At 41.4% G+C, this 53,511-nt stretch overlaps 4 protein-coding genes across 4 annotated transcripts; 3 read left to right on the top strand and 1 right to left on the bottom strand.

Moving 5' to 3' along the window:
- Positions 1-662: 662 nt before the first annotated feature.
- LOC306932420 (trypsin) lies at positions 663-44,708 on the bottom strand (the record flags this gene model as incomplete). Its single annotated transcript, XM_079514230.1, has 6 exons — positions 44,584-44,708; positions 42,505-42,671; positions 5,890-6,058; positions 5,173-5,314; positions 3,481-3,744; positions 663-833 (listed from the first exon to the last, which is right to left on the bottom strand). The coding sequence occupies exons 2-6, from the start codon at positions 42,512-42,514 to the stop codon at positions 663-665; spliced, it is 756 nt and encodes a 251-aa protein (XP_079370356.1). The 5' UTR covers positions 42,515-42,671; positions 44,584-44,708.
- Positions 21,204-25,076, top strand: LOC306942894 (trypsin-like; the record flags this gene model as incomplete). The annotated part of the gene is made up of 5 exons (XM_079529062.1): positions 21,204-21,412; positions 22,800-22,874; positions 23,627-23,765; positions 24,008-24,265; positions 24,924-25,076. The coding sequence occupies 5 exons, from the start codon at positions 21,204-21,206 to the stop codon at positions 25,074-25,076; spliced, it is 834 nt and encodes a 277-aa protein (XP_079385188.1).
- Positions 29,236-38,793, top strand: LOC306942903 (trypsin-3-like; the record flags this gene model as incomplete). Its single annotated transcript, XM_079529073.1, has 5 exons — positions 29,236-29,287; positions 32,399-32,561; positions 34,555-34,693; positions 35,941-36,198; positions 38,644-38,793. The coding sequence occupies 5 exons, from the start codon at positions 29,236-29,238 to the stop codon at positions 38,791-38,793; spliced, it is 762 nt and encodes a 253-aa protein (XP_079385199.1).
- pink1 (PTEN induced kinase 1) lies at positions 44,549-49,576 on the top strand. The gene is made up of 8 exons (XM_079530019.1): positions 44,549-45,007; positions 46,068-46,343; positions 46,727-46,830; positions 46,937-47,119; positions 47,295-47,458; positions 47,765-47,892; positions 48,650-48,880; positions 49,095-49,576. Exons 1-8 carry the CDS (start codon positions 44,654-44,656, stop codon positions 49,377-49,379), a joined length of 1,725 nt encoding a protein of 574 aa, XP_079386145.1. The 5' UTR covers positions 44,549-44,653; the 3' UTR covers positions 49,380-49,576.
- Positions 49,577-53,511: the final 3,935 nt, after the last annotated feature.

Consider the following 53,511-nt stretch of genomic DNA (forward strand, 5'->3'; position numbering starts at 1 on the left):
CATCCAAAACTGCTGATGTATAGTGTTGATGACGCACATGGGCATGCACAAATGGAAACCCATAACATGCATAACATATATAGATGACATACTATATTGTTGAGGCTTACATTAATTTTGATCGGCTCTCAAGCTCAAATAAACAACTACAAATATAAGGGAAATTATCTCTGGTTGTTGTGAATTGGCTCAGCTTTAACTGAAGCCGCTGGTTCCTCCACTGCATGCTTATTGAATGTACCTATGGTTCCTGAAGATGCAGTTAAAATCTTTCCCCACAAAAGACAAATTACCTGAAGAAAGATCAGGCTGGTGTTGAAGCACCATGTTAGACCCTATCTGGGCATGGACAGTTGTTCATAACGGACATGGACAGTTGTTCATAACGCTTTGTAATAAGGCTTCAGACTGGAAAAACATAACCAGCAATATGGCACTGAAGATAGATTCTTTGAAGATGCAAACAGTAGTTTTCTGTATGAAATGTTTGTGGGACAGTCCATTCTTTTTTATACAAAAACCTTTAAATAGCTCATCACTAACCATTTGATAAATATTCAAGCTTAAAACACAACACATTATAATATAATTGAATGTGCAAAATATATTAAAAAGAAGAAAGGCTACATTAGTTTGACTGATGTTTTAGTTGCAGCTCTGGTCTAAGGCTTGTCACATCTGCTGTAGTAGTTAAATATAACACGATCTATCCACCGGCGGACTTTTGACACAGCCGTGTAAACTCCAGGGAACTGGGGATCAGCACAACCCGTTCCCCAGGACACCACACCATAGACACGGCCTTCACACACCAATGGCCCGCCAGAGTCCCCCTGAAACAGAAGGAATGCAGTGCCAAATCTAGTTATATTCTCTAAAACAGCGATTCCCAAAAAATGTGCCGAGGTAGACTGGTACGCCATGAGACAAGTCCAGGTGCGTCTTGGGATTTTGTGACAACCACAAATTAGTGGTGGAATATATACAACCATGCAACAAGTTGTGATTTTTTTTAATTTTGTATTTTTTGTCTTTGCGTGCACTCATACACACACCAATACATAGGGAAATTCTACCCTAAAGCAGAGTCCTGCACGGGTCTAATTTTCAAAACCCACATCCGCATCCGCACCCGCCCCGCCCGTCAATCATGAGTTCTGCAACCCGCCCGTTACCCGTGATTTATATAAACTCGAAACCCGATCCGCCCCGCCCGTCAAAAAAATGACCTGTTACTCGCCCCTTTCGTATCACCGTTTGCTATCTTTGACTTTATTTCATCCAACACTGACCCGTCTTGATCCAAGGCTGTTTCTGTATCACAAATTTCGTTAGAACTTTAGTTAAACTTTCAGAGTGATTACCTATCTTACATCTTGTGTTGAATGCTGACATTATAATCCCTTGGTGTTTCATCAGCACGAGCGTGACGAAAATAGGCTACAAGCTACAGCTCGTGGTGATAAAAAATCACACCCGTGTGAACTGAGTGGTGTAAGGTCTGTCTGACGTAATGAAATCATGTCTGACGTAATGAAATCACACCCGGATGTGATTTCACAACTGGCTTTTTTTGTGCAGAAAAAATGAGCATGGTTGCTACGGTCATCCAGTTCACCCGGGTGTGATTTAATTACGTCAGAAATTATTTTGAACATAGCAACCATGCTCATTTTTTACACCACTCAAAAATAAACGCCACACGTGAAATACTATGATAAGGAAGCAAGGATTCGGCTGTGATGCCACTGCTATGCAACAAGGAAGTAGCACACTAATCACAGCAGCAGAAACAGAACGCCATTATGAAGGAATCGGCAGTGATGTGACATCACTGTCGATTCCTTGGGCATGTGACGGACTTAACTTGTCTCCGCTGTTGAGAAGCACCCAGCTGCTAAATAACATCCTGCAGTGCGGGTGCGCTCTGATTAAAAATGGTCACCCACCCGTGTTTCGTTCCACCCGTCCCCACACCCGTTAACTTATAAAAGTATGTTTTCACCTGTCAAACTCCCACGGGGTATCCGCGGGTATCCGACCCGTTGCAGGACTCTGCAAAGTGTATGACATGGCCCGAAATATATACTACTGTACATCACGTGGTCTCTGTGAAAACAGTTTGACTGGCATTTGATCTGAGTTCGCCTCTTAAAGGGATAGTTCAGATTTTTTTTAACTTAAGTTGTATGAAATACTTGCCATTAATATAGTGGTTGCAACTGTATTAATTGATTGCCCGAGTCCTGTGGTGGGAGTTCTGCTCTGGTTTTGGTGAAATATCAAGTAGTTCCGGTCATTTTGTGGGGGGCACTGGGGGCCACGCAGTAAAAGTAAATTAATCCACAAAACTAACGTAATTTGTATTGTTGACCTATTTCTAAAATATTAGTGCAACTTCCGTTCTTTTTTTACCCCTCTATCACACAGAACTATGTTTTTTGTGTCCATATCACTACGCCCAAAAAATAGTTCCATGTGATAGAGGGGTCAAAATTGAACGAAAGTCGCGCTAATATTTTAGAAATAGGTCAACAATACAAATTACGTTCGTTTTGTGGATTAATTTACTTTTACTGCGTGGCCCCAGTGCCCCCACAAAATGACCGGAACTACTTAATATTGACCAAAACCAGAGCAGAACTCCCACCATGGGACTCGGGCAATCAATTAATACAGTTGCAACCACTATATTAATGGCAAGTATTTCATACAACTTAAGTTCAAAAAATCTGAACTATCCCTTTAACGCACTGAGCACTCTCTACTAAGCTTAGTAGGCTAGCAGCCAGGTTAGGCTAGCAGTTTGCATGGGACAATTGTCGTCGTACTGGCTCGATATGGCATTAAATAATTATGAATTTCTATCGAATATCTTTGTTACAATGAAATTGAGTTGAAGTGGGCTTTTTTTTAAAGGGGAACTGTTGCGTTGTGGCAGTCCCACGATCTCCCCCGGACACCAAGCCCTGTGTGCCCCTTCTGAGATGCTCGTCTAAGCCCCAGCCGAAAGGTCATGGTGACAGCCTGGGAGATCGATCAGAGCGCAATTGATAGCGATTTTTATCATTTCAGTAAATAAGCATAAACAAAGAAAAACAACAAAAAAAGTGTTGTAACCTGCCGTTTTTTTCTTCTTTCTAATTATTTGTTTGGTCCAAAATATTGTTTGTGTTGTCATGAGTTGTCACGACTCGAGTTGGCTTTGTCCGCGGCGTAACCGTCTTTAAATAAATACTTTAAGAAATGAGATTGCATTGGATTTCATTTCCTGGTCCAGGGTAGGAGGCGGGACTGCGACGCTCTATAGGGGAGACAGACCCGACAGATGGTCCATAGAGTAGTAGCAGTACATACGGTAAGATTTTTTTAGATTTGCATTCCCGATGTGACATCATCAAAATATTAACAATTGTTCTGTGAAAATATTGCATCTCAATCTCAACCCAGCCATACAGTATAGGTTGAACAATGACGTACCTTACAGGAGTCTTTTCCTCCAGCACTGTAACCAGCACAGATCATGTTTTCAGTGATTATTCCATTGAAGGACTCACTGCTATTGCATTTCTGTGTGGAGATGATGGGAAGCTTGACTGTACGAAGGGTCGCGGGCGGATCACCTTCGGGGGTGGTGTATCCCCAGCCAGACACCCGGCACAGTCTGCCCTCCGCTATGGGGGCACCATGTCTGGGCAGCGGAGCAATACTTACATAATTGTTCAGGATTATTGGGTCTCTCACCTGCATGGGGAGACAATAGAAAGCTTGAAAATTACAGATCAAACACATCCAATTACAGATGAAGTGTAACAAACCAACATTCACTTTTAAAAAGTACAGAATGACAGTAAAAAGAGCAGCAGTAAAACAGTAAACATTCAAACCTCCATTTAAAACCAAAAATCTCCCTGGTTATGTAGCTCTATAAGTGTAAATTCAACTAGAACTGCACTCTGTCGAGTAAGCAAGCAGAGCGCGCAAGTAGTGCTGACGGTTACGGGTTTCAGATCGTGACGTAATTAAGATATGTTTCAATATTGGTTGGGTAACAGGTCATGTATGTATGTATACATGTATGTAATCTGAGTATACATGTATGTAACTTGAAAGTAGTATACTGTGGTCGGCTGGACCGACAGTGGTGTGTGTGTATATGATAGACGTGGTAGGTATATTCTATAACTTGTAATTGGCTGTTGATGGTGACGTAATTAAGATATGTTTCAATGTCGGGTGGGTAAAAGGTAATGTATGTATGTATACATGTATGTAATCTGAGTATAAAGATGTAACTTTAAAGTAGTATACTGTGGTTGGCTGGACCGAAAGTGGTATGTATGTATGGTAGGCGTGGTAGGTATATTCTATAACTTTGGCTGTTGATGGTGACGTAATCTTCATTACGTCACCATCAACAGCCGATTATAACCACGCCTACCATGGCTGTTGATGGTGACGTAATGAAGATATGTTTCAATGTCAGGTGGGTAAAAGGTAATATTTACATGTATGTATCTTTCCATCAACAGCCGATTATAACCATGCCTACCACACATACATACCACTTCTGACCACAATACTTGCGCGCTTTGCTTGCACAAGTAAGGAAGATCTCTGTTCAGCTTGAGAGGTGAGCACTTGGCGTTTGGACTCTGCCTTTAAATATCACTGCCTCAGTGCCTCTGATACTTGTCTTTTCAGGCTACGGAGCCCCTAAGGTGACATAGTGACAAGTCGACTTAATTTATTTTTCTTCACCATCTTAACTTAGGGGCTCCGTAGCATGCAACTCATCTCCATCCCCAACTCCACCTTGTCTCAACCAACTATTGTTGAGAAGGAAGGAGGTTCATCTGCAAATGTCTTTTATTCAAAATCTTTTCATTTGCAACAACTTGATCTCTCCCTTTATTGAAATTGTGTAGTGTGAGCACAGTGCAGCTCTAGGACAACACTAGAGTTCTGTGAGCTACATTTGTTCGGGCAAGATGGACCACACTTCAGTGAGTGAGTAGCTGAAATTTTGATCTTGGACTTTTTGTAGGCTATGTTGAAGATAAGAAATAAAATTACACTGGCCTTATGCTTAGTCAAAATGTAATGTTTGTTTTTCACATATCACACTACTCGACACTGTAGTATATTATTGCTTCTGTTAGGATACTATACCTTTAGCAGCATAATATCCATGTCGTTGGATTCGTTGTTGTACTGGGGGTGGGGTATCAATAGGTGAACTAGCCGGAACTGCTCGGTACCCTCATACATGTTCAGGTGGTAGTCTCCTGCTACTATCCTCATGTTATCTTTCCTGAGGATGACAAATAAATTACACTTAGACAGAATGCAAGAATAGCAGTATGAGGTATTAAATGTAGTCCATACTGTACTACATATAGACACTTGCATACACAAGATGTCAAGTTGAAGTCACCATTGTCAATAGCCCTTTTATTTTCACTTACAATGCTGTGACAAGAGTTCTCACTAAATATCACTACACACCAACTAAAAATGGAAGAACCTCTGCCCCACATATTTCAAATCTGCCTCTTTGTGGCGCTAACAGGCTGCTTCACGCTTTGGCCTATACGTCTTGTACAATAAAAACAAAATTCCGCTGGATTTGTTGGAACATGACAACTTTCCAGGCAACATCCATTTCAGCCTGTTAAGATTTTCTGCCATTATTTTTCAAAAAACACTTTTTCCTACAACTCCTACACAATTTGTCGAAAACTCAAGCAAATAAACTAGCTTTTTAAAGTTAAAATGCCCTTTCATATGAGTTTCTTAATGCGTAAAGCTTGTACTATAGATGCGCTATTTCCGGTGTGAGAGACCCACACACAACTAAGTATAACTCAGGCTTCAAAATCAACTCACCCAATATTACAATGTGCAGCAGTGAGCACCCAGAATTTGTTTATCACAGTCCCCCCACAAATGTGTTGATCGGTGGTTCTCTTCTGTATTGAAACACTGTACTTGATAGAATGTGGAACGGGAACATATCCTCCCACAATGCGTACATTTGGTTCCAGGATTCCTCGACCTGTGATAGAGATTGAGAATATAAGATTGGATCTTCTAAATCGTTCTCCACCATGAAAGGAAGAGACAGATCTTGTTCAATCACACAGTAACAATATCACAGGAGTTGCAGCAGCAGCAAGATCAGTGCACAAGTCATCAATAAAACACAAGGATTTTATAGCACAGATGTTCCTTGCTTTACAATAAAAATATAAAAAAAGATCCCTGGAGTTCTTCTAAAACAGAGTATCATGCCTTTTCTTTTCTCCCAATTTATTTGTTATATCGTTTCCCAATGACCCATGTATTGTATAGCCCTACTGGCTAGTGTTAGTGAGGGTGCAGACAAGAAAACCACGTGTCTCCACCGATACACCTGACGTCGCCTGGTAGCCTCTTTTCACCCGACATGATGAGTATCACCAAGTGGATGTACCAAATGCGGAAGAACATGCTATCCCTCTCAGTAACATTCCCCGCTGAACAGGCGGCCTGGCTAACCAAAACCCCTAATGCACTGACAGAGACCACTCTCCCAACCTTGCCATTGGTCAAAGGTGTTCTTTGGCGTGCCGGATTCAACACTATGCTTGCCTACATATGTCTGCAGTGGTGGACACTGTTTTTCTAGTATCTGTAGGCCTACTTTACTTGAGTATGTATTTTGATACTTTCACTCCACTATATTTCATAGACAAATATTGGACTTTTGACTCCACTATTTCTAGGAAGGGAAAAAGTAAATTTAGAATTAACTACCTTATTACAAAAAGTGTTTGTAATTATGCATACTGAAGTATTTTATTTTTAAAACAAAAAAAAGTCTTTAACACAAGCACACATTTATTAGAGAGCAAATATTAATTTGTAATCAAGTAACATTTGACTAGGAGTATATATACTTTGATTAAAGTACTGGGGCTGTCATTCATCCATATTGTTCTTCCTACAATTAACTTTATTTTGTAAATGGACAGAAAATGTTTGTCAAGGCCTAGTTTAGAAGCAGTGTCTGTTAAGTGAATGGTTCTCTCTCTTGGACCTCAAGGGAACTATTAGTGTACATAGATTGTGAAGGCCAGATTTCCAGAACCTGAAGGCTATACATTAGAGACATCAATACCCTTGTTACAGCTACTCACTTCACTGTTAAGGCTAATTTGTTGTATGAAAATATGCAGTTAGTTCTCCAGACATAGTGGTACCTGAGGGATGAAAGAGTACTCTCTATTACCTTCTCAGACATTGATCCTGCACTATAATTAGCGTCTGGTTCATGTGAAGAGCAGAAAGGGTAACTCTATACAATATACTGATTGAATGTATTGGGTGTGTGAAAGAAATGCACACGTAAAGGTGCATTTGAAGGCATTATGCAACAGTCTCTTTGAGCTTCTATTGAACGTCACAGGTGTGAAAAGTGGGATAGGTACCCACTCTGAACCTATTGTATGCCTGTCCGCCCTGGAAGGGGTCTCTCTTTTGTGATCTTCCGTTTTTTTTTTTTTTTTTTTTTCCTCATCAGATTGATGGTCTAAGAACAGGGGGTGTCATTTGTTTCCTTTGTTAAATGTGAGCCTGTGATGGCCCAAGTCAAGTGAAATTATGTTGTGGAATGATTTGATATTGTTCTTAAAATGAGCAAACTCAAAACTGCAGAGGAAACAAATATGTCTCACCCACTGCTGGTAGTGTATATTTAATCTTTCAGGAAATAGGAAAAATTTATTCACAATTAAATTAGATTAAATGAAATGTTTATGTATCCATTTCTTCCAGTGTATAGTCTCCATCATGAGTCATGACATCTAATAGTCTCTAGTGAAAGTAAGTAGCTCAGTTTAGGCCCAGATTCCAGACCTACTCGAGATGTTTATCACAATCTCCTTTCTCACTTTTTTCTCTTTGTCATTTTTGTAGTTCATAAAATGGGTGTTGGCCACAATTTTTGTTATTAACTTTCCCATTTGTTTATACAAGTGGCTTTTATTTCTAAGGAATCTCAATTCTGCTTTACAATACTATTAGTGTCACAGATTGTATGTTAGGTAATTCACACTTTGTCCTTTGTGCAAATTTTAAGGTAAATAGAGTACTTTATGTATGTATTTAGTCATTCTCAACTCTTCAGGATCATGAAAAATATAGGCTACTGTTCCAAATTCTTCACTATGGCTCTGTCTGTGTCATGATTCGATGGAATACTGACCTCAATAACAGAGAATAGCTATTTTGTTATAGGATTTCTCAAGGGAGCATCCTGACAAGAGGGCAGCACACAAGGTTGTTTGTTTATCTAATAAAGGAGATAGGATAGCTATCACATCCTTTTGTATACACATTTATGTAAGGCAATGTTTACATATGGTAAGAATGCAAGCATTTCCCAGAATGACCTAATAACTGCCAATGCAGTGCATCCCCCCAAATTTCACAGCAGTTTTTGAGGGACGCTAGCCCCTCCTATATCCAGCTTTTGGTGTGTGTGTGCACAAACTGTGTCCTACACAAACATTAAATTCCCATTGACAATGAATGCACAATTTTATGTCATAGTGTCTGAGAAAATGGACATAGTGTCTATTTTACGTCATGATGATGTACGATGATAAGAGCGCCCCTCACGTCACACGGGTGTGATTTTTTTTGTCGGTTTACAATTTTCAAAACAGATACCTTTTCTCCAGCTAGGCCAACATTTCACAAAGCTCTATACACATATAAACGTTTAAAATGGCTCAGCCAGTGCACAGAACATAATTATGCTCCTTGTAAGCGCAAGGACCTGGGTTCGAATCCGACCCTAGTCTTGTCTCACATCCATGTCTCCCGTCTCTCTGCCCTTGGTTTCCTGTTTCTCTACTACACTGACCTATATGACATTGTGGACAGGTGTTTAAGCAATACAGCTGGTTTGTCCAATGTGATTGTGATGTCCACGTCAAATAAACATAATAAAACATAGAATGCCCAAAATTATAATTAATAATAATAATTAATTAATTAATTAATTAATAATTTTATAAATAATAAAATGAATGAATGAATGAATTAATAAAATACTTACAGCTCACATCCAAGAGTTCCAATAGTATACAGAGCAAAATAGAGGGAAGATCCATGATGAGACACAGGGGAGCTCAAGGTGCAAGATGCACTGAGGGAGAGTTTATCTGCGCACTCCAGCCGTCTATTCTTAAGCAGGAAAGGATCTCACCAGGATGCTCAGGTTTCGTATAGTTCCGATTTCAGTTTCCATGGTCACCTTGCCGTACTGGAACAATATATAATTGAAGCTGCACAGCACGCCCCCTTGCCTCACCTTCTCGTTGACCTTCGAAGCTTTACCATACCATTGTTCAGTATTATTTATGATCCAGGCTATTGTTACCTCCACTAGTAGGCAAAAGTAAGACAGCGACACAGCGTATTAACTGCGATTTCAAAACTGTACTCCAAGACCTCCCACTCCACAGAATGGAGTGAGTGCTGACTGTAGTTTAACATACCGTAACCCATGTGCAATTGTCTACAGTAGGCCTACATCCAATAATTGACTCACCTGAAAGCATGCATCAAATGAGGTGCTGTCATGAAGAAATCATTATAATAATTCAAGTCTCCTCCGAAAATAGCCAATCAACAATCTCACAACGCAATGTGGTGCAATGCAATGCAATGCATTGTGAGCTTGTACATCGGGAATATGCACTCTCAAAGTATTTGCAGACTTTGGGTTATGCGCTGTGAACATGCATTGCATTTGTATTGCTGAACATCCCTAAACAAAGTAGTAGTAGTTAAATTGCATTTTTAATGAATGTGGGGACAATGGCTTTTATTTTAGCATGCTAACTTTCAGAAAGCCTGTAGTTTTTATTAGCTTGGATTCCCCTGCGACCACTGGTAGGTGGGTTTCTGAACTGCCTAACCCTCCTCTGGGACAGACAAAAAAGAATTACCATTTTATAATGAGCATTAGTGGGGACCAATTATATTAAGAAAGGTTGAAAATGGGTGAAGTGGTCCTTTAATTGTGGGACAGCAATTTTGCTGTAGTCCTATCCATTCTACCATACATACTAACCCTATACTCTTGACTGAAGTTCTCAAAATCATTAAGTCATCAATGTTTGGTGTAGTGGCTGATAATAATTCCCAATAAATTACTCATGCCGGCAGGCTAAACCTGGGAGCTAAAAACAAACTGTAATGACACGCCACAAACAATGATAAAATGTCCAAACGAGCTCATAAGTTTAAAATGTTTATATAGTTCAGTGCACCAAATATTACAACACAATTTCAATAAATAAATATAGCTGCAAGCAGCGATAAGGCAGGACCAAGAAAGAAGACAATACGCAATAAGAACAATATGCACAAATAAGAATAACAGGCTGAATTGTCTTTACCCGGATTTGAACACACAACCTTGTGGTCCGAAGGTGAGAGCTCAACCAACTGAGCTATCTGGACACAGTCAGTTGTTTCATTGCATACTGCAACAACGTTTCACGCAAAAATCAGGGCAGAAAATCAGGTATAAGCATTTTTCAAACTGCTCAAAATGGCGGAAAATCTGAGGACGGAGCTTACTTGTCAAAGTGACAGATGTGTTCCCCCTGAGTCAAGGAACATGTGGAAACAAGTGCCATGACTTTTGGCCAAACGAGGCATGAGTTAAGCCTGTTGAAAGGTTTCATTTTAAAAAAAATGCTATAGCGCCCCCCTTTGGCCAATTGGAGTAAGTCTGCTTTCAGTGCCATTTGGCATGACCCTCTACCATACTGTAAAGTGTAATAAGCAAATGACGCTTCATGTAGGTATTAGGTGCAGAAGAAGTAGTCTCACAAAACAGCAATTTTCATTGGCTCATAAAAACTTCAGTTTTTCACGTAACACAAATGTGCTACGATTATTTGTCCGTATAGGTCCAAAGTTCACGTGTATTAGTTTTCGTGCATTTTGATCAAAGATCCTGGGAGCAGATACATTTTAACTGTTTTTCATATAATTCAAAATGGCGGGTGATCTAAAGGTCAGAGGTCAAAAGTCAGAACACGAAAGTTGTTCGGCCTGAGGAGACACATATGTCTATCAAAGTGTCATTGCCGACGGTCAAACGGTTCATGAGATATGCACGTTCAAAGTTTGCATTTTCAATTGAGCGCTATAGCGCCACCATTTGGCCAATCGCCATGGGCTTCGCATAGTCACCGTTTGGCATGGCCCTCTACCAGATTACCGCGTGTCCTTAGAGTGAGCTGGTACAGATACTGTACCTGTTTTTGTCTGGTGGCCACCCACAGACGCTCCCACCAATAATGGAGCATCAATGCGGTGCCCATACCCATCACTAACCAAGTGGAAAATAACCATAGGCTAAGCACTCTTTGGCTCCTACATTTGGTGTAACATGAAACTATGCCAACACCAGTGTAGCGGAAATAGGCAGGGAAAAAATGTGCCAGGATTCTGAGTGTTTATCCCATAGAATGAGAGAGCTTATGGAATTGTTACTTCCAGTTGCTTGCCCACATAGCACAGAACTACAGAAGCAACAGTTAAAGATAATATCTGAGCTCACAGTATAAACTATATCATTCCCAGGCAGCAATACAGCCCAAAAGTTCAACATTGCTTTAACTGTAAAGTAGGAACTATGTTTTTAGTCAGGTCATCTCAAACTGGGGCTGCATGCTCCCAGGGACAGCCGTCATTAAAAATAGAGCACGAATGTAGCTCATGAGTGCCACCCTCCCTTTGTTGTGGACTTCCTGACCTCAGCTGGCTAATGGCCCTCTATGCGCCGGTTACTGTTGACTAGCTCGTCTCGCTGTAGCCCTCTCATCCCTTGGCTGCTGACCAGAGCGCTTTTTCCCACATGACCTGCTCCTCGCCTCCAGTGATGTCACTGCACAACAGGGCTGCTGTCCCTGCTTTCACGTTCCCTCTGCTGGCGCTGGAATGATAATAATGATATATAGCTGTGCTACTGTGCTCTGAGCCCTGAACTCTGCTTTAAATCTCAATAACATTGATTTTGTGTGAGGTACTAGGCTGATTAATATTTGAGCAGTCACACGGTGGCCATTTTGCTCTTACTGTCAGTCATGCTCGGGGAAAGTATGACACTGACTAGAAGTTTGCACTCCTTCCGTGCACTCAAATCTAAAACCACACGTCCACAAAAAGAAAAACACACGTAGATATAGATCTCCATATAATATGGGCACAAAAGGGACACAGACAGTTACAACACAACAGGTACTCTAACAAAGCCCCGACACTACTCAGACTATTGGTTGGATCAGGGTTCAACGTAGGTTCACCAAGGCACAACATGCATTAGTGACTGCAGGTCTTATCACTGCAGCCAGGTTGATATTGTATAATAACAATTATAAAATATGGGACTACTTTTATTTGTATATTAAAGGATGGTTGCATTAACAATTTGTAATTGGTAATACATTACAGATGATATAATCACTATTGTCAACAACAGAACGTGGAGGGGTGTTGTCCATTGGGGTTTTTTTTGTTTGTTTTTTACTGCTAGTTGTGTTTTGCTTTTCGTTTGTTTTTCTTGTCTTTTTCTTTTGTGCAAAATGTGTATTTTGTATGCTTTATTGTAAAATAAAAAACTTTGATGACAAAAAGTGTTCAACGTATGCCACATATGATGCCACCTTGTGGGAGTTGTTGTAATGTGAAAGCAGAATAAATATATTGAGCTACTGAAGATGTCCGGTCTCCATCTGACGCTTATTTAATAATATAGTATAGTGCTACTATGACAGGTGTGAGGGCTGTGTAGCGAACCTCTACTTTGATCAAACTCAAACACAATCTTCACAAGAAAGTGTCATAATTTGCACCACATTTTAGGTGGATCTGATCAACCTGCTTGGAGGAGTAAAGTTTTGACTTAACTCAATCTTGGCATGTAGCCTACTGTAGATGTCTTCAAGCTGGGATAATTATCAAACATGTAAGGTTTAGGGCAGATTTCACCATGTACAATTGAGTTACAAACAAAACCCTTCCTGAAGTTTCAGAACTTCAGGATTATTATACCAAAAGAAACAAAACCCTTCCTGAAGTTTCAGAACTTCAGGAAGAGCTTTTACATGTGCTGGGCAAGTTTGAGTTGGATCTGATTAACCTCGATCCCTAATCCAGTTAAATATTCTACATTGACCCATCTTGGTTCACCTCAGGCTGAAAAGATAAGGCTGAAGAAAGTTTATCCATATTCTTGCCCACCCTCCCATTAGCCAATTTTAATATAGGATGCCGTTGCCATGGTGCCGCAGCCACAGCAGATTGCAATGTCTATCAAGAGATGCATGTATGAAACACAGTCCCTTGTGAAGTTCTGGATGCGTTGTCAGGCAGAATGTGGATAGCTTACAGTAAAAGTGTTTTGCAACTACGTGTCAGAATCAGTTGAAAACCCCTGCAGTAGGAGATTGTATAATATATTTTATAATTGTTTTTTCTAATAAAGTTGTCCTTTTCTTGTTCCCCCCCTGGCCCCAACACATGTAAAGCATCTTTGAGTGTCATGAAAAGCGCTATATAAATCCCAGATATTATTATTAGTATTATTATTATTGTAGGCCTGTTGCAGTGGTGTTTCTTCTTCAACGTTGGTAAGACCAAGATGGATCATGGAGTTCTGTACACAATTTATATGCACCTCCTGATCAACAGGGAACAAAGAAATAGAGAGAGAGAGCAGCTTCAAACGATTATTATACCAAAAGAAACCAAACGATAATACCAAACTGGAAACATTTTAAGCTAGGGGAATCATTTTGGAGGTGCACGGTATGCTTGGTTCCGGTCATGGATTCCGGCCGCCTGATGACATGAAGTCATTTCCACTCCAGGCGGGATCAGAAAACCGAATATGGCATTGATCCCAGGCTTAGGGAATAGCTTGTCCCTCTTCATTTGTTATATCCTCCCGGTGAAAGTCCTCACTGTCAGGTGAAAAGAAGCAGATGGTGGCATCACATGTATTGGATTCGGACTGTAGTTGTCTGCAACCTCCAAGAACAAACATTTGTGCTAGGGCTATACTGTACATGGTGCATAAAATTACTAAATTGGGAGAAAAAGGAAATGTTCATGTATATGAACTTAAAAAGGCTTTATTGATGGCGTATGGCGGGATATCTAAGGTCTCACGCTCTCACCCATCTAAAGAAGGGGGAACAGAATGGGATTTGTATTGCCAGCAGGAGATAGCATAGCATGTAATAGGTGTTTACTGGTGAGGATTTTAATTGGAAGGAAATTAAGGAGATATTTCTGATGGAGCAGTTTATAAATAGTCTCCCTTGTAGGTATACGAGTGTTTAGAAGGCCAGAGAGGCAATTCAGACCGTCCGGGACAGACGGATAGGGAGATCATATTGCGCAGCGTCATTGTGGCCAAGCTAAATGACCGCACCCCCTTCATTGTAAAGGTATTTATTGTATTTCCTCAAACACGGCAGCCTTACAGTACGTACTGACTTCCGTGACACTGACCTTAAAGTGAAGGGAGTGGGGTAACAGTTAAAGGCTATGTGATAGTTTGTGCAGTTTGTCCATGCCCATTTGAAGTGTCAACGGCTGTTAGGTAATGATGATGGATGTGACTGGGATTCAGGTTTGTGTCTGTTAGGTAATGATGATGTGACTGGGATTCAGGTCTGTGTTCCGCCCATTTACTGTTGCTGTGGTGCAAGTTAGGGTCTGGGAGGACCGGAGGAGGAAGCCGATTCAAGATATTGTACAGTATCTATCACAATCATACAAGAATGTGTGGGAAATGTTGGTTTGGTAATTTCCTGACAACTACCATGTAATTACCTGATAGGTATCCAGTAAGAAAGGAGGAACTGTACTGTGAAAGGAAGTGCGCTCTATTTCCATGATATTACCATGTACCTACCTGGTAATTGTAGATTATAATCCTCCCCATTACCCATCAGGGTGTATTTTGGCAATAACTGTTAATTACCAAGTATTTACTGTGTAAATTAACAGGTAAAACCTGTTACCGTGTAAGAAAGTTGGAACTGTACTGTGAAAGGAAGCGTGGTTTGTTTCCATGGCATTACCATGTTCTTTCCCCATAATTGTAAAATTACCAGGTATTTACACAGTATTTAGTAGATTATTACCCAATAATCTTGTGTTTACCCATGGGTGTGAAATTATATCAGGGAGTGATAACGACTAACACAAAATGATCAGTGTCGTTGGTGTGCATCCTCTCCACTCCAACACGTGTCCATAAGTCTGCTTCTCCCCCTGGATAGCACGTTATTATTACACCACCACCCGGTGACAAATAGCAAAAAAAGCCTTATGTGATTATAATCTACAATTGCCAGGTAGGTACATGGTAATATCATGGAAATAGAGCACACTTCCTTTTACAGTACAGTTCCTCCTTCCTTACTGGGTACCTATCAGATAATTACTTGGTAGTTGTCAGGAAATTACCTAGTAACAACTGGTAATTTCCTGGTAGGCTACTACCCACGTGTTTCATGGGTAGTACCCATGTAAACACAGTGAATACAGTTACCATGTTATTACCTGGTAGTTGTCAGGAAAATACTTGGTAATGACCTAGTACCTACTGGGTAACTTGCCTGGTAGCAGAGTAAATACCTGGTAGTTGTTGAAAATACTTGGTATACCTATAGTACCTACATACCTATAGTACCTGCAACCAGGGTATCGTGCCTGGTGGCAGAGTAAATACTTATAAATACCGGGTAGTTAGCTGGTAATTACATAGTAAAAACGTATAAATACCTGGTAATTGTCAGGAACATACTTGGTAATTACCTGGCAACCAGTGTGTCATTTACCATGGTAAGTTCCATATAATTACCAGGAGATTATACAGTAAATAGTTATACATACTGGGTAATACTTGGTGATTACATAGTAATTACTGAGTAATGTATCTGGAAATTACCATGTAATTACCAGGTAATTAATGGGTAAATAATTATAATTGTTACCAGGTAATACCAGGTACTTACCTATTATTACCAGGTAATTACCTGGTAGTTACCTGGTAATTACCGTACCGTAAAATGAAGGGTTACCCAACTTTTTGTACCATATTTTCACCTGCAAGCTTGTTATCCAAAATACACCCCAGGTAAGTAATGGATTCCTTGGCTCAAAGTCCCCTAACACTATTTTAAACCCAGGAGACTTCTTCAGTTTGTAAATAGACCCAAAAAGAATGGACTCAGTTAAGGGAGTGAAGGGAGTGGGGTAACATAGCTCTTCCTCTCCACCATATTTATCCAAGTTATAATGTAGTTACAGGCTATGTATGTGATAGTTTGTGTAGTTCGTCCAATGCCGTTTGAAGTGTCAACTGCTGTTAGGTAATGATGATGTGACTGGGATTCAGGTTTGTGTTCCACTCATTGTTACTGTGGCGGAAGCTATAGGCCTGGGTGGAGGTACTGTTTGTGTGGCATACTGCTACGCCAGACTATACTAACGAAATATTCATACCGGTAGTCATATTTTGTGCAGTGTCAAGTGTGTAAATTGTGTGTTATTGTGTAAATGAAATAACAATAACCTCACATTGTGCAAAAATTTGTGCGTGTGTACACACACATATACATACTGTATGATTGGAAAATCAATCAGATTGACAAGGGAGCACTCATTTCTCGCCACAAGAGTCGAGACGGAGCAAGCAGGAGGCTTTAGAATTTCTCTTGGTCAGGCTGCTCCAGTCGCTGAGTCCTTTCACCATGTCAGTCATAGTCGACCCACAGGTTGAGAACCCTGATTATAGTCTACCACTGGCATTATGATTGTATACGTACTAGAGTGGTGCCCATTGGGCACTGACCTACTTGGAATGATGCAAGTTGGAAATACATGCCCCAAAGCAAAGCAAAGTTACTATATTTACCCAGGGTAACTGGACTAAGCATCAGATACTTGTTTACAGCCAGGCCCTGCTCATAGAACATTTCATGGTAGTGGTTCAATGCCTTGCTCAAGGGCACTTCAGCGGTGGTAATTTTAACGTGCCGGTCCGGGGATACGAACTGGCGACCTTCCGGTATCAAGACCGCTCCGCAAACCGTTCGGCCACCGCTGCCACCCAGTTATTATGTCTGTGTCCCTTTTATGCCCAAATATGGAGTATATGCAGATGTCAGAACAACATTGTGATGTCAGAACAGGTCAGCTCCATATATGGAGATCTATACAGGTGGTGTGATCAATTGGCTAATTTGGGCCCTGTCCAGAGCCTGCGCAGAGGCTTTTGTACTGGTTCTGGACAACGGTGTATCCCACCGACTCAAGGCCGGGCACTGCACTCCCTGTGATGGTATGTCGTGTGTGTCAAATTTGAAGTCGGTGAGGCAAACTGTTTTCGAGTTACGTGGATTACAGACATACACACACAGAGACATGGAGCATTTATAGATAGATAGACTGTGTCCTGTTGTACCCGTGTCAGAGTACCTGTTCCACCTATCTGTCTGTGTCCCTTTTATGCCCATATATGGAGATTTCTGTATCTGTCTCCCTGTGTCGCTTTATTCCTAAATATAGAGTTCTGTGTCAGGCATGCCCAAATATGGAGTCTATGCAGACATCAGAATGATGTCAGAACAGGCCAGCTCCATATATGGACACTGGGCAGGGGCCCTGTAGAGAGCCCGGGCAGAGGCAGAGGTTGACGTTGACTTGAATTATCAGAAAATCAAAGTATTAAAATAGAAATAATGGTAGAATTTATAGAACTTTAATAGACATGGTGTGAATTGGGTCACAGTTTATAGTAGGCTATTTCAGAGAGCTGTGTTGAAGTTATGATCTTATATATATATATATATATATATATATATATATATATATATATATATATATATATATATATATATATTCTCTTGTTCTTTCCTTGGACATATCACAATGATCTTAAACTAAATAACAGTCTGCACAGGCTGTGAAAGTGATGCAACAGTACTGCATGTGCAGCTCCATTATGCTCCCTGCCAAAGAGCAACTTCTGGGAAAATGTCTATGTTGGATAATTAACTTCTTAAATGCAGACAAAAATCAAGAAGATTTAACATATACAAGTCCAAGCAACAAAAAGCAACAAAATGTTTTGTGTTAATTTCATGCTATGCACCCTTCTGTCCTGCAATACAAAACATGAAGTGCAAAGGGGTCCGTACGCTTTTCCGACCAGTCATTGGTCCGACATGCGGAAAACGACCGTATTAAGGTTGTCGAACATGCGTTAAGGTTGGTGACCAGATTAAGGTTGTCGAACATGCGTTAAGGTTGGCGACCGTATTAAGGTTGTCGAACATGCGTTAAGGTTGGCGACCAGATTAAGGTTGTCGAACATGCGTTAAGGTTGGCGACCAGATTAAGGTTGTCGAACATGCGTTAAGGTTGGCGACCAGATTAAGGTTGTCGAACATGCGTTAAGGTTGGCGACCAGATTAAGGGTGTCGAACATGCGTTAAGGTTGCCGAACATGCGTTAAGGTTGCCGACCAGATTAAGGTTGTCGAACATGCGTTAAGGTTGGCGACCAGATTAAGGTTGGCGAACGGTTGGCAAACATGCGCTGCTCCGTGCTTGCGGTTATGGTTAGGTTAGGGTTTGAGGTCAGTACTGCACCCAATGCAAGCCTTACTTTCTCTACTTTTTATAATCACAGCACTTTTTGTAATTGCTCATATACCAATTTCATTCAAAACAATTCCATTATAACAATAAACAGTAGTACAGCTGAACTCTTATTCTGCTCATATTTTGGGTATGATGACTTTGGAGGTGTTTAGTTTCCAGCTACCTTCAGCCAACAATATATCCAAAGATAAGACAAAAAAAAAGAAGAAAGGATTATAATACAGTACAGTGGACACCGTGGCTTTGTCACATACTAGGTCAGCATCATTGTTCGTTTGTGGGATGTTCCCAACTCGTAACGAGATAAAAAGATAATTTAACAAAAGTACAGTAGGCAAGGATACAGTTACAGTATATAAGGAACATGGAGGATTTTGGTAGTCCAGTTGGACATATCTTGAAGGTTGGTGCATGCATTTGTTGGATTATATGTGTAAATCTTTACAATTGTATCATTATAACTCTACCATTGTATCTCTGACTTTGTGAATTGCTTGACTCCTAAATATGATTTAGCGATTATGATATTGCCATTTCTAAAGCCAGATAGGCTGCGTAGTTTGTGTTTGTAGGACATTATTTTACTTGATTAGCTGTATTATATATATTATATAACAACTAGCAAATAGGAACTGATATCCATCTGTCCATTGATAGTCATACGTGTAGATTTTAGGATATTAGGCCTTCAACTTTCCTCAACATGCCAAGGCCTATCCTATGTTTCTCTTTGCTGTTCAATTTATTTTTCTCTTTGACCCCCCACCCCCTTACCCTTTCCTGGGAAAAAAAAAAGATGGAGCTTGCACAAAAACAAATGCGATGTGACAATAAAGTTGATTGTGATACAGATTATCATCACATGACAAGTTTACAGGTATACTGTAATGCGTGAAACTAATTATATTATGTACAAGCTCCCAATGCTTTACAGTTTAAAAAATAAGGAAGGAGTAAGGAACAAAGTCAGTTAACAAGACACAATGTCAAATATATGTAAGATTGCCATCGTGTTGTAAATCTATGCCGACTATAATTCATGACTATTATGTTACAGGTGGACTGAAACATGGGTCACATAGTAAGGTCGTTGCTACTTTTGCCACTCTCTCTCTTTTTAACAGGTAAACTTCTTGGTTGTGCTCAATGTATTGATTTCATAATTGCTTTGCATTTTGATTTGGATTGGTCAATTATTATTAACAAATACATTTTAAAGATGGTTAAAATTGTTTTCATGAATCAATTATCACCTGAAAGAATGAAAAGAGACTGCACACCGATTGATGCTCCAAGTGTAAAAGTTGACATAATGTGGTAACTTTTTGTTACTGTGGTAACTGGACCCTTTTTATTCTTAAATTGTTACAGCTTTTTTGCCAACCTAGTAGTTGTTGTTTTTTCTTCTTCTTTTTAGATGTGTCACTTTTGGTTGTTTTACAGCCTATTTTCCACTCAATTATCACCTGAGACATTTTACTGGTTTAAAAACCTTTATTAATCTCTGACAAAGTGACTCAGGCACGTTTCTACCGACCAGCTCCATTGTGTTGTGCAGAATGTCAGATGATATGTTTACAGAAACAGAATAAAAACAACTTTAATAAGGGGGGAAAAAAGTTAAAAGGTTAAAAACTATTAACTACTAAGAAAGGGATTATGATTAGGAAGGTGTGTTTTGAGTGTGGTTTTAAACGTGGCGACATAGCTTTGATGTGAGCTTGGAGTGAGACTTGGGGATGTCCAGGAGGTTGGCATTTCCCAACCTGAGGGACATTTGACAGTGACCTACATGGGAATAAAAGCACAAATAAAAGTTGCACAATGGTTGAGTTAACTTGTTCCATGCCAACCTCGAGATATTTTGTGGATAGCTATTTGATCCATATATTCCAATCACGAGATTACGAGATTTTATTAAAGAGCATTAATCCAGCTTTAAAAATCATATAGTACTCACATGATGAAACAGCCTACATCCCGACCGTCGGTGCACTGCAGACGCACACACGCGCAGTTCTTAGTGGTTTTTGTGCTCAAAATGGGATAAAGTACCATCTTTAGAGACTAATAAAACATTAAACATTAATCGCACTAAGAATATTTATCATCCGGGCGTTAGTCCACAACTTGGAGCGAGTCTAGACTACAGCTATGGAGGGCAATCAATTCCGGGTCGGGCGGATGTGGTTCTTTGCTTATTTTTCGCATTTCACTGGCCTCACAATCCCGGGAGGGAATGTGTTTTAATATGATTGTGGTCAGGTAGAACATGCCTCACACATTCACAGTGTGATGGCAAAGATTTAAAATGATTACACCATTAATGCAGCTGTTATTTTTTATTTTTTTTTAGCTTTTTCCTGATGTCCACCAAAAACCAAAGACTATCTTTTCCCTTAAATGAACAGAAACTTAACTCAGCAGATCTCATGTGAAACATGTATCCAAATGCCTTACTGTATTCTGTCCTCATGGCCCACAGAGACACTGTGTAATTCACCAGGAGACAGGATCATCGGTGGAGAGGAGGTTATCCCATACTCCATTGGATATCAGGCTTCTCTGCAGTATATAAGGAAAGGTGTGTGGAGACATTACTGTGGAGGGACCTTGATCCACAGCCAGTGGGTGGTGACTGCTGCCCACTGCTGGAGGCCGTGAGTACTAACTTATTACTACTAGCAATGTTATTACAGACCAGTGATCTGGACTGGATTTGTATGTTTGAGAGAGGAAAAGAAAGTGAGAGGATGTCATTTATATGTAAATTATTATAGAAGTTATAACTTGTAATATAAATGAAGAGTAACAAAATAGTAAGTGGGTATATCCCACACTAATGCCTATGGGCTGTTAGCATAAATGCAGATGGAGCATCCGATGATCATATAATATCATTAATAGTGACACACACACACACACACACACACACACACACACACACACACACACACACACACACACACACACACACACACACACACACACACACACACACACACACACACACACACACACACACACACACACACACACACACACACACACACACCTTCTTGTGCACACACACCTTCTTGTGCACATACAAGTGGGGAGGTGCTGGTAAGCAAGATATAAAATGCAGGTCAAAGAAAAACTTCTCTAGTAATAGGAAGGGACTGCACACTCCAGAGACGCCCAGGACAAGGTTAGATTTGCTGGATGTAGTATTGGGTGCAGTGATATGGACACAAAACATAGTTCTGTGTGATAGAGGGGTAAAAATGAACGAATGTCGCACTAATATTTTAGAAATAGGTCAACAATACAAATGACGTTAGTTTTGTGGATTAATTTACTTTTACTGCGTGGCCCCCTGTGCACCCCACAAAATGACCGGAACTACTTAATATTTCACCAAAACCAGAGCAGAACTCCCACCACGGGACTCGGGCAATCAATTAATACAGTTGCAACCACTATATTAATGGCAAGTATTTCATACAGCTTAAGTTAAAAAAAAATCTGAACTATCCCTTTAAGCTTTGGGCAGGCTCATCAGCCATTGCGTAGTGGCTTAGGGACTGAGCCACTAGGCAAGGGCTAGTCTGATACTGTACGTCTGTCCACAGTTGCATACGCTTGGGCAACGATAGATGCACAGGGGATAGTGTTGATCATCTATTTACTGTATGTTGTTATACCAACTCCCTGGTGTGCAACTCCAAAGGAGGCAAAGAGCAACAGTAGCTCACTAGCTCCCTAGCTCCTGGGAACAACATTGTATTATAAAAGCGATAAACAACTTACTAAGCAACACTACTCTCAAACATCGTGAATTGCGGCTATGTTGTTCTATTTGAATTTTTTAAATAATGTAATGAAACCCGGCCCGCAACATAACCAACCATAATGTCATCAACCCTTAACCCTGACATTCTTCCATTTATTTCAGCCACGTTGAAATCCTACTCCTAAAAATAGAGTTCCTAAACTTCCTATATTCATTTATGTTTTAGCTCTATTTCCTGAAAGAGTATCAACGGCTCTTTTTTTTTTTTTTAGAGCTATGAAGCAAGGTGTGGATGTCACCACCCACCAGTACAGTAGTCTCCTGGGTGTCCACAACTACAGGATCAAGTTTCCCAATTAGATGTAAAGAGGCCAATAACTGAACACTCTACTTACTAGGGCTCATAATGCAGCCCTGAGGGACTCCTATATTGAGGGCTAGGGTGGCAGAGGTGTTGGAACCCATCTCACATCCTGGAATCAATAAAGCCCACAGAACTGATCAACCCTCCCCTCTTAAAGAGACTATAGTGGCAGTTTCTCTATATACGATATATATATATATATATATACGATATAAATATTCTATTTATACAATTTGCCTGTAACTGCTTTCAAGGATGTGTGGGCGGGGCCTATTTCCCAAAAAACAGGACACTTACGATATTGTTATGACTGTAGACATATAGTTAGACTAATATATTATCTTATCACAAAGTAGACATAGCTAATGTTCTCAACACTTTGTTTACAAGCATTCTCCAAAACCGGGGGCACCACAAACGCTGGTTGCACCATCAACCAGCAATTGCTTTGTGTGTCTGAGGACATGCTCAAAATACTGCGGCAAGCTGCAGTGCATCCATATCTGTAGTTGATGGGTTCATTTTCTGATTTTACATTTGTGTTTTAAAATGTCTAAGATTATTAAAATGTTACCAAATGTACTTGTTACCAAACTTGCCAGGTTAAAGTTATATTTATAGTGCTTTGCGTGCATGGCCTACTAGCGTAGAATTGGTAAACATATGACGCTTTGATCGTGTGATTTATGGTGACATGAAAGGCTCAACCAATGTTTAATCTCGTTTCGTCCTCAGGGTCTCTCTGTTGAGGGTGGTATTAAGTGAGCACAGCCTCAGGGAGGACGAAGGCTATGAGCAGATCTACAATGTCTCCAAGCTACATATGCACGGCTATGCGTACAAAACCTTCAATAATGACATCATGCTGCTAAAGGTAAGTGTGACTATATCTGAATTAGATCCAGCAGTGCTATTAAGACACCACACACACACACACACACACACACACACACACACACACACACACACACACACACACACACACACACACACACACACACACACACACACACACACACACACACACACACACACACACACACACACACACACACACACAAGTCAGATTCATTTCGCATTTCATTGGTGAGCCCTCTTTGTTTTGGTGTGTTTCAGTTAAGTGAACCAGCACGGTTGAATATCAACGTCCAGCCAGCCTTGCTGCCTGATGAAAGCACCCCCACGTTAAAGGCAGGCACCTCTTGCGTAGTGAGTGGCTGGGGTGTTACGCATGTCTACAGTTACTACCTCTCTGCCTCTCTACGTGCTGTGGACGTACAAATCATGCCCTGGTGCAAATACTTCTACTGGGGCAGGATCACTGAAAACATGTTGTGTGCTGGTTCCTCATATGGAGGCAAAGACTCCTGCCAGGTACAGAAACAATTTCTTTAACAGCATTATTGATGAAATCCTGTCTTAGAATGTATAACAGCTCCTATTGTTCCCTAAAACCAACAAAGACAAGGGTTCAATTCGAGTATGTACAGTGTATGCATGTAATGTATATTTTGAATGAGAAGCAAAACACATTGGAGTAGCTAGAACAATACTTAAGGTACCGATTCCCAAACACTGGGTCGGGACCCATTTGTGGGTCATGGACACATTTTTATGTGTCCCTTTATTTTTTTTGTTTCCTAAATTTGTTTTTAATTATTACTTCAAAAAACATTCCCAAAAAAGCAAAAATTAAAAATGTCCATTAATTAAAAACAATTTTTTTTTCCAGTAATTTCAAGAAGAAATCAAAGAAAAAGAAAAAAAAATCCATAAATTTAAGAAGTACTAAAGTAATGAAAATAGCTGATCTACAAGCTCACAACACGTCACTTTGTGCCATGTTGTGAGCATGTAGATATTCTATTTTCACTAATTTGGGTCCCTGAGCTAAAATCTTTAGGAACCACTGCTTCATTCATTTAAGTTTTATTTATTCTCGAAATTACACTGAGTAGTTTTAGGGTGTGTTTGTTCACAAAAGGGAGGACCTCTTTGTTCATCAGGTCTCTTATCTCTTGGTATTCTACAGGGTGACTCAGGTGGTCCACTTGTCTGCAATGGAAGATTTGAGGGCATTGTCTCATGGGGCATCAGTTGTGGCAGCCCATACTACCCAGGCGTGTACACCAAAGTAAGGAATTACGTCAGCTGGATCAGATGGCTGATCAGCAACGACTACTAAAGAGTCCGCTCCACCCAGATGGTATAGTGAGAGAATGGATCCTGGATTTAATTCTTTATTTGAAAACACATTTGTTTGGCTAATGTGTTCAGTTTCTTTGTGTCAATAATTGTGTAAATTTCACGATATTAACCACTTGAGCTGGATGTTTTTTCATTTCCTGAAAAATGAACATTTGGGAGTTAGGTGGTTTCTGCCCGACAGCAGAGAGATGTGATAGATTATGATGATTCAGAACAGAACTAGGTTGTCTTTCAATGTTACTTTATGTTATTTAAAATAGTTGATGGCTTCCTGCTGAGCACACCTATAAAGAACCAGTGGTGTTATCACTGGATTCAGGCAATATGTTAATATTCATAACGAACTGCCCGTATTGATTTTATTTCTTTTTTGTATTTTACTTGCCTACAGCAATGAATGAAAGGGAAATTTCATAATTGTAATTATTTGTAATTGGTCCTGTCTGTGTGTGTGTTTAATTGTTATTAGCAAGATAACTTGCGATTTTCGGGAAATTAGAGGAAATGATCATCAGTAGGCTGCCCTGAAGATTCAAGAGATGGGTTAGAAAGGTCACTGGTCAAAGTCATAACTGAGAGATGTAGAATAATATTTTGATTCTTTGTTTTTGTGATTTTCTTTATTAAATAAATGTAAGCATTCATCAACAATGTTTGTTTTTGTTTTGGCTCCGCTGTATACCACAATCTGCCACAACAGCAGAGGAGAATGAGCCACTGCTTTAAAACATTTTTTTTTTTTTTAAAGATTTGTAACCATTTAATGGTTACATACAGTAGGTAACCTTTTTTTCTATATATGAAGGTCCACAGGCCATTGTATACAGTAGGTCAACCAAGTGACTACAATTATCATGCTGATCTTCATTCATAGAAAAGTGGTTATGTAACCATTCTGTCTATTTAACTTCCATGTCACTGTGTATATTGTCCAACAGTATAGCAATCTAAGTTGAGTGGGGAAGAAGTGGACATACAATGTAGTCATAAACACAGTATACGTTTGTGTTATAATTCAGTCACACACCTAATTACTGATACTAGACTGGTGCCTTTTGGCCTTCTCGGAACAATGTCCTTGATCCTTTTATGCCCATATATGGAGATCACTGAAGTTATCAGTTTATAAGCCTAGTAGCCAAAAAGTTAACCCGGACATGTTGAGTACACCAACGTTTTATGTTAGAAATGTTTAGTATGGGTCCCCAGCATGTAGAAACTGCCGGATGCTAACTTGCATATGTTGAGCAATTTTCACAATTGGCATAATATGTGACCATACCATTAACAACCTATAGAAGGCAAAATATTCAAAACGGCCATGCCCACTTTTTAGCCCAATGAGTGTTTTTTTGCAAAACTAATGCTTGGAATGGATTCAGCATCATGAAAACCCCCTAGTTTGACATGTCACATGCTACATAAAGCATGATGACATTTTGAACATTTGTTGTTGTTAATGGTATGGTCACATATTATGCCAATTATGAAAATTGCTCAACATATGCAAGTTAGCATCCGGCAGTTTCTACATGCTGGGGACCCATACTAAACATTTCTAACATAAAACCTTGGTGTACATGTCCGGGTTCACAATGGTGCTCTATGGGCTGGCTACTAGACTATTATGACCATATCAGGGTATCTGCGGTTCTGTAAAATCCTTGTGCAGTCAGTGGTAAATGTTTGTTGAGAATGTGTTGAGAATGTCTGAAGAGTGCAACCGACTGTGGAACGTGGACTGAATAAGTAATCAAATGGTAGGTATGGGGAATTCGACAGGTTTGGGGAATTTGCCAAATCAAGCTTAGGCTGGGGTTGCCAAGGCAATCAATTGGCTCATTTAGGCCATGGCCAGAACCTTTTCTGGTGGTTCTGGACAACCTATCTGACCGACTCAACGGCGGGTATACGGCATTCCCTCGGGTAGGCAAGGACACGCATGCCGAGTTTGACGTCGACCAGCCAGATCGTTTTTGAGATATGTGGATTAAAGACATACAATTACGTACGTACAGAGATTACTTGCATAACCCTCAATGCCAGTCCCTTTTCCAGCAGTCCCATCTCTTTGCATATGGTCCCTTGTTCAGGTGGCTTTGTCTCCCTGCATAGTAGTCAAATCCTTTGGCCTAAGGTCACAGGGTGGCCCCTATCCGGTGGCCAAACATGCAGGTTGTATATGCCAGAAAGGCATATACTGTAACTGTACAACCATGGAACACCCCAAAGTGCTGAGCTTCCCCTGAAGTGAGACCAATGCCTTGCACAATTTTAAAGAGAACACGCCATTCCTCTCGTCTGGAGCGTCCCATGGACAGGAGGCCATATAACCCATATCTGGTAGGTGTACAGTCTTCAGAGATACATCTTGAGCATGCATGTGCCCTCACGATAAAGCCACAGTTGGTGTAATATTGCGATTATACAACAGTTACATTATAATTATAAATAATATACAAATGTATTCATATTGTGGGGCATCTAGCTCTCAAAATAAAAACCTTTTTGCGAGGGTTATCTCTCCGTTATCCTGGAAATACATGGGTCCCAAACTGAACACACAGGGAAACAAAACCTTTAGCTCAATCTCACTGAAATTCTTTTTTACATGCACAGGATGTTTTAGTCTCTCAAGACAGACGTCCAAACTGCTGGTTGGTGCTGTTTTTCCCTTGTTTTGCCGATGGGTACCCAGACTGGGGATGTTTAAGTGTGTAAAGAATTCCTTGGAGTTTGTTTGGTTTGTTTGTTTGTATTGATGGTTGTAAGTCAGTTGTAAAATATATAAACTGAAATAAATGTGGTTCTTTTTTCATGACTGTATGCAAGTTTAAATCAGCTGTATTTTTGGTCATAACACTTTGCAATTGCATTGTGAATTTCAGTAATACCACTTCACCACTTGACTTACCATCCTAATTTATCAGTGATGTAATTCCAATGAACAGTCCTGCATGTCTTATACAGTACACTGTATGATCGATGGATAGATCTTTATTGATCCTGAGGGAAAGTCAGGTGTCACAGCAGCACAGTAGGCATAAGCAGCAATAAGACGGGGCCAAGCCATAAAAGCAATAAAGACGTCACTGTTTTGTTACACTGATTGGCTGAAGGGGTCAGCCAACCATAATAGCAGGGTCCAGACACTTCTGTACAAATGAATAGAGGAGGAGTGGATCATATAATTCATACAATCATATAATTGAGAGATCTAAAGGTCAGAAGTCCTTTGACGAATGACTGTGAGCTGTCCGCCCTGAGACTGGGAGGTCGGGGTTCAATCCCCGGCCGGGTCATACCAAAGACTAAAAATGGGACCCGGTGCCTCCCTGCTTGACACTCAGCATCAAGAGTTGGATTGAGGGTAAGTCCCTGCGACATACTAGCGTCATGTCCAGGGGGTGTACAAGCTGCCTCACGCTACAGAAACAGGAGATAGGCTCCTGCCCTATGGTCCTCATGGCTCGGCAAGGCTACTTACTTATGGGATGCGTGCACACGTTTCCTGGTGCTGGAGTTATGCAAGGCGTTGCCTAGCAACCGGGCCAGATCTGACTATTATGAACCTACCAATAAACTCTTTATTAAATATAATACACAAAAATTCAACGATATAGTAACCCAGAAAACAGCTTTATTGGCGTTCAAAGCACAACATAAATTGCTCCCTGACTGCATTTAGAAGCTGTTCCAATCGAAAGTAAACCATTACGAGCTGAGGGGTGTACTGATGTTTGAAATAAAAAAAGCAAGAACTAAAATTAAACATTAATGGCAGCAGAAATATGGAATAGTTGTGATAATGACCACAAAAATTGCAATTCAATCTATAAATTCAAGAAAATGTTTAAAGGTAATATAGTAGAAAAAATATAAAACATCATCATAAACCTCTTATAATGCATAATTTCCATCTCCATATGATTCTACCAATTGTATTTCTTTGCTTGCCTGTTGTAAAGAAAAAGTGTATTCTATTTTATTTTTTCTTATTTTTATTTTTAGTTGTTATATATTTTTTTTCACTTGCACTAATGTAATATAAGTAAGTCAAAAAGGGTAGGCACTATATAAGCTAGGAAAGTACAGGTATTCTCATAGTTGGCATAGAAAGAATTAATGGTGGCGGTATGGATTTGGCCACTGTGGTGACCCCGAAGGTCACCAGTTTGGGCGCCCTAGGTAAATCATTCGAGCATGCCCTGGGCTACATCTGTGCAAAATGTGGTGCTTTATAAATTGCACGAAATATGCCTATGCTCCTCCACTAAATAATAATAAATAAATAAAAACTTTAAAATATAGCGATTAAAAGCAAGTACTGAAGCATTGTGTTCATAAAACAGAAAGATTGGGTATTGGGTAAGACTGACGTTATGTATCTTTCAGGACCTTTCACTGCTTGACTCAACCATTACTATATGGCTCTGGTAAAAGAATAACGTTTGAGGCAGACTAACATCAGTCACTTTTCCATTCACTGTAGTAGAAGAGGTGCGAGTTTAAACCGCAGATATGTCGTCTCCGCCTACAGGAAATACGTTGCCTGCGACCATGAGACCCGTTTCTGAATCGGTCTATAGGAAACCGGAAGGTTCCCAGCTCGATCCCGGGCTCCCTCGGAGTTAGTGTCGAAGTGTCCTTGAGCAAGACACTGTGAGCAGGTCGTGCCTTGCATTGTTTCTTCCACCACACCATCAGTGTATGAATGTGTGTGCATGGGTGAATGAAATGCACATTTGCACAATCATTGTAAAGCGCCTTGTATGAAGACGTTCTATGAATCCATTCCATGGATACTCCATTAAAGGGATTGTGACATTAAAAAAAAAGTTTTTGTAATTTCTTATTCTTTTTAGGGGTTTTTAGCTCAATTGCACCCCCAAAAAACTGAACTTTTAACATTCAGTAGATTTTCTGTGGTCTGCGGTTTTCTGCTCTGAGTTTCCTGTGGATTGTGATGTAAGACTCCACAAATCCCATATATGTCAATGGGATTTGCCAGCAGATGTCACTGTTGAGGCCTGTTTGCCTGTTTTCATTGCAGCTCAAAAGGCTTCCAAACCCCAGAGAAAACTCCAGACGACAGAAAATCCACTGAATGATCAAAGTTCAGGTAACTTGTGTGGGTGTAATTGAGGTCATACAACGTAAAAGAAGAACGAAAAATAAATTGAAAATGAATGTCAAGAAACCTTTAAAAGCCATTCAAAATGAGTGGCCAAATGTACCACCTCACTCCCTCAGCACACTTTCCTGACAGCACAAACAAACCCAAAATCAATCAAATCTTTGTCTTTGATTCAAGACAATGAAATGAAGAACTGCCTTCATCAGGCAAAGGGAGATGCACTTATTAGGGAAGACGTACACATTTATTCATGATGACTGGAATACAGCCAATCCATTAATAAAGTCGTTTAAGAGCGGAGCAGAAATATTCAACCTCAACTATCTCACTGTTCATATACCGTACATACTCAATAGTCAATACTCTTTTATACTCCATCTCCGTCATTTCATGTCACTACCATTATATCTTCTCTGATAAATATCCTATAATAAAATTGCTTAAGCCAAAATATGCTACAGAAATGAGAACTCTCCATATTTGGCCATATTGGTCGGCTTGGCAGTGCAATGTAGGTGTATCAGATGAACATGATAGAAAATATCCTCATTGAACTTTCACCAAGACTTCATTCTGTGTGTGTGTGTGTGTGTGTGTGTGTGTGTGTGTGTGTGTGTGTGTGTGTGTGTGTGTGTGTGTGTATTGCTAAACAATGCCTACTGCCCCAGAATGCCACTCCTGCTCTCCTCTTACAGTCTACTGTGCCACACAACCATACCCCAATATGGGGCCGCTAAATTCCTACTCTTGTTTAATAATAACAGCATTTCTTTTGATTCCAGAACATTCCATTACAACAATAAAGTTATATATATATATATATATAGTAGCCTATGATGTTCTGCTCATATCATGGGCATGATTACTGTGGAGGTGTCCAGTTTACAGCTACCGATAGTCAAACAATATATCCAAAGACACGACTAGAACAAAAAAAGATTAGAAATAGACAGGTGTCTGACACCATGGCTTTGTCATATACTAGGTATTGGATGGAGCCCGCACACCATGGGTATAAGAAAGACGTTCTTTATTGAAAATTCTGACAACGTTTCGATCTATTTGATCTTCATCAGGTCATGGTCAAGATCAAATAGATCGAAACGTTGTCAGAATTTTCAATAAAGAACGTCTTTCTTATACCCATGGTGTGCGGGCTCCATCCAATACCTACTGAAGTTTCTTTAGCCCAGCACCCAGCCTGTTGATGTGCGTGTTCTACGTCCGCTCTTTGTCATATACTAGGTCACCATTGTTCATTGTGGGATGTCATTTATGGGATAAAAGATAGTTTAACAAAAGTAGGCAAGGATGCTGTTACACTATATAAGGAACTTGATGGGGTTTTGGTCTGGTTCAGTTGGAGATGCCCTGAAGATTGCTGCATACATGTGCTGGAATATAGGTAGTAATATTTACAAAGTATAGGTTGTGCTGTGGGACCACTTGATTAGTGGTGTTAAACTAACTACTAGCAAATATGAAGAGGAATATGTCATCTATCAGATTGAACGTTTTGCGGTGTTGCTGAGAAATCTAGGATGGGTAATTTGATGATGGGCTATCAGGTTGTTGGTGATAATCTAACGCAAAGCAATGCATTATTTTGTCATGTCGTAAATCTATACCTGTACCAGCTGCTACATGCCTATACTGTATTGTCTGTTTGTTACAGGGTGGAATGAAAAATGGGTCGGACAGTAAGGTATTCATTGCTGCTACTTTTGTCTCTCTCTGTAACAGGTAAGCTTCCTGGTTGTACTTAGAAACTGATATTGATTCCATAATGCTTACTGGGTTTTATGAAATTATATGGATTTAACTATCAGTTACAGGAAAATAAATAGGTTAAAGGATATGCCACACATTTTCAGATTCCTTTGCATTTTGTTTGTTTTACAAAATGTTACACATTTCACAGACTGGGTCAAATATTTACCAATATTACCTGACCTGAGACTTGACATAGGCTGTGACTGTGGTCGGGTACATACATTTTAAATCAGACGGGAAACATTGAGAAGTATTACATAATTTATGTAACAGTTATGTTAGATATTCTCATGTAGACCAAAGACAAATTTCCTTGGAAATTCACAAAAATCAATAGAGCTCATGTGAAACATGTATTAAAATTATTATTCTGACCTTATTGCCCACAGAGACACTTGCAAAAAGGATCATTGGTGGTCAGGAGGTTAGACCATACTCAATTGGATATCAGGCTTCTCTGCAGTATGAGCAAAAAGGCGTGTGGACACATTACTGTGGAGGGACCTTGATCGACAGCCAGTGGGTGGTGTCTGCTGCCCAATGCTGGAGGCCGTGAGTACTAATTATAACATGGTCCAGGGCATAGATATATATAAACTCTAGATAGCTCACCCGCGCTGTTGGCCAATGGAGAGCGACGTCGTTACGTGGCGGCCATCTTACCTCGGGCCACATAACATTGTGTCTATGGGGCATGTACTCTTAAATGACCATAACTTGCTCAATTTTCAACCGATTTTCAAACGGTTTGGTTTGTTATAAACGTCAGAGACGTCCGCATACTTATATGCTTTTATACTATAAAAAATAAGCAGATAAGCGTCCTGAATCATAGCCACGTTGACAACGTTTGGAATAAACCAACCCGTTTGTAAATCCGTCAAGATTTGAGTGAGTTATGACTGTTTCTGTTTGAGCTGCCATTGAACATACTGTACTGTAGCCCCGAAGTAAGATGGCTGCCGGGTGAACGACGTCAGAAACTCCGCCTTGAGCCATCTAGAGTTTATATATATCTATGGTCCAGGGCATCATAAACAGTAGACTATGAAGTAATAATTTAGCACTGTGATTACAGAGAACTGATTCTGTGTGTGTGTGTGTGTGTGTGTGTGTGTGTGTGTGTGTGTGTGTGTGTGTGTGTGTGTGTGTGTGTGTGTCATCATTTCCAATTGCACACAAGATAACTCAAAATATAAGGGGTGAAACTTGCTCAGGGATGGGCCCTCCCAGTTGGTAGGGTGTTCCACATTTTAGTGGCATATAGGAACGAACGTTTTGTATAATTGTGTTGCAGATTAAACCTTTTCCTAGGTTTCATATGCTTGTTTAATGACAGCAGCACTGTCATCTGTGTTAGTTTGTTAACTTCAAAAACATCAATAGTCCACAAACAAACACCAGAGGGAGCTGCCCACCCCTGTCCCCCGAGTTTGTTATGAATGTACTGTTATTGGTTTCCTACTTGTTTATATGATGTTTTTGCAAAGTAGTATTGTATATTTGTCTGTCAATAATGTTATTTTTTGTTTTTGTTTTTTTAATTGACTACATGAGGACCCTAATGAAATGGAAACATGCAGATAGGCTTGGTTTCATCCCAATGAAGGGAAAGTTTACGTCATAATGTGTCATTTACGTCATCTTTATTGTTAATGTCGTTTAATGTTTGTGTTTGCACCATTTGTTTGACATCACCATTACATCACCTAATCAACATTTAGTTGAGTTTAATATATTAGCGCCCCTCACTTCACACGGGTGTGATTTCTTTTAGCAGACCTTGTATTGTAGGCTACTGTAGCCCGCAGTTTCATGTCAAGGACCCCCAAATTGACACTAATTACGACATTTTGAAGAGATAATGCCAGGGACCCCCATTAGTGTGCAGTGATGAGTTCTGAAACTTGCTCCTGTAATAAAGCAAAGTGCACTATGATAGAGTGCATCCAAAGGTTTTAAAATGCTGTCAATGGCATGCATAAAATATAACAATCAAATATTGGCATCAATGTTTGAATTAACCTCTATTTTCATTAGAAAAACATGATGTATTACGGTAGAAGAAGCCAATTTTAGGTTTGATTTTCTTTGTTAAATTTGCTGTATGCTTTAAAAGAAAAATCCTCATCTAGTCAGATCCCTAGGTACTTGTACGATGAGACCCGCTCAATTTGTTTCCACTTTTGTTTTGTTTAAAAACAAAATATACTTTGTCTTGCCTAGATTTAGGGAAGGTTTAAGACCCGCTAGTGCTTGTTGGATAATATTAAAAGCAGATTGTATATTAAATATAGCTTGGCTTCTGGATGGTGCAGAGGTGTAATGCGTTTCTACTTCAAACACTGCCAAGCCAATCAAGCAAAACTACAGCAAAGCCAGATTCTGGAAACCTGGGATTACGGTTATGCACAAAGTTTATTGTACCTAGAATCAGTTAATACATTATTTGACCATCTCCTTTATAGTGACCTGAAAGACTCAACCAATGCCGGATCACCACATTATAGAAACCTGATTGGACTGTATCCATTTTGGTCCTCAGGACCTCTGTGCTGAGGGTGGTGTTGAGTGAACACAACCTTGCTGTGGAAGAGGGCTATGAGCAGGTCTCCAGGGTCTCCAAGATATTTATGCATGGATTCAAGTACTTCAACTTTGATAACGACATCATGCTCATGAAGGTACGCATCACTGAACTATATTTGAAGTACATCTATAGCGACAATCATTATCATCACTAAGTACTTAAGTAAAACTGCAATACTTAAGTACTGGTTCTGGGAATCTGGTTTTACTCGTTGTACACGTTTATTTGTGCCTTGCTCCACTATTGTAAAGACAATATTTAATTTGTACTAATTGGAATTCAAGTCAATTACATTTCAGCATTCTCAAATTCTCCCAAGGAGGCAAGTGGCCATTTTCTGAATCTGCAAGGTGGTACGATATACTATTAACTTCAGAGAGCGAGAAAAGGCTGGCTGATTTACGTTTGATTTTGATACCTACTTAATTACATTTGACATGAACTATTTCATGCTTAAAGGACCACTTCACCACTTATCTTCACATAATTGGCACGGGCCTACTTGGAACAATGCAAGTTGGAAATGGATGCCCCACCCAGATATTATGTCTGTGTCCCTTTTATGTCCATATATGGAGTTCTTTGTCAGGCATGCCCAAATATGGAGTCTATGCAGATGTCAGAATGATGTCAGAAGTTACAGTTCTTTGTCAGGCATGCCCAAATATGGAGTCTGGCCCGGGCAAGGCCTTTTGTGGCCCGGTGGAGGCCTTTTGTGGCGGTTCTGGACAACCGTGGGTCCAACCAATTCGACACCGGGCGGGCACTGCACTCCCTGTTGGGGTGTGGAACGCGTGTGTCAAATTTGAAGTCGGTGGGGCGAACGGTTCTCGAGTTACGTGGATTACAGACGTACAGAGAATTGGTGCATTTATAGTTAGATATATATTTAGATTTTTATCGTGAGAACGATGGCTTGCATTATTGTATTGCAACTTTTCTTTTTAGAAAGCCTGCAGTTTCTATTAGCTTGGATTCCCCATCGACGATGTCACTGGTGGACGGGTTTCTGAACTGCCCACAGCCCGCCCATGAGACACAGACATTGTGGCATTGTATCATTACATTAGTGACGACCAACATTAGTGACGACCAATTATATGAATATAATAAATAACTATACGCTTATTCTAATGGGTGGGTGACTTAACTTTTATAAGTGTAATTTTCTAATTTATTTCAAGTGTATGCTTCAAGTGTGGCTTTCAGGTATTATTTCCACCAGCAAACAATCCATAATGCCTTACACACATACGCATACCCTTGATACCTTTAGTTTGATCACTCGGTTGCTCTATTAGCACCTCATTAGTTTGCCCTCTGTCTTGGTTTGTGTTGCAGTTAAGTGAACCAGCGCAACTCAATAACTTTGTCCAGCCTATCGAGCTGCCCGATCCGAACACCACCCGATTACAGTACGACACGTCTTGCACAGTGAGTGGCTGGGGTGTAACGCATGTCTACACTGACTACCTCTCCCCTGCTCTACGTGCTGTGGACGTACAGGTCATCCGCTGGTGTACATATTACTACTGGGACAGGGTCACTGACAACATGTTGTGTGCTGGATCTCCATATGGTGGCAAGGACACCTGCCAGGTAAGGAAAGTCCACTGAGGCCTCTTTTGAACCGGTTCCTTTATTTTTTCCCGCCTAATAAAATTAACTGGTTCAGATCCCTAAAAGTTGGCTTGTAACTTGAACCAAAAAATAGTTCTTGCCCTGAAGTGGGAACCAAAGTGGCTGTGTCACTATTCAAGTCGGAAGATGCAGATGTGATATCTACCTATAACCCAGCAAATCTCTGTCTATCCGTCTGTCCTCTAGCCCCCCTGCTCCTCACATGTGACACGCCAGTCACGCTGTGCAATGCATGCTGGGGAGGGCTCGACGGGTTGTTAGCTATGCTTCCACTGCACCAGAGCCATAGATTAAGACAGAGTTACGACAACTCCGTCCACTTCATGGGGCCAGTACAATGGCGGCTCTTCTACATAGACTTCTATTGGCGAATAGTGACAAAGGCCTGAACCCGAAGTTTATGGAATGCATTGGAGTCTATAAGCTTTACAATGACAAACGAGTTACATGAACCACATGACCGGGCTGTTTTCTGCACCCTCAATGTTGTAACTCTGTCTTACTCTATGTCTATAGCCAAATTCCAATACCCTGTACGGCTCTGGGTTCAGAGTTCCAGTGATCCAGCTGTGTGACACTATATTGTTCCACCACTTTTGCTTTGGCAATGTAAACGTATGTTTTCCCATGCCAATAAAGCCCTTTGAATTTAATTGAATTGATACACGTCATAAGTGATCGCGGAATGTGCCATCGCTTTGAAATGACAGCGTAGTACATTCCGATTCTAGAGGCAAATCCACTCCACCACTCTGTCCTCACATCGAATCCTCTCCTCCTCCTCTCCTCCTCGCTGGGGGCGGAGCCGAGGAGCGAGTGGAGGACACGAGGGGAGTGAGCGAGTGTGAAAGTTGCGGTATTGGAATTTGGCTTATGGCTCTGCACCGCACCGCTCCGTCACACCCCATTTTAGAATTAGACTGCTGTTCCAGCTCAATAGCATCACATGGCTGCTAAAACTCAGCTTCCCATCATGCACCTGTGCACAGTGTGAAGCTCAACAGCGCCACTTTGTCACCTGTTGGTACCACAGACAGACAGACATAACTGGTCCTTGGAGTGGCTGCACAACTCAAAAAGAAAAAGACACACACATCTAAAACCTATTGGGTTGGGGGGAAAAAAACTGTGATAATGCAAGAATAAAAAGACCAGGACTGAAGAAGGGCCTGGTCGGCCCGAAATATTACTGATGAAGTAAAAGATATGTAGCCTATTATGGGAGCAGAAAATTGGTGTGCGGACTCGTGTTCAGTAGGATAGTCTTATATTGTTACTGGTTTATTTTTTAACCTTTTAAATGGAAATAATAGGACTAATAATACAGATTACAGATGTCCTGTCTGAAGTAGTCAAAGCCAAGGACAATGTTACAATACGCTACTGCACCGATTGCGCTGTAATGAACAGCAGGATAAAATCGGATCGATTATCTGTCTATCAGCAACACACAGGTGACGGGTCTGTGTCTTCCAATGACGGCACGCGCGTAATTCCAAATCCCGACAGCCTTGCATAAACACCCGCCACGCATGTCACTGTTGTCTGTACTGTGCAGTGTGCACACACTGTACAGGGCGCTGCTGCCATGTCAAAACCAACTCTGGGACGTGTGTGTGTGTGTGTGTGTGTGCGCCAGACACACACAGACGTATTTATGTAAGTCCCAGGCATACACAGACCCCAGCCCCACAGGGAATGCATCGCAGACCACTAGCCTAATAATGATATTACTTTTGTTCCCATCCCAACTTCCCACAATAATCATCCGTTCACAATTCTCTCCCAATCAATAATGTGATCTATTACATCGCATTACCCACATTATGTGTTGTTCATATAGAACTGGTAAGGACTAGTAAACCAAATGAAGAACTTAACCAGTTCTAGAACCAAAGTTAATTTGGTGGAAAAGGGGCATGAGGGTAATCTTGGATATGATTTGGTTAACAGCAATAGGATTGATGGAGTCATGTCATAGAATGTTTTGACAATGGTTTAGCTGTGGTTAGGAGTGAAAATAAATGGACAATTGAAACATCTACTATTCTGCTCTGACAAAACAAAGAAAAAGGTTGATCAAAGAGATAGGAAACAATTCAGGGAAACACGTGATGCAGGCTTTCTTTCTGCTGTCAATCCGGGCATACAGTACAGTAGCACACACAGCAGTACTTTATTTATGGCCCAGTATGAAGTCTTGTGGTCGCACGCACATCTTTAAATGTGTTGAAACAATATCCCATCAGTGTCATGGAGAACAATAATAAGGAATTTGCCCTCAAATGATCAGTGCCATTTGACATTGGAGTAGCGAGAACAGTACTTTAGGGTGTGTTTACATATCTCACAAAAGGAAAAACCTCTTTGTTCATCAGGTATCATTTCTCTTGTTTTCTGCAGGGTGACTCAGGTGGTCCACTTGTCTGCAATGGGAAATTTGAGGGCATTGTCTCATGGGGCATCAGATGTGGCAGCCCAAACTTTCCTGAAGTGTACACCAGAGTGAGGAACTATGTCAGCTGGATCAAAAGGACAATCAACCAACACTGACCTTGACAAAACACCTGTGTGCAATGCATTCTGGATTTGTTTTTTTCCGAATTGATAAATATTCTTAAATACATTTAAAGAACGCAGTTTTGTGTTACTGTACATTTTGACAATTAAAAAAATAAAATAAATAAATTAATGTTTTTTAATCGGCTATAAATGTCGGCTGTCTCTTTGATCACTACTAATCGGAAATGGTCATGAAAAACCCATGTAGGTTTATCCCTAGCATATAAATACACTTTCACCCTACAGGTACCATAACTAATCCATAAAACAGAACACTGAAATTATGCTATTGTGCACAAAGCAAAATAATCCCATAACATGGCAACAACGTTTAAACAAATGACACAAACCAATATCATACCGTACAGTAGTAAAGTAACATACAGTAAAGTACAGTACAAGTAGTACAGTACAAGTAGTAGAATACAAAGTACAGCACAGTACAGTACATCAGGGGTAGGCTTTTAACATTAAATAATCCAAAAATGTTTAGTCAAATTAAGTCGACTCACATCTACATTACATCCTGCACATATCGTACGTTCATTCAAACTCCTAAATCATGACTGGGGAGGGATTCTGAGAGATTGGAGGGTTATTGCTTTGATTAGAATGAGCATTACATCCTGATGTGAAAGAAAATATTTCTAAGGTTGTTATGTGTATCCTATGGACAATCAAAATCAGTTGGCAATATTACATTTTGATGTGGTCACGGTGTCATAAAATGATGGTTATATATGGCACTATCACGAAAATGAAAACATGGAACTTCATGAGAAAAAGATTGCAGACCCCTGCAGTACATTACGTGTAGTATAGTACAGTACAAGTAGTACAAGTAATACAGTTCAGTACGAGGAGTTCAGTACGAGTAGTACAGTACGAGTACCAGTAGAGTACAGTACAGAGTACAATTCAAAATGATTTAACATTTTGCAAACACTTCAACTACAAAAAAATCAAAGTACAGTACAGTACAGTACAGTAACTATCACATAAAAGTATAGTTGCACCACTCCGTTTTCACATAGGCGTGATTTTTATGTTTGGGTTTAGATTTTGTTGTAAGCTACATGCTTACCATTTTTACCGCAAGCAGAGCATAATGAGCAAAATATCAGATGCTCAATTTTCAGCAACAATAAATCTGTTTTTTTACGTTTGGGTTTTGGTTTATTTGTATGCTTACAACCATGTCTACCACAATGACAGCAGAGCATAATGAGCAAAAAATCTGATGTTCATTCAGCAACAATAAATCTGTCTGTTTTTTTAATGTTTGGGTTTTGGATTATTTGTATGCTTACAACCGTCAACCACATCTACCACAATGACAGCAGAGCATAATGAGCCACTGAGCACACTTCTTATACAGCTTAAAACAGCAGCATCTCTCTAAAACTCATTACACACGCTACACTTACCCTAAAGAACTTGTGGGCCTCCCTCTAGACCACGTGTGGCCCAGCTGTGGGGCAGGTCCAAAAAAACAGCAATTGTGTCTCCTAAAAAAAACTGTTTATGCCCAGTTGTAAACTCATCTCTCCACTGCACTGTATCCTTTCCCTCTCTCCCAATATTTCTCTCTTTTTCTCTCACTCTGTCCCTTACTTTCCCCCCTCTTTTTTCATTTACAAACACAGGAACACAGTAAGACTGAACTAAAATGCTGGGATGGCAAACTTAAAAATCAGTGCATGCAAAGTCACTGAAGCAGTGACAGAAGTCGGCAAGCTAACCATTGAGAAGGATGATTGGATTGAACCACTAATTCGCAAGTCCCAGAAGGCCAAAGAATTTGCGTATTGTCCTTACAGCAAATTCAGTGTAGGAGCAGCCCTTATGACAAATGATGGCACAGTCTTCACAGGTACAGTACAATCTCTGCTTAAGACTCAACATTACACAAATCTCTGTATTGTAATTTGTTATATACTGTATTGTTATATACTATATACATGTAACATAGTAATTGTAGCCTACATTACAATATTTCAGCTCACAGCTAATTCCAGACCCGTTGTTTAAGCTGCATTCTGAGATTTCAGAGTATTGCATGACTACATGCCAAACTACCGTTTCAAAGTTCTTTTACTCTTTGGTATTATTCCAGAGACAGTAAAGGTCACCTGGTGCAATCACTAAACTGTCACGTCTCACTGAACCAGGAGTGGACCCACAGTGTTTATTTACTAGACCCATGACATCTAGTAAATGAATACATATCTGTATCAAACTTAAAAAACAGAAGGTTATGGACTTTATGTAGTATGGAGGCTTTGATTGATTGATTGAAGAATGTATTAACAGTTTGCAGAATTACAGTACATTTCAAGCACAAACTCAATACAAAGGCTGTTAACTGTGAGTGGACGACCCAATTAAGCATTACACTTGTTTCCAATAGGGTCCACCATGTTCAAATCATCAAAACATTTAGAGACGTACAAATAGACACTTCTATAGACAGAACAGGAATTCATCATAAAGGCTGTGTGAATCTCTTCCGTTTCATATAAAAGCTCAATTCTCTGCTCTGCCAACAGGCTGCAATGTTGAAAATGCATGCTACAATCTTGGTCTGTGTGCAGAAAGGACAGCTATAGCCAAGGCTGTGTCTGAAGGATACAGAACTTATAAAGCCATTGCCATCTCCAGGTACTATACTTTTACCAACAATATACTGTATGCCTCTGGATTCAAGCAATGCGTCTAATATTGATTCCCATCATGATTCAGGCTTTAATTAAACTGAAGCTGTTCCTTGTTGCAGCTACTCCTTGTTGTTGGATGTTTACATGGCGTTGTGGTGTGAATGAGAAATATTTTGTTTCCCTCAGGACTTGCAAGGAAAAGATTGCCCTGAAAATAAATTAATCTACCTCATCTGCAGGCTAGTTACTGTTCTTATTAGAAATTGCAGCACTGCAGCTTGCATGGCATTACTTTTGTGTTAACTGGAATAGATGAGAGAGCACAGTATGTTATAAAAAAATAATAAACCAATTTTGCAGTGACCTGGATGAACAGTTCATCTCTCCTTGTGGTGGTTGCCGGCAGTTTATGAGAGAGGTAATATATCTAATGTCTATGGCTTATAATGATAAAACTGATGTAAGTTTTGCCTTTTGTTACATGTAAGTATAAAGAGACACATGTGACGAGAGGTGGTAGAGCAGGTACAAGATCAGGTTATCAATGCAGAACAAAATTCTGAGATAAAGCTTGCAACCTCTGGGTTCCTTGGGGGGGTAGGACCCTTAGGGCTGTACGGTCATTAAGCCGGGTTTCCATGCCAGTAACCTACACAGCATCGCATGGCACAGCCTGCATTTGCAAAGGACCTGGTCCTTTGAGAGCTGAGCGGTGTCTAAAGAGGTACAAAATTTGACCCCACTCAGCCAACCATTCTTTCATGCTGAATTCTCATTCTACTACTGTGACACCAAAATCTGGAATGCACTGACAGTCTGACACCATCCATTAAAGGATGTGAAACACTGGTTTCTTTCTAAACTGGCCTGGGAAAAAACATCTATCAGGAGACCACAATGGGGGGTAAATTTCATTAATTTGTAAGTGTATAGTTTGTATTTTGCTATGTTGATGAATTGAATACATAGGACCACAACAGAAACAAGTCCCCAGCCCGTTTTGGTGTTAAAGTAATAAATCAAATCAAAAAAACGTTTGACTTACACTCATTCATATGCCATGGCCGGTTGAAGCTCTGGATATTGTCTGATGTCCGTTCAAACTTCCCACTACAGTTTGGTGATCAGTGGTCTGTCTTCTTGACCAAACCTGATGGATCCTATATGGAGCTGACAGTGGAGGAACTGCTTCCCGTTTCATTTAGCCAAGACCTGAAGAGGAGAGTTTTCGACACAAAGAATGGGTCAACATGATAATAGACACTGAAAAGTAAGAAATGTGTAATAAAAAAAAAAGAAGAGAAAATGTATAGTTGTACATTTATACATTTTGAGGCTTATAGTAAATGTGTTCAATGTTTAATTATACTTCAATATTGTACTGTTTGTTATATAGGCCTACTGTGTATATTAAATCACTAATGCCAACCCCCCCCCCCCCAATATGCACGCACGCGCACACACACACACACACACACACACACACACACACACACACACACACACACACACACACACACACACACACACACACACACACACACACACACACACACACACACACACACACACACACACACACACACACACACACACACACTTTAAAGGTACATTCAGTGATTTCACTTAATTCAACTATCACTTATTTTTTCTTATTTTTTGGATAATCCTCCCTACTATAAAGTGTGCTGACCATATAAGGAGTTCCTCCCTGTCCCCAGTGAGCCCCTGGGGTCAAAAAAAACCTAGTTTCGGTTTGGGCTTTGGGTGGCAAAGCTTTCATCCAATCAGGATGAGAGGTGCCTTCCTCCAATCATGATCGAGTGTGGCTGGCATTGGTGCGCGTGCTGTTGGTCTGTTGTACTTCCCCCACTGTAGAGCGTGTGCATGTGCACATCTTGTTACCGGGTGGACCGGGTTTTTTTCCAAATCACCCAAATCACTGAATGCTCCTTTAAACTTTTATAGAATTTTAGTACTTTTTTGGGTGTATATTTATGTATTGTCTTGCATTCTCCTGAACAAAACAAATGTCCTTGTGGATAATTCTAATCATCATTTCTACCTACAGGCTGAAGACCCAGCTAGCTGTCCCCTTGGTGGTGCACAAACTGTCAATCGGGACCCAAACGCAGGTCACTGGAGATATTGGGTTGCAGAATCATGTACAGCAACATTAGAATGGCAATAATGTATTTAGATGAATCAAGTTATGGGAAATATTTTGGTTGAATGTTCACTTTTAAACACAGCACTGAGTAATTGTTGTTTTTAAATTAAATTTCTGATAATCCAATGTTTACTGGGATATAAACTGTTCATGTATATTTAAGAACAGGCTTTGGTGTGAAATTAGTTTGCCTTTATCATTTCTTTACCATCCTTGTTTTTAAATCATGGCAGTTGTCAGCATTAAAACTAGTAGTTGTATATTATTACCACGAATAAATGCTACATTGTGTTACAACACATGGATCTGAGGAAGATAATTTAGTGTGTGTGTGTGTGTGTGTGTGTGTGTGTGTGTGTGTGTGTGTGTGTGTGTGTGTGTGTGTGTGTGTGTGTGCGCACGCACGCACGCACACACAGTGTAGTTTGATTGTTCCAGTATGTAGAATGTAGCCCTAGAATGTCTACTGATCTTACATTTCATGTATTCCATAATATTATGGAATACATGAAATGTATCAGTAGACCACAGACATTCTAGGGCTAAAATAATAAAATAATAAATAATAAAAACTGCTACTTTGAGGATGAAACCATGAAAAGCAGTAAGACTTGTTTACATCAGGCCAGGTCCTCCATTTTCAATTCAGAAATGATGTACACACTGCATTCATTGGAAATCATTTGGGGTTGAATGCAGCCATGACATTCCTGAACATAAATGTGGACATGAGTCAAGAAACGTTCTAATTATAATTCTGCCCTGAGGGAAGTATATTAGCTGGGTAGGGTACCACCAACTAAAACATTTGGGTTATGGACTGAAGAAGACATCACAATCCAGTAGATGGCGGTAGTGCAACAACTATAGATGACATTGCCAACCGTCCATAAAAACAAATACAAAAGAAGAAATAGAAGTTAGTAGAAGAAGTGATCCGTTTTGTTTACTTACTAGGTTGTCCTTGCTGGGGTTGTGTTTTGAATTGTGGAAAAACTATATAACCACCGACTGCTGGTAAAGGATGTCTGTAAAACATGCCATAAGTCGGGGGGTAGAACTTGGCCGTTCGGTCTTCCAACTGGGCCTCCTGAAACCTGTCAGCCGAATTGCAGCAAAGCTCCGAGGTGAACGCTTTCGTGTAGGCCAGCCTGCCCGCACCGTTCAGCCTCAGGCTTTCCTGCCATCTCGGTATCGGTATTACCGCACGTCACTGAGGGGCCTCGCTGCTCAGTTACAGTCCGGCGGTTTCAGGAGATTTGCGGTCGGCTCTCCACGAAACAGGGCTGTGTTTTTGGCTTTCGGTCTCGGTGTAGGACTGGTCGAACAGCAGCTTGAGGACGACAGGAGAAGTGCAACAACATGCCAAGAAATCCAGGTGTGTGTGTAATCACGAATGCTTGTGTGCAATCAATGTGTGCTGATTGATATCATTTTATGGTTTAAAAAAAGTCAGACTCCATCAAATACATTATACATCTATGATAGTCTACTCTTGATCCAAGGCTAGCTAGTAGTGCAAGTTCACATAAACACATCCTTCTGGCTTCTTGACTTGAAAACAACGAGGCAGGCAGACACACAGGTGCGTTGCGATTGGCACCTGTGTGTGCCCCATTATCCATATGTGAGAAAGAAGCCATACTGTATACCTAGCCCTGAAACATGACTGCCATGATAATCATCATGATGATTATCATGGCAGTCATGTTTCAGGGCTAACTGTATACCATACTTAATAATTGTTGTGATATTAGCCCATGCACAGTACATCTTAGTCTATGTACTTGAACTTGAGATACAGTGTACTTGATATGTATTGTGTACTGCCGGTACTGTAGCATTCTTTATAGATAGGCTACGAGAGACATCTAGGCGACAGCAAGGTCAGCCTTGCTGCAGTAGGCACGTTCTTCTGTCTCATATCTTATTGTTACGTCATTATGATCCAGCACTATATATGTTTCATGTTTGTGTAATAAACTTTGTGAACCTTAGCGTGATACTGTCTCGTGTCTCGTTAATTTGTTCTCCCGGGTACCCGCCGGCCGCCGCCGCAGTCGCCGTACCAAAGTAATACTTCAACAGGATTGTCACACACCACCCAGCCTGCACACACTACCTGTCTGTCAACCCAGACGAGGGTCCCGTACTTAGTTTACAACAATAATAATAATGCATTTTATTTATATTGCGGGTCACATTTGAAACCATTCTCAAAGTGCTACAGTAGGGCCTACAGAATAAAAACATTTGCATAAAACCACATCTAAAAAGAGTCTTAAACACACTCACACATGGGGGAAAGTAAAACCATGCAGAAAAGAGAAAAGCTAACTGAATGCTATATTAAAAAGGGAAATCTTAGTCCTCTCTTGAAAACACCAACAGACTGTTTGTTATTGGGTTGGTACCGGTATTATACTTTTCACCCACAGACCCTATTTAGGAAGAAGAAGTTCCAGACACCCATCAAGCCATTTACATCAGGATTCAAGCTGGAAGACTACATTATTGGGAAACAGGTTGGGAAAGGTTCCAATGCAGCTGTGTATGAGGCATCTACTCAGTTTGCCCTACACAAGAAGGATGATACCAAGTCTTCCCTGTTGGAGCTGATTGATGATAAAAATGAAAAAGAGACGTCTCATCGCCTGACATGCTGCTCACTAGGACTTTTCCCTCTGGCTGTCAAGATGATGTGGAACTTTGGGGTGGGCATCCCACACTATTCCACATATCTGCACATGCAATGATATCCAAGCTATTTTAACCCATTAAGACCTGAGGCCAATTCTACAAATGCCTTCTAAATCAGTACAAAAATTGCAAATGTACAAGCTGTGAGCTTGTGTATCTATTTTTGAATAGCCAACATTATTATTCTTTTTTTTCTATTGTGACAATTCATTTTAAATAAGGTGGGCATAATACGCTTCTGTATGTTCAACTATTGTTAAATTATGACAAAATGAACTAACTAATCTAAAATGGCACAGATGCTTTCCCGGTTTGAACAGGTTAAACAATAAATGGTTGTTGTTACATGGTCGATATGCATCATTAATGAGTTATTGTTGTCCTTATTATATTATAGGCAGGATCATCAAGTGAGGCTATACTGACATCCATGTCACAGGAGCTGGTGCCAGCAAGCCCGCTTGCCTTGAAAAAGGAAAATGAGCAAATTACTCTGGATGGGTAAGCTTTTACTTAGACTTACAAGGGAGCAGAATGTTAAGTTGCACAGAGTCAATACTGAAACTAGTTTCTTCAAGATGAACTAAGATGAATCTCTTTTACGCAGATATTTTGGAGAGCAGCCCAAGAGAGTGTCTGCGCACCCCAATGTGATCAGAGTGTACCGTGCATTTACAGCTGATGTCCCACTACTACCAGGTGCCCGGGAGGAATACCCAGATGTATTGCCAGCCAGACTTAACCCTGCTGGTCTCGGCAACAACCGTACCCTGTTCCTGGTAATGAAGAAGTAAGAAGGACTGCCATTATTCCCTTTAACTCTGATATCATCAGTCCCTTTTCCCTTTCTATAATGTTGCTAAGATGATAATAATGTTGTGGAACATGTTAGAAACCACTTGCAGTGTATTTCTCAATCACTGATCTTTCCCAGTCATTGCAGTAAATTGGCCACTATCTTGTAGTTATCACTGCAACCTGCGCCAGTACCTGGAGGTGACCACACCAGACACAAGGCAGGGCACTTTGATGGTGCTGCAGCTACTGGAGGGAGTGGACCATCTGTGCAGACAGGGTGTCGCTCACAGGGACCTCAAGTCAGACAACATTTTGCTAGAGTTGGACTCAGGTCAGAGAACCCACTGAGGCAGATCATCTTTATCAGCAAACAAAAAGCTAATCTTGAATTTTTGATACATTGATTGTCTGTTAATTCATTCTAATATCTGGGATTTATATAGCGCTCTTCATGAGTACTCGAAGACGCTTTACATGTGTGGGGGCCAGGGGAGAAAACATAGGAAAAGGACAACATTATTAGGAAAAACAAATAAAAGATAAGAATTAAAAGCAATAAAACAGTACGTAACAAGTTAAAATCAAGTCAGCTTGGAAAGGCTAGTCATTCTATCAACTTCTTACTTACAATCTGCAGGGGGCTGCCCACGGTTGGTGATCACTGATTTTGGCTGCTGCCTTGCCCAGAGTGACAGTAGCCTACAGCTGCCCTTCAACAGTCGGTGGGTCAACAGAGGAGGAAATGCTTGCTTAATGGCACCAGAGGTAGGTAAATTGATTCTTCAAATAGGTAACTATGTACTCGCTGTAGTGTAACTGCAGTAGGTCTACAGTGTAGAGAGGGGTACAGGATTTAGTTCCGACATACTATTGGTCCGACTGTCACCGACACCCTAACCGCAAACACGGCGCAACGCATGTCGGACCAACGCATTGTCGGGAGCGACGGGTGATATCCGTGTGTCGGATCTGCGTGTGCATCCCCTAAAGCAGGGGTATTCAACTAGATTAGGCCGGGGGCCACAACTGTAGAATGATTGTGTGTGTGGGGGGCCGCACAGTGTGCGTGCAAAGCACGAAAATGTTTGGGTTCTCAAAATGCATTTCGTGTTCAAAGTAACACAAAGATTTATGTAGTGCACAGTATGAGCACAGGGTGATATGTCTATACAAGTATAGGCTATATGCTACCTTAAAATAGATGTAGACAGTGCATAAACATAATTGTCTACATTAACAAGCGTCAACACACACCAGCTGGAAACACACAGACAGACATTTCTCTCCAAAACCCTTGAATATGATAGAATATGATTAAGGATTACTGTCATTATGGTAATCTTGCACTTCATATCGCACACACCATACCTGTAACTTTCATTAGCTCTCTCAAAAAAAAGGGGGGAGGGGGGGGTGCTCCGCTTTTTGTGCTTATGTTGTCTTTCATTGCAACTTGCACCTTTCCAGGCACTGATAATGAATCAATGTCTTTCCCATTTTCTATATCATTTGATACCCAAAGGTGGCTACTGCAGTTCCGGGTAATGGGGTTGTCATCAACTACAGTAAAGCAGATGCTTGGGCTGTGGGTGCCATCACATATGAGATATTTGGCCAGCATAACCCATTCTATGGAGCAGGTGGGCTGGACAGCAGGACCTTCCTGGAAAAGCAACTTCCTCCCTTTTCTTCTAGTGTTCCAGCTGATGTTCAATTGGTGGCCCAGTTACTCCTCAGAAGGAACCCAAACAAGGTATATAGTACAGCTAGTAGCGAGGAATAGGTTTGACTGAATGGCACCATTTTGCTTTCCAAAAGTATAGTATGGGTTGGCTAAAAGAGAAGTGAATACTTGACTGATGGTGCTATTCTTTTTTTTTTTTTTCTGTGTTCAAGTCAAAGTGTAAGCCAGCTAAGTGTAATGAAATCTTATACTGCAATCATAAACATTATTACTATCCCTGCAGCGTCCCAGTGCACGTGTGGCTGCTAACATGCTGCATCTCAGCCTCTGGGGAAGGAGGGCATTGGCCAATCAGGACAGTGCCAGCATGAAGAAAGTAGCCGATTGGTTACTGTGTCAGTCTGCTGTAGTCCTCCTAAGGGGCTGCGGCGGGCCCACTGGGAACACCGTGGAGGCAGAGCTGCAGAGATGCTTCCTGTCTAACGTGGAACTGGAGGACCTGCGCACTGCCGTGAGGTTCCTCCTGTTTGGACGGAACCAGCATCAAGCTTGCATCATGTCGGCTTAGAACCACCTGCACTGACACAACTTGGAATGGGTGTGTAGCAACTCATAATGTAATAACTGCTCATAATGTAATAAGGGCTCATAAGGGCTCATAATGTAATAATTTAAATGTAATAAAAACTCATAATGTAATAATCAGCTCATAATGTAATAAAAATATGAGCGCATAACGTAATAACAGATATTTCTATAATGTAATAATGTAATAATGTGTTACGTTATGAACGAACACATGGCAGTTCATAATGTAATAAAAGTTCATAATGTAATAATGGCCCATATTGGTGAGAAAAGTCTTACACTGTCATATTTATTACTTCTGTTGACAAATGTAGACTTTCTTATGGCCCATATAGTCTTACTGTCATATTTATTACTTCTGTTGACAAATGTAGACTTTCTTATGGCCCATATAGTCTTACACTGTCATATTTATTACTTCTGTTGACAAATGTAGACTTTCTTATGGCCCATATAGTGTTACTGTCATATTTATTACTTCTGTTGACAAATGTAGACTTTCTTATGGCCCATATAGTCTTACACTGTCATATTTATTACTTCTGTTGACAAATGTAGACTTTCTTATGGCCCATATAGTCTTACTGTCATATTTATTATTTCTGTTGACAAATGTAGACTTTCTTATGGCCCTTATAGTCTTACATTGTCATATTTATTACCTCTGTTGATCTTATGGTCCATATTGTTGAGAAAAGTCTTACACTGTCATATTTATTACTTCTGTTATCATGTCAGTAACATGGCCAGTGATCAGTATCTTCGGGTTACTTCAGTAACCTCAGTTAGATAAGAGAGAGAGAGAGAGAGAGAGATAGATAGTCATATGGGGTCCAAGCCAATAGATGGTGCAGGCACACAGCCTAACATACACTCACAGAACAATTCTATTGGGTTTTGAACTGTCGCTCAAGGCGCGGTTGTATACCCCACCCACCTGGTATATAACCTGAGGTCCGCCCTCAGCGCGTCATTCCTATCAACCTGCTTTCTGACAGAAGGGCGACTTAATGACTCTCTCTCTCTCTCTCTCTCTCTCTCTCTCTCTCGTCACTTATCTAACTGAGGTTACTGAAGTAACCCGAAGTTAGCTTAAGTCCCTCTCGGAGAGAGTCGTATGGGGAACATAACGCTCCCGTATGATCGCCCTTGGCTGATAGAAAGATCGACCCTAGGATCATCTCTTCTAGAGAGAGACTAACGCAAGCGGTGGCTCATAGAGTACCATCCCTGCACGTTCACCTAAAGAGACATACACTATGATGATGTCCTTGACCCAGGGGCTGACAGCTCTGCCGTTCCAGCTGCCCTGGTCAAGAAACATGGTCATCCATACCCACGGTCAGAGGCCAGAAGGGACCTATTGACCAAAACCAGTCAGACTGTCTGACTCAAGGAGTGGCAACCTCCAGGACTGCATGTCCCAGGTTTGCTGGGGGCCAGGTTATAATACGTGGCGAAAGTCGATGGAGGCGACCAACTCGCCGCGGCGCAGACATCTTGAATCGGGACTCCCTTGGCCAAGGCCCAGGATTTGGACAAACCTCTCGTAGAGTGTGCACATAGACCCTCAGGGGGCTCAGTACCACTTGAGGTATAGGCTAATCTTATAGCCTCCACAATCCATTGCGAAAGTCTCACCTTCGAAATGGGTTTAGCCTTCCATTGAGAACCCCAGGCTACAAAGAGCTGCTCACCCAGCCTGAAGGGGGCAGTCCTTGACCTGTACACTTTCAGGGCCCTCACGGGACAGAGACAGTGTAGTCTCCTGTCCTCCACCGATGAGAAGGGAGGGGGATGGAAGGACGTGAGGTCCACAGGCGCGCAGCCTGAGGGGAAGGTCTTAGGTAGAAACGAAAGGTTCGGTCTAAGTGTGACCCTGGTGTCATTACCGCTGAATCTCAGGCAACTGGTCTGAGGTGCGTAACTCCTTTCATGAACTGACGGATCAGCAGGTGTTCACTGACTGGTCTATTGTTCATACCAACATGATAGGCCGCTATGGCCGCTAGGTTGACTTTGACTGAGGAGAGGCCCAGACCCCTGTCCAGGAACTCCTGCAGGAAAATCAAAATGTTCCTCACAGATGCTTGAAAGAGGAAGACCTCTTCCTGTCTGTTCGAGCACCAACGTTCAAACACATGCCATGCTGTGTTATAACGTCGTCTGGTGGAGGCAGCCCTGGCTCCGAGCATCGTTTCTACAACATTCGGAGGCAGGCCAGTCGCTTCCAGCGACACCCTTGGGCCAAACCCAGAGATCTAGGTCCTGAGGACGTGGGTGAAAGATCTCTCCTCCTACTAGCAGTAGCTCTGATCCCTGAGTCCGGCAATCCGTAGGCAGGTCTCCAGTGGAAGTTTGCAGCCTGTCTTGAACATGGCTACGCACTTCAGGAGGTCGTTGACTCTGTCCCGGCTCAGTTGTGCCTTGTAGGAGACAGAGTCCATGCCTATGAAATCCGTGGATTGGGTAGGTTCGCTTGGTTTATCCTGAAACCCAGTGAGGTCACATGGGACACAACCCGAGTTGTGTTCCTGGTTGCCTCCTCTGCTGAGTCCGTACATAGAAGCCAAGCGTCGATGTAGCTGGCCACCCTCAGACCTAGACGTCTCAAGGCAGGGCGGCCTCCGTGCAGCGGACGAACACTCTGGGACTGAGAAACATCCCGAATGGGAGGACCGTGTTCTCGTAAGCCTTTCCCTGGAACCCAAACCGCAGGAACTTCCTGTGAGGTGGGTATATAGGGATGTGGAAATAGGCGTCTTTTAGGTCTATGGACGTGAACCAGTCGCCTGGAGCGTACCAGCGACTTGGCCGTCAGCATCTTGAACTGGAAAGACTTGAGATGCTTGTTGAGTATCCGTAGGTCCAGTATAGGACGGAGGCCTCCCCCCCTTTTCTTGACCAGGAAGTAGCAGGAGTAGAACCCGCTGCGACTCTGGGCCAAGGGTACCTCTCTGTCTGGGGGCGGTGTTCCCTGGTGGACCAGAGAAAAATTGGGATGACCGTCTCCCCAGTGGCGTTCTACTACACCACTGACCTCATGCCGTGCCGCACTGCGTCGGGGAGCCCATGGGGCTCCCGTGGCAGTGGGCTCATGTCCCCCCCTGTGTTATTGTTTTGTTGTTTTTTTTGTTTTGTGGCAAGGCCTTTAATACAGAAAATACAGAAAAAGCTGTATTTGTGTAAACAATATCCAGGGACCTGGCTACAGGCCCTCCTGTGCCATGGTCCGTAAGCACTTTGCGGGCGGACCGGACGTGCAGTCCGAGACTGCTACGTCGGGTGATGGGCCCGGTGCGTGGGGGGAGGGTCGGGTGCGTGTCACTTAGACTGCTGGTCCTTGTTGGGCTTGGCGGTGCCCTTCCTACGACCGGTCTGGGGGCGTGTGTCGTGACGGCGCTGGACTCCGGGGCGTCGTTGTCGTCCATCTTTATCACCGGGTGGGGCTGGCCTGGAGGGGTCCCGGGCCCCATCAAACCTGTCAAGACGGGGACGCGGGCCCTGGCGAGCGTTCCTGTTGCCTACAGGATGCTGTTGGCATTGAGGAGGACGAGGAGGCTGGCGAGGAGGTTGTCCCTGCGCACGACCCTGAGCGCGGGGACGCACGGCACGGGGGACGAAGGCCGCAAGGGCCTCGCAGCCTGGTCGCTGTACTTCCACGGACCACGTTGAGGGCCATCCTCTCTCTGAAGAGGCCTCCGGGGATGATGGCACCCTCCGAAAGCTCTCCCCGGGCATCGGGATCCAGTTCGGGTGAAGCTTTTGGCCACCTGATACGCTCGGAGTTGATGGATGGACTTCTGCCAGTTGTTCAGGGGTAGGGGTGTCGCCCATCTCCTGAAGTAGAGCGCTCTGGGAACCCTGGAGTAGGGCCGAAGCATTGAGATGCTTGCCGGACGCTACTACGAGGGCGTAGTGTTTGGCGTTTGCCGCTGCGGCCTCTCTCTCACGCCTGTCAGAAAGGACGGGGTCGCGCGTCAATGGCGGGGGGAGGTGGGGTTGAGGAGAAAGGCTCCTACTATGCGGTCAATGGCTGGCAGCTTGTCGAAGCCTTGGGAGGGCATCGTGTCCAGAGGGACATGAGAGCGACACGGAGTAACCGGAGGAGC

Source organism: Electrona antarctica (assembly GCF_951216825.1).
Source record: "Electrona antarctica genome assembly, chromosome: 2".
Taxonomy (NCBI): domain Eukaryota; kingdom Metazoa; phylum Chordata; class Actinopteri; order Myctophiformes; family Myctophidae; genus Electrona; species Electrona antarctica.

Coding starts and splice junctions, on each gene's coding strand:
- pink1 (XM_079530019.1), top strand. CDS start 44,654: ATGTCTGTAAAACATGCCATAAGTCGGGGGGTAGAACTTGGCCGTTCG. Junction 47,459..47,764: donor TTTGCTAGAGTTGGACTCAG/GTCAGAGAACCC, acceptor TACAATCTGCAG/GGGGCTGCCCACGGTTGGTG. Junction 48,881..49,094: donor TCAGAAGGAACCCAAACAAG/GTATATAGTACA, acceptor CTATCCCTGCAG/CGTCCCAGTGCACGTGTGGC.